Consider the following 72,089-nt stretch of genomic DNA (forward strand, 5'->3'; position numbering starts at 1 on the left):
GGGCCCTGGAAGTGGATTTCTGCACTATCTACCTTAGTTACTCAATTTCTGTAAACCCTAGTTACTAGTTTTAGTATAAATATTACTTTTTCTCATTGTATTAGACATCTTGGTTATTCTGGTTCCCCTTATGGGGCCGAAACCAATGAACACCATTATCACTTATGTATTTTCAACGGTGGAGTTTCCACACCTCATAGATAAAGGTGTGGAGCTTTGCTATTCCTCATGAATTAATGCAATTAATACTGTTTTCTATTCAATTCAAGCTTATTCTTGTTCTAAGATATCCATTCGCACTTCAACATGATGAATGTGATGATCAAGTGACACTCATCACCATTCTCACTTATGAACGCGTGCTTGACAACCACTTCCGCTTTACCTGAAAACAAGCTTGAATGTATATCTCTTGGCCTCCTGGTCCACGATGCATGGTTGCCTCTCCTGACAACAGAGCCTTCCATTTTCGTGAGATCAGAGTCTTCGTGGTATAAGCTAGAATCAATTGGCAGCATCCTTAAGATCTGAAAAGTCTAAACCTTGTTTGTGGTATTCCGAGTAGGATCTGGGATGGGATGACTGTGACGAGCTTCAAACTCGCGAGTGCTTGGCGCAGTGACAGTGCGCAAAAGGATCATTGGATCTTATTCCGACACGAACGAGAACCGACAGATGATTAGCCCTACGTAACCCGTAGCCGGACCATTTTCACTGAGAGGACGGACAGTAGCGATTGACAACGGTGATCCCCCAACATACAACTTGCCATTGAAAGGAGTACGCATGACTGGATGAAAGCAGTAGGAAAGCAGGGATTCAAGAGGAACAAAGCATCTCCATATGCTTATCTGAAATTCCTACCAATGAATTACATAGGTATCTCTATCCTATTTTATGTTTTATCTGTCTTTTAATTATCAAAATTCCATAACCATGTGAATCTGCCTGACTGAGATTTACAAGATGACCATAGCTTCCTTCAAGCCGACAATCTCCGTGGGATCGACCCTTACTCGCGTAAGGTATTACTTGGATGACCTAGTGCACTTGCTGGTCAGCTACGCGGAGTTGTGAAGAAAGTGTGTGAGATCACGATTTCGCGTACCAAGTTCTTGGCGCCATTGCCGGGGATTGTTTGAATTTGGACAACTGACGGTTCATCTTGTTGCTTAGATTAGGTATTTTTCTTCTTTATCTTTTTCTTTAGAATTTTTAAGAATGAATTATAGAGTTTCAGATTATGCTTTTATCATCACAGGAGCCAGTTGATTCCCATCAATTTGGCTGTTGTATGTAATGTGCTGCTGAAGCTTGGTTAACCATGTCTAATCTTTTTAGATTGAAGCTTTAGACTAACATTGCATGATTACTGGAATTCTTATTAAAAATTAAGTTTCTTGTTTTCTTTTTCAAAATAATTTTTGAAAAAAATACAAAAAAATTTAATAAAATCATAAAAACAAAAAAATTTATATTTTTTGTTTGAGTCTAGTGTCAAATTTCAAGTTTGGTGTCAATTGCATGTTTCTATTTTTCTTGCATTTTTCAAAAATATATGCATTGTGTTCTTCATTGATCTTCAAGTTGTTCTTGATGATTTTCTTTGTCTGATCTTTAAATTCTCTTGTTTTGTGTCTTTTGTTGTTTCTCATGTGCATTATCCAATTGTTAGTGTCTCTAGTATGAAAACTTCTAAGTTTGGTGTCTTGCATGTCTTTCTTTTCTTAAAAATTTTTAAAAATATGTTCTTGATGTTCATCATGATCTTCATAGTGTTCTTGATGTTCATCTTGACATTCAAAGTGTTCTTGCATGCATCCATTGTTTGATCTTAGTTTTTCATGATTAGTTTCATTTTGTTATTTTTCTCTCTCATCATTAAAAATTCAAAAAAATTCAAAAATATATCTTTTCAAGTCAATAATACAAAGAATTGAAGATTCAGAACATATAGCAGAGGAATCATAGAGAAAAAGCTGTGCATTCAAAATGCCCAGTAAGGAAGAATTTCTGGCGTTTAAACGCCAGCTAGGGTACCTGGCTGGGCGTTTAACGCCCAAGGAGGTAGCCAAGTGGGCGTTAAACGCCAGAATGGATACCATTCTGGGCGTTTAACGCCAGGATAACACCAGGGAGGTAGTTCTGTTTTCAATTCAAATATTTTTCAATTTTTCAAGTTTTAAAACTAATTTTTCAAAATCTTATCTTTTTCATACCCTCTCTTATCAATCATATCTTTTTCAAAATCAAATCTTTTTCATTTTTCTTTTAGTATTTTCAAAAATCCTCACTAACAATTAATGTTGTGATTCAAAAATTTTAAGTTTTTTACTTTCTTGTTAAGAAATGTTCAATATTTGAATTTTAGAATCATATCTTTTAATTTCTTGTTAGTCAAGTCATCAATTTTAAAAATCAAATCTTTTTTTTAAATTGTTTTTCAATCATATCTTTTCAATCATATCTTTTTAAATTATATCATTTTCAAATCACATCTTTTTAAATTTTAACTTCAAAATCTTCTTCTAACTTCTTATCTTTTCAAAACTTACTATTTCTTATCTTTTTCAAAACCACTTAACTACTTTTCTCTCTCCAATTTTTGAAAACCACTAACAACTTTTTCAAAATTCTTTTTAATTAACTAATTATTTTAAACTCTGATGTTATTTTATTTAAAAAATTTTTTGAAAATTCTCTCTCTCTCCCATCACTTTCTATTTAATCACTAACACTTATCCTCCTTTAATAATTCGGACCCCCTCCATCTCTATAAGTTTGAATTCTTCTCTACCTCATCCTTCTATTCTTCTTTTCCTCTGACACATCAAGGAATCTCTATACTGTGACATAGAGGATTTCATACTTTCTTTGTTTTTTTCTCTTTCATATGAGTAAGAACAAATATAAAGTCATTCTTGTTGAAGCTGATCCTGAACCTTAAAGGACTCTGAAGAGAAAGTTAAGAGAAGCTAAAGCACAACTCTCCAGAGAGGACCTGACAAAAATTTTCGAAAAAGAAGAAGACATGGCCGAACCCAACAACAACAATGCAAGGAAGGTGCTTGGTGACTTTACTGCACCTACTTCCGACTTCTATGGGAGAAGCATCTCTATCCCTGCCATTGAAGCAAACAACTTTGAGCTTAAGCCTCAATTAGTTTCTCTGATGCAACAAAATTGCAAGTTTTATGGACTTCCATTGGAAGTTCCTCATCATATCTTGGCTAAATTTTTGTAAATCTGTGACACTGTTAAGACCAATGGAGTTGATCCCGAGGTCTACAGACTTATGTTTTTTCCTTTTGATGTCAGAGACAGAGCTAGTATATGGTTGAACTCACAGCCTAGAGACAGTCTGAACTCTTGAAAAAAGCTGGTCAATGCCTTCTTAGCTAAATTCTTTTCACCTCAAAAGATGAGTAAGCTTAGAGTGGAAGTTCAAACCTTCAAATAGAATGAAGGAGAATCCCTCTATGAAGCTTGGGAAAGATACAAGAAATTGATCAGAAGGTGTCCTTTTGACATGCTTTCAGAATGGAGCATCATAGGTATCTTCTATGATGGTCTATCTGAGTTATCCAAGTTGTCATTGGACCATTCTGCAGGCGGATCTATTCATCTGAAGAAAATGCCTACAGAAGCCCAGGAACTCATTGAAATGGTTGCAAATAACCAGTTCATGTACACTTCTGAAAGAAATCCTGTGAATAATGGGACAACTCAGAAGAAAGGAGTTCTTGAGATTGATACTCTGAATGCCATATTGGCTTAGAACAAATTATTGACTCAGCAAGTCAATATGATTTCTCAGAATCTGACTGGATTGCAAGTTGTATCCAGTAGTAATAAAGAAGCATCTTCTGAAGAAGAAGCTTATGATCCTGAGAACCCTGCAATGGAAGAGGTGAATTACATGGGAGAACCCTATGGAAACACCTATAATCCTTCATGGAGAAATCATCCAAATCTCTCATGGAAGGACCAACAGAAGCCTTAACATGGCTTCAACAACAATAATGGTGGAAGAAATAGGTTTAGCAATAGCAAGCCTTTTCTATCATCTTCTCAACAATACACAGAGAATTCTGAGCAGAGTCTCTCTAGCTTAGCAACCATAGTCTCTGAGCTATCCAAGACCACTCTCAGTTTCATGAATGAGGCACGGTCCTCTATCAGAAACCTGGAGGCACAAGTGGGTCAGTTGAGTAAAAGAGTTACTGAAACTCCTTCTAGTACTCTCCCAAGCAATACAGAAGAGAACCCAAAAAGAGAGTGCAAGGCTGATGAGTGGATAATTTATACGCTTTTTGGCATTATTTTTATATAGTTTTTAGTAGGATCTAGCTAGTTTTTAGTATATTTTTATTAGTTTTTAAGAAAAATTTACATTTCTGGATTTTACTATGAGTTTTTGTGTTTTTCTGTGATTTCAGGTATTTTCTGGCTGAAATTGAGGGACCTGAGCAAAAATCTGATTCAGAGGCTGAAGAAGGACTACTGATGCTGTTGGATTCTGACCTCCCTGCACTCGAAATAGAATTTTTCAAGCTACAAAAACCCAAATGGCGCGCTCTCAATTTCGTTGGAAAGTAGACATTCAGGGCTTTCCAGCAATATATAATAGTCCATACTTTTCCTGAGTTAAGACGACGCAAACTAGTGTTTAACGCCAGCTTTCTGCCCTATTCTAGAGTTAAATGCCAAAAACAAGTTGCAAGCTAGAGTCAAATGCCAGAAACAAGTTACAAATTGGCGTTTAACTCTAAGAAAAGTCTCTACACGTGAAAGCTTCAATGCTCAGCCCAAGCACACACCAAGTGGGTCCGGAAGTGGATTTCTGCATCATTTACTTATTTTTGTAACCCTAGTAACTAATTTAGTATAAATAGAACTTTCTCTCATTGTATTAGATGTCTTGGTTATTTTGGTTCCCCCTCTGGAGCCGAAGCCAATGAACACCATTATCACTTATGTATTTTTAACGGTGGAGTTTCTACACACCATAATTAAGGTGTGGAGCTTTGTTGTTCCTCGAGTATTAATGCAAATTGCTATTGTTCTTCTATTCAATTCATGCTTATTCTTATTCTAAGATATTCATTCACACACAAGAACATGATGAATGTGATGATTATGTGACACTTATCACCATTCTCACTTATGAACGCGTGATTGACAACCACTTCCGTTTTACATGGAAACAAGCTTGAATGTATATCTCTTGGGTTCAACGATTCACATCGACTCCCCTCTGTCAATGGGGCATCTGAATCTGAGATCAGAGTCTTCGAGGTATAAACTAGAATCAATTGGCAGCATTCCTGAGATCCAGAAAATCTAAACCTTGTCTGTGGTATTCCGAGTAGGATCTGGGATGGGATGACTGTGACGAGCTTCAAACTCATGACTGTAGGGCGTAGTGACAGACGCAAAAGGATAGTAAATCCTATTCCTACACTATCGAGAACCAACAGCTGATTAACCATACGATATCGGTGCATGGTATTTTTCATTCGAGACGAGAAATTCGACAGTTGATTAGCCGTACAGAAACCGTAGAGGACCATTTTCACTGAGAGGACGGGAAGTATCCATTGACAACGGTGACACCCAACATACAGCTTGCCATAGAAAGAAGTATGAAGGATTGGATGAAGGCAATAGGAAAGCAGAGATTCAGAAGGAACAACGCATCTCCATACGCTTATCTAAAACTCCCTCCAATGAATTACATAAGTATCTCTATCTTTATTTTATGTTTATTTATCTTTTAAATTATTAAAACTCCATAACCATTTGAATTCGCCTGACTGAGATTTACAAGATGACCATAGCTTGCTTCAAACCAACAATCTCCGTGGGATCGACCCTTACTCACGTAAGGTTTATTACTTGGACGACCCAGTGCACTTGCTGGTTAGTTGTGCGAAGTTGTGAAAAAGAGTTGAGATTACAACTGTGCGTACCAAGTTGTTGGCGCCATTGAGATCACAATTTCATGCACAAAGTTTTTGGCACCGTTGCTGGGATTGTTCGAGTTTGGACAATTGACGGTTCATCTTGTTGCTTAGATTAGGTAATTTTCTTTTTGTTTCAACCTTTATTTTATTTTCAAAATTTTTTTTCTCTTCTTTTTCGTTCTTTTCAAAATAATTTTCGAAAAAATTCAAAAATTTTTTTAGTAAAATCATAAAATCAAAAATATTTTTGTGTTTCTTGTTTGAGCCTAGTGTCAATTTTTAAGTTTGGTGTCAATTGCATACTTTTATTTTTCTCAAAAAATTTTTGAAAAACTCATGCATGGTGTTCTTCATGATCTTCAAGTTGTTCTTGGTAAGTCTTCTTGTTTTGTGTCTTTTGTTATTTTTCATATGCATTTTTGAATTATTAGTGTCTAAATATAAAAAATTTCTAAGTTGGTGTCTTGCATGTTTTTTTTTTCTTGAAAATTTTTCAAAAATAAGTTCTTGATGTTCATCTTGATCTTCAAAGTGTTCTTGGTGTTCATCTTGACACTCATAGTGTTCTTGCATGCATCATTTGTTTCAATCCAAAATTTTTATGTGTTGAATCATTTTGTGGTTTTTCTCTTTCCTCATTCAATTCAAAAAAATTAAAAAAAAATATCTTTTCCTTATTTTACTCATAATTTTCAAAATCTTTGGGTTGACTTAGTCAAAAATTTTTAAAATAAGTTATTTTTTGCTAGTCAAGTCAAGATTTCAATTTCAAAAATTTATCTTTTCAAAATTTTTTTGAAAATCAAATATTTTTCATTTTTATTTCATGTTTTTTGAAAAATTTTTAAAATTGATTTTCAAAATCTTTTTCTTATCTTTATTTCATAATTTTCGAAATTAATACTGACAATTAATGTTTTGATTCAAAAATTTCAAGTTTGTTACTTTCTTGTTAAGAAAGATTCAAACTTTAAATTTTAAAATCATATCTTTTGATTTCTTGTGAGTCAAGTCATTAATTCTGATTTTAAAAATTAAATCTTTTTCGAAATAAATTTCAATCATATCTTTTCAATCATATCTTTTCAAACATATCTTTTTCAAATCATATCTTTTTCAAAATCAATTTCAAAATCTTTTCTAACTTCTTATCTTTTCAAAATTGATTTTCAAATCTTTTTCAACTAACTCATCAACTTTTTGTTTGTTTTACTATTTCTTATCTTTTTCAAAACCACCTAACCACTTTTCTCTCTCTAATTTTCGAAAATCATTAACTTATTTTTCAAAATTCTTTTTAATTAACTAATTGTTTTAAATTTTAATTTTATTCTATTTCTTCTCTTAATTTTCGAATTCTAACTATATTTTAAAATAAAAACAAAAATATTTTCCTTTTCTTCTTAATTATTTTCAAAAACTCCTCTCTCTCATCTCCTTCTATTTATTTATTTATCTACTAACACTTCTCTTCTACTCATAATTCGAACCCTCTTCTCTTCTCTCTCTGTGTTAGAATTTTTCCTCATATATTCTTCTTCTCTTCTACTCACATAAAGGAATCTCTATACTATGACATAGAGGATTCCTCTTCTTTTCTGTTCTCTTCTTTTTTCATATGAGTAGGAGTAAGGACAAGGACATTCTTGTTGAAGCAGATCCTGAACCTGAAAGGACTCTAAAGAAGAAGCTAAAAGAAGCTAAAGCACAACAATCCAGAGAAAACCTTACAGAGAATCTCGAAAAAGAAGGAGACATGGCCGAACCCAACAACAATGCAACGAAGATGCTTGGTGACTTCACTGCACCAAATTCCAACTTCCATGGAAGAAGCATCTCAATTCCTGCCATTGGAGCAAATAATTTTGAGCTAAAGCCTCAATTAGTTTCTCTGATGCAACAAAACTGCAAGTTTTATGGACTTTCATCAGAAGATCCTTTTCAGTTCTTAACTGAATTCTTGCAGATCTGTGATACTGTTAAGACCAATGGAGTTGATCCCGAGGTCTGCAAGCTTATACTTTTCCCTTTTGCTGTAAGAGACAGAGCTAGAATATGGTTGGACTCTCAACCTAGAGATAGCCTGAACTCTTGGGATAAGCTGGTCACGGCTTTTTTAGCCAAGTTCGTTCCTCCTCAAAAGCTGAGCAAGCTTAGACTGGATGTTCAAACCTTCAGACAGAAAGAAGGTGAATCCCTCTATGAAGCTTGGGAAAGATACAAGCAACTGACCAAAAAGTGTCCTTCTGACATGCTCTCAGAATAGACCATCCTGGATATATTCTATGATGGTCTATCTGAATTGTCTAAGATGTCATTGGACCATTCTGCAGGTGGATCTATTCACCTGAAGAAAATGCATGCAGAAACTCAGGAACTCATTGAAATGATTGCAAATAACCAGTTCATGTACACCTCTGAAAGGAATCCTGTGAGTAATGGGACGCCTAAGAGGAAAGGAGTTCTTGAAATTGATGCTCTGAATGCCATATTGGCTCAGAACAAAATGTTAACTCAGCAAGTCAACATGATTTCTCAGAGTTTGAATGGTTTGCAAAATGCATCCAACAGTACTAAAAAAGCATCTTCTGAAGAAGAAGCCTATGATCCTGAGAACCCTACAATAGCAGAGGTGAATTACATGGGTGAAGCCTATGGAAACACCTATAATCTCTCATGGAGAAATCATCCAAATTTCTCATGGAAGGATCAACAAAAGCCTCAACAAGGCTTTAATAATGGTGGAAGAAACAGGTTTAGCAATAGCAAGCCTTTTCCATCATCCTATCAACAACAGACAGAGAATTCTGAGTAGAGCCCCTCTAGCTTAGCAAACATAGTCTCTGATCTATCTAAGGCCACTCTAAGTTTCATAAATGAAACAATGTTCTCCATTAGAAATTTGGAGGCACAAGTGGGCCAGTTGAGTAAAAGAGTCACTGAAACTCCTCCTAGTACTCTCCCAAGCAATACAGAAGAGAATCCAAAAAGAGAGTGCAAGGCCATAACCTTACTTGGTGTGGCCGAACCTAGAGAGGAGGAGGAGGACGTGAATCCCAGTGAGGAAGACCTCATGGGACGTCCTCTGGACAAAAAAGAGTTCCCATTTAAGGAACCTAAGGAATCAGAGGCTCATCTAGAGATCATAGAGATTCCATGAACCTACTTCTGCCATTCATGAGCTCTGATGAATATTCTTCCTCTGAGGATGATGAAGATATACCTGAAGAGCAAGTGGCTAAATACCTTGGAGCAATCATGAAGCTGAATGCCAAGTTATTTGGTAATGAGACTTGGGTGGATGAACCCCCCTTGCTCACCAATGAACTGAATGACTTGGCTAGGCAGAAATTACCTCAAAAGAAATAAGATCCTGGTAAATTCTTAATTCCCTGTACCATAGGCACCATGACCTTTGAGAAGGCTCTATGTGACCTGGGGTCAGGCATAAACTTAATGACACTCTCTGTAATGGAGAAACTGGGAATCTTTGAGGTACAGGCTGCCAAATTCTCATTAGAAATGGCAGACAAATCCATGAAAAAGGCTTATGGACAAGTAGAGGACGTGCTAGTAAAGGTCAAAGGTTTTTACATCCCTGCTAATTTCATAATCCTAGACACTGGGAAGGATGAGGATGAATCCATCATCCTTGGAAGACCCTTCTTAGCCACAACAAAAGCTGTGATTGATGTGGACAAAGGAGAGTTGATCCTTCAATTGAATGAGGACTACCTTGTGTTTAAAACTCAAGGATCTCCCTCTGCAACCATGGAGAGGAAGCATGAAAAGCTTCTCTAAATACAGAGTCAAACAAAGCCCCCACAGTCAAACTCTAAGTTTGGTGTTGGGAGGCCACAACCAAACTCTAAGTTTGGTGTTGAACCCCCACATTCAAACTCTAAGTTTGGTGTTGGGAAGTCCCAACAATGCTCTGAATATCTGTGAAGCTCCATGAGAGCTCACTGTCAAGCTATTGACATTAAAGAAGCGCTTATTGGGAGGCACCCCAATTTTATTTATCTATGTTATTTTTTTTTAGGTTGATGATCATGTGGAGTCACAAAAATAACTGCGAAAATTAAAAAAATTAAAAAATAGCATTAAAAATAGCACACCCTTGAGGAGACACTTACTGGCGTTTAAACGCCAGTAAGGGTAACAGAATGGGCGTTTAACACCCAATCTGGCACCATTCTAGGCGTTAAACACCAGAAAGAAGCACCAGACTGGCGTTAAATGCCAGAAAGAAGCAATAATCTGGCGTTAAACGCCAGAAACAGGTTGCAACATGGAATTTAACGCCAGGAAAGGAATAAAAGCTGGCGTTTAACGCCAGAAACAAGCAGTAATCTGGAGTTAAACGCCAGGATTGCACTGTAAGGGCGTTTACACGCCTAATAGGAGCATGGATGATACATTCTTGACCCCTCAGGATCTGTGGACCCCACAGGATCCCCACCTACCCCACCTCTTTCTCTCCCCCTCACACATCTCTATAACACTCTACCCAAAACACCACTCACCTATCAAATCCTATTCTCTTCACCAACCACCTCCATCCCTCTTCCCCAAAAACCCCACCTACCTCACCTTTGAAATTCAAAACACTTTTTCCTCCCAAGCCAACCCTAATGACCGAAACCTAACCCTCCTCTCACCCCTATATAAACCCCCCACTACTCCTTCATATTCACACAACACAAACACCTTTCCCCTCTCTTAGCCGAACCACCTATAACCCTCTATTTCCTCTATTTTCTTCTTCTTCCCCTTCTTTCTTTCTTCTTTTGCTGGAGGACGAGCAAACTTTTTAAGTTTGGTATGGTAAAAGCATTGCTTTTTGTTTTTCCATAACCATTTATGGCACCTAAGGCCGGAGAAATCTCTAGAAAGAGGAAAGGGAAGACAAAACCTTCCACCTCCGAGTCATGGGAGATGGAGAGATTCATCTCAAAGGTCCATCAAGACCACTTCTATGAAGTTGTGGCCAAGAAGAAGGTGATCCCTGAAGTCCCTTTCATGCTCAAGAAAAATGAGTATCCAGAGATCCGACATGAAATTCGAAGAAGAGGTTGGGAAGTTCTTACCAACCCCATTCAACAAGTCGGAATCTTAATGGTTCAAGAGTTCTATGCCAATGCATGGATCACTAGGAACCATGATCAAAATATGAACCCGAATCCAAAGAATTGGCTTACAATGGTTCGAGGGAAATACTTAGATTTCAGTTCGAAAAATGTAAAGTTGGCATTCCACTTGCCAATGATGCAAGAAAATGCACGCCCCTACACTAGAAGGATCAACTTTGATCAAAGGTTGGACCAAGTCCTCATGGACATATGTATGGAAGGAGCTCAATGAAAAAGAGACTCAAGAGGCAATTCGGTTCAATTGAGATGACCGGACCTTAAGCCTGTGGCTAGAGAATGGTTGGAGTTCATCCAACGATCCATCATTCCTACTAGCAACCGATCTGAAGTGGCTGTGGATTGGGCCATCATGATCCATAGTATCATGATTAGGGAGGAAGTGGAAGTTCATGAGATCATACCTCTAGAACTCAACAAAGTGGCTGATAAACCACTATTTTATGGTTTATATTGTGTTTAATTGTGTGGTTTTATCATGATCCTTACCCACTTATTCATTAATTTAGCATGCATTTATATTTCCTTCCTTAAATTATTACATGATTGAAAACTGCTTCCTAGAGACTTTTAATTATGCATTTTAATTCTTCTTTATTCCATTCAATGTCGTAATCTGTGTGATAAGTGTTTCAGGCTTTATAGGGCATGAATGAGTTGGAGATTGGAAAGGAAGCTAGCGAAAATGGAAGGAACACGAGAAATTGAGGAGATAACCAGCGAGAAGTGACGCGGCCGCATGGCTCACGCGTTTGCGGAAAAGAGGAGAAATCGCAGTGACGCGGTCGCATGGCTCACGCGACGCGCGGATTGGAAAAGCACAAGTGACGCGGAAGCGTGGACAACGTGAACGCGTGGCAGGAAAAACGCGAATGACGCGTCCGCATGGACGACGCGGACGCGTGACGTGCGCGATCTGCAGAATTACAAAAGTCGCTGGCAGAGATTCTGGGCCGTATTTCAATCCATTTTTCGGCCTAGAAACACAAATTAAAGTCAGGAAACTTGCAGAGACTCAAGAGGCTTTTCATAACTCACAATTTGAGGATTAGATGTAGTTTTTAGAGAGAGAGGTTCTCTCCTCTCTCTTAGGATTTAGGATTTTAGGATTTCTATTAGTTTAGTTCAATTCATCTTCATTCCAAGTTCTATATTCCTTCAATATTTATTTTCTACTTTTATTTACTCTAGTACTTTTATTTGTATTTAATTTATGTTGCCCAATTGGCTTATGAACCTTTCCATGTTATGACTTGAATTTATATTTAGACGTAATTTGATTGCTTTATTTACATGAATGCTTTTAATTTAATTTAGATATTTTCCCTGTTGGCTTTGGTTGATTAATTGGTGACTCTTGAGTTATCAAACTCATTGTTGATTGAAAATTGGAATTCTTCAAGAATTGATTCGAGATCCAATAACTCTAACTTTTCCCAAGGAAAGACTGGGACTTGAGGATTCGAATTAATTCATCCACTTAACTTACCTTCATAGTTAGAGGTTAACAAAGTGGGAGAAAAATCCAATTCTCATCACAATTGATAAGGATAACTAGGATAGGACTTCCAGTTCTTATACCTTGCCAAGAGATTTTATTATTGTTAATTTATTTTACTTGTCATTTAAATATACTTGTGCCCATTGCCCAAACTTCAAAACCTCGATTTACAATCTTCATAACCAATAATAAGAACATACCTCCCTGCAATTCCTTGAGAAGACGACCCGAGGTTTAAATACTCGGTTATCAATTTTAAAAGGGTTTGTTACTTGTGACAACCAAAACGTTTGCACGAAGGGATTTCTGTTGGTTTAGAATCTATATCTACAACGCGACTATTTTTATAAAATTCTTTACTAGCAAAAATCATAACGTCAAAATGGCGCCGTTGCCGGAGAATTGCAAACGTGTGCCTTATTATTGGTTATTGTAAATATTTGGCTAAAAAAAACATTATTTTTCTTTTACTTGTTTACTTGTTTTCTCTCTCTTCCCTCTTATTTCTGATAGCTATTATGAATTCTCACCCCTCTCACTTTGAGTTTGGTTCTAATTTTGTTGCAAGAAATGGAAGTTATAACAGGAATATGCATCAAGGTCAAAGCAATCAAAGATGGACGGAGCCAAGAGGATCTGATCAACCCTTTAGGCAACAACACCCTCCTAGATATCACAGACAAAGACCATCCTACAATGCATACCAAGCTGATAGATATGGTGGACCGCCTAGTAGCTACCAACAAGCCCCACCGTATGCTCAGAGACCATCCTCACAACATAACTTTGAACCACCACACTCACAAGCCCTTTTCCACCATTCACCTCCATATGACCCCAATTCTCATTCACCACACCAACCACCATATGAACCATACCCAGAACCACCACCTCAATAGACACCATCTCCATATCCTTATCAAGAGGAACCACTTCCGTGTTATGAACCTTTTCTCCCAACAAATGAACCCTCTTATCCACCCCAAACCTCCATAGAAAGCAAACTTGCCTCTATCACTAGTCTCGCCTCTACTCTTCAAGCACTTCTATCCCGCTTGGGCCAACCCTCTACACCCAATATTCAACCCTCAAGCTCCACTGCACTTCCATCTCAACCACATAATGATCCACCCATCCCATCACCACCATCCATGGAAGAGCACTAACATCCATCAATCCAAGAGCAACATGATCTCACTGATACTATTGACATAGAACAAGAGAGAAAGGATCATCTTCGCGAATCTATACTTCATAAAGAGCTAGAGGAAGCACTAAAGATGAAGGTAGTAGAGACCCTTGAAGTTGACAGCGCGGTTGAAGAACTAGTGAAGGAAGACAACAAGGAGGATTTTGTGCTTGAAGGTGAAGAAATAGTTGAAAAGAAAATCATCGAGGACGAATACGATTGCATACTTCAATACCTGGATCAAGCAAGAAATCGATTACCTTTCTGACGTTCGGACGTTCAAAGAACCCCCATGGTTTCATGTGGGAAATCTACTGAAGAACGTAGCAGGAAGGAAAAATTGAGCACTCCGATGGATAGTGAGCAGCACAATTTGATATTGGAACAAATGGAGGAAGCCAGAATTATTGAAGAAGAAGAGGAGGCAGTGGTTGAAGACTTAGGAGATGCTGAACCTCCATGGGAAAGTCAAGTTATAGAGCATCCTTCAAAGACGTTTGAAGCTGATGTTGAGGAGGGTGTACAACCTCCAAGGCATATCATAGTTGAAGACTTTGAAGGAGACGATCAAGAGATGGATTCAATCATTGATGAATTCTTATCTACATTTGAATCCTCTTCCATTGGACTTGATATGGAGTTTAAACAAGATGAAGCACAACATCCCATCCCCTTGGTGAACAATGAAGAAGAGATTGAATTGGAAGAAATTCACCAAGAGGAAGAGGTTGATATTGAAGAAGATTGCAAAGAGGTGGAAGATGTCGAAGAAGAGCACAAGGGAGTGGAGCTTGCACGTTCATTAGAAACACCTCCCCCTAAGTTGCCATCATCCTTCACAACATTCAAGTGGGTAAAATTCATATCCCTTAGCTTTCTAATTCCACTTGAATATGGGCTACTGGAGACGGATGGTCAACTTAGAGCTCTTTGTGGCATTAAGAGTAAGAGGAAGATGGTCAGTGGTACGAATTGTCCTGCAAGGTTCATTATGGTTGGAAGCTTCAAGTTTAAACGCAAAGGTTGGTGTAAAGCTCAATTGAATAGGTCTAGGAAGTTGTTTGGCCACTTCAGTGAGAATTCAGACTGCCTGCCACCCGGATGGAACAATATTGCTCAACAAGAAGACGGGTGCAAAAGCAAGATTTGGGACCCCGGAATTCAATCTAGAAATCAATACTCTTGGGGCCTTGTCACTTGCTTTAACTTACTTGAAGGCTTTCTGCGCCTTGTTTGGGACCCCGGAGGCTGTTGGCATTACAAACATTGGTGGGGATTCCTGGATCAGTACAAGCATAAGCCACCATAACAGGAAGCTCATCAAAAGTCTAACTTAAGGACTTTAACTAAAAGTGCTAGGTGGGAGACAACCCACCATAGTATGATCGTTCTCTTTTTAGTTTTAATTTTAGTCTGTTTTTGAATTTTTATTGAACCTGCAATTTTTGCATGAGATTCATTGTATTTTGCATTCTGCATACTGCATAAAAAAATGCCACGCGACGCGACCGCATCAGCGACGCGTCCGCATCGAAAGGAGCGGGGAGAAAATAAAAACGAACAGAGAGTCACACTGGAGCGTGGCTGGAGGCGTGCCAGTGGCACAAATCGTCCCACGCGACCGCGTCGCTGACGCGTCTGCGTCACATGCGAATAATGGCCTCCCATGCGATCGCGTGCCCCACGCGGCCGCGTGCCCTGATTTTCGACGTAAACAGGGTGCACAACGAATTATTGTGCGAAAGTGATGCTGGATTGGTGCTGGACTCACAATCCCTATCAGGCGACCGCGTCACCGACGCGTCCGCGTCATTCCTTTCTGAAGCCCACTCACGCGATCGCATGCCCCATGCGATCACATCACCCCAAATTCGGCAAATATATAAATTCGAATAGAGAGTTGTGCAGGCGCGAGGCTGCACTCGCGCCAGAAGCATAACATGGGTCACGCGACCGCGTGACCGACGCGACCGCGTCAACTGAATTGAATCGCAATCACGCGAATGCGTTCCCCACGTGGCCGCGTCGCTTGCGCCGCACAGCTCAACCTAAATTGCCAAAATATCTTATCTTTCTCTTCTCCAAATCCTAATTTTTCTTTTCCCTCCTTATTTCTTCCTTCTCCCTTCTTCCTTCTATCTCACCTTTCACTCTCTCTCTCTCACCTCCAGTAACAAGGTTTTATTTTCTTCTTCCCTCCTTCCTTTTCTATAATTCTTCTCATTTTATATGTTATTTTCTTTTCTTTTCTTTTTCTTTTCATTATCCATATTTGCTTTCTTCTTCTTTCCTTTTTACATGGTGTTAGAAATTTATTTGAGTCATTATTCCTCATTATATGCTTGTGGATTGTTGCAAATTGTTTGGCAATTATATATTATTTTCTTTAAAGGGTTGCTTGCATGTTTACTTTAATACTTTCTATACCTTATTTACCATGCATGCTATGTGTTTGTGAAAAAGTCCATATGGCATTATGCACTTCTCTATTATACTTTCTACTATTCAATGCTTGCTTTTCATAAACTCCCTTTACTATTGTCTTAATTGAATTTAATTGTCAATACAACATGGTGATTTATTATAAGTAATGCTTGGTCTATGCTACTAACACCCTTTTCCGGCATGCCAATAAACACCTTGCATTCAATTGTCATTATATGCACTAGCTACTTTCCATCGATGATTTTTCACATGTACTCATGAGCATGTGTTAATGTCAGTTACATCTTAATGTGCATCCATCACCAACTTTTCCGTTCCCTTCCTTGCTATATCTATTTGAATTTAAATTACTTTCTCTTTCCTTTTTCAGGATGGCCACCAAGAAAGGTAAGGAGAAAGCTACTCCCAAACCCCCAGCAAGAAGAGGAACTAAAAGAGCATTAGTGGCAGAACTTTCTTCCTACTGCACTGGTTGAAGATATTCTTTCTTCAACACCACAAGCACCTACAACAGACGAACTGCTCCAGCAGATAATCGAAAGGTTGGATCGGCAAGAACAGAAAGCGAAGTTAAGAGAGCGCCATAACAACCGCCGATTCAAACACCTCAGGGAGCTACTTAGAGGAGATTGCAGAGACTTAGACACCCCGGAATCCACTTCTTTTACCAGCATAGGGAGCCATGATGGTCCCAACTGTGGAGATACTACTACCAGCACACCCCTGTTTCTGACAGATGGCACCAGAGACGGTGCAAAGCCTTAAGTGTGGGGAGGTCGGTTAGTACCTGACATCCGGAGGTAATTTCTCTTTCCTAGCACCAATAAATTAGGATATTTTAGTTAGATTTTCTTTTTTTATAGAATAGGATAAATTGCATAGTAATAGGTTAGTTGCATGCATGTTCTACTTGATTGAAAAGACAATAAGTTTCTTCTAAGACTTTATCTTTGGAACAAAATTTCACTAATTTTAATTAAAAAATTTTTCTTTATGATAAATCTGCTTGAAGTTGTATTTGGAATATGATTTTTTAGCTAAAGAACACACAACCTGTGAAGATTTGAGCCTTTATGCATGGTTACATTATTTAACCATAATTATTTTATTCTTGTGTGTTTACTTTTCTATGATTGTAATCTATATTTTGTTTCATCCTATATGTCCAATATTTATTATGTTTGTATGCTTGCATATGATTGAGGCCATTATTTGTTTAAACTCACTTATCCAAATTAAGCCTACCCTTTTCAATTACTTTTGTTAACCACTTTGAGCCTTTAAATCCCATTTGTTCTATATTTTACCACATTACTAGCCTTAAGAGGAAAAACAATTGTATATCCCAAATTGAATCTTTAGTTAGCTTAAGATAGAATTGTGTATGCTAGTTAAGTGTGGGAAATTGTGGGAACAAAAGTTATTAAGGAAATGTGTCATGATAATACAATGGGAATTTGGATACCTACTCATGTGAAACTATAAGAATTAAAAATCTATGTGCATTGATAAGCTATGTTTATTTTTATGTCTATATAAAAAAAATTAATAAATAAATAAGGGGACAAAATTACCCCAATGCTGAATTAAGAATTCAAAGATCAATGCACATATGATAAAATTTAAAAAAAATGATACATGAGTATAGAATGTAAAAGGGAATTCTGGGTAGCTAGGTATGAATTCTAAGGTTATAAAAAATATATAGGTTGGGTTAAAGCTTGGGTTAATTAAAGATTCAATTTATAAGCTCACTTAACCATATATGTATCCCTACCCTTACCTTGGCCCCATTACAACCTTGAAAAGACCTCATGATGTGTGCATTGGTATATTAACTGTTGTTGATTGGTTAGGAGAAGAACAAAAGTTAGAGAGCATGATTAGAGAAGGATAGAGTGATTACCCTATACACTAGAGAGAATAGAGCGTACATACATCATCAGTGAGGGTTCAATGCTTGAATTTCCATGTTCCCTGCTTTCATGAGCTATCTTCTTGCACTTTTATCTGTCTTACTGTATAATGATAGAATTAATGGAATTTGATTTGTAATTGTTTTGAAGAGCTTATTTACTTTTGATCAAGTGGGCAAGAATCATATAGTTGCATTCATGTATATAGGTTGCATTGCATTGCATGAGTTTCTACATGTTCATACTTATTTATCTTATCTCCTTCAGTTAAGTATGAGGACATGCTAATGTTTAAGTGTGGGGAGGTTGATAAACCACTATTTTATGGTTTATATTGTGTTTAATTGTGTGGTTTTATCATGATCCTTACCCACTTATTCATTAATTTAGCATGCATTTATATTTCCTTCCTGAAATTATTACATGATTGAAAACTGCTTCCTAGAGACTTTTAATTATGCATTTTAATTCTCCTTTATTCCATTCGATGCCGTAATCTGTGTGTTAAGTGTTTCAGGCTTTATAGGGCATGAATGAGTTGGAGATTGGAAAGGAAGCTAGCAAAAATGGAAGGAACACGAGAAATTGAGGAGATAACCAGCGAGAAGTGACGCGGCCGCATGGCTCATGCGTTCGCGCAAAAGAGGAGAAATTGCAGTGACGCGGCAGCATGGCTCACACGACCGCGCGGATTGGAAAAGCACAAGTGACGCAGAAGCGTGGACGACGTGAACGCATGGCAGGAAAAATGTGAATGACGCATCCGCATGGACGATGAACTCGTGACGTGCGCCATCTGCAGAATTACAAAAGTCGCTGACAGAGATTCTGGGCCGCATTTCAACCCAATTTTCGGCCCAGAAACACAGATTAAAGTCAGGGAACTTGCAGAGACTCAAGAGACTTTTCATAACTCACAATTTGAGGATTAGATGTAGTTTTTAGAGAGAGAGGTTCTCTCCTCTCTCTTAGGATTTAGGATTTTAGGATTTCTATTAGTTTAGTTCAATTCATCTTCATTCCAAGTTCTATATTCCTTCAATATTTATTTTCTACTTTTATTTACTCTAGTACTTTTATTTGTATTTAATTTATGTTGCCCAATTGGCTTATGAACCTTTCCATGTTATGACTTGAATTTATATTTAGACGTAATTTGATTGCTTTATTTACATGAATGCTTTTAATTTAATTTAGATATTTTCCCTGTTGGCTTTGGTTGATTAATTGGTGACTCTTGAGTTATCAAACTCATTGTTGATTGAAAATTGGAATTCTTCAAGAATTGATTCGAGATCCAATAACTCTAACTTTTCCCAAGGAAAGACTGGGACTTGAGGATTCGAATTAATTCATCCACTTAACTTACCTTCATAGTTAGAGGTTAACAAAGTGGGAGAAAAATCCAATTCTCATCACAATTGATAAGGATAACTAGGATAGGACTTCCAGTTCTTATACCTTACCAAGAGATTTTATTATTATTAATTTATTTTACTTGTCATTTAAATATACCTGTGCCCATTGCCCAAACTTCAAAACCCCGATTTACAATCTTCATAACCAATAATAAGAACATACCTCCCTGCAATTCCTTGAGAAGACGACCCGAGGTTTAAATACTCGGTTATCAATTTTAAAGTGGTTTGTTACTTGTGACAACCAAAACGTTTGCACGAAGGGATTTCTGTTGGTTTAGAATCTATATCTACAACGCGACTATTTTTATAAAATTCTTTACTAGCAAAAATCCTAACGTCAGTGGCTGACAAGTCCTCCACTTTGGCAAGGTTAGCCTTTCCTCATCTCATTTGTCACTTATGCAATTTGGCTGGGATTGACATAGAAGGAGACACCCTCATTGAAGAGGACAAGCCCATCACTAAGAAAAGGATGGAGCAAACAAGAGAGCCCACTCATGGACCTCAACAAGAACATGAGGAAGATCCTCATCAAGAAATCCCTGAGATGCCTCAAGCGATGCAATTTTCTCCACACAACTATTGGGAGTAACTCAACACCTCTTTGGAAGGCTTGAGTTACAACATGGACCAACTAAGGGTGGAGCACCAAGAGCACTCCATCATTCTCCATGAGATTAGAGAAGATCAAAGAGCTTTGAGGGAGAAGCAACAAAGGCAAAGAAGAGACATAGAGGAGCACAAGAGCACCATTGGTTCTTCAAGAGGAAGATGCCACCCCCAATAAGGTGGATTCACTCCTTAATCTCGTTGTCTATTTATTTTTCTATTTTCGGTTTTTGAGCTTCATGTTTGGCTATGTTTTGTGTCTTTATTACATGATCATTAGTGTCTAGTGTCTATGTCTTAAAGCTATGAATAATTCCATGAATCCTTCACATCTCTTAAATGAAAAATGTGCTTAATTACAAAAGAACAAGAAGTACTTGGATTTCAAATTTTATCTTGAAATTAGTTTAATTATTTTGATGTGGTGGCAATACTTTTTTATTTTCTGAATGAATGCTTGAACAATGCATATTTTTTATAGTGAAGTTTATGAATGTTAAAATTGTTGGCTCTTGAAAGAATGATGAACAAAGAGAAATGTTATTGATAATCTGAAAAATCATGAAATTGATTCTTGAAGCAAGAAAAAGCAGTGAAAAAAGAAAAAAAGGCGAAAAAAAGAGAAAGAAAGAAAAAGAAAAAGCAAGCAGAAAAAGCCAATAGCCCTTTAAACTAAAAGGCAAGGGTAAAAAGGATCCAAGGCTTTGAGCATTAATGGATAGGAGGGCCCAAGAAAATAAAATCCAGGCCTAAGCGGCTAAATCAAGCTGTCTCTAACCATGTGCTTGTGTCATGAAGGTCCAAGTGAAAAGCTAGAGACTGAGTGGTTAAAGTCGTGATCCAAAGCAAAAAGAGTGTGCTTAAGGACTCTGGACACCTCTAATTGGGGACTTTAGCAAAGCTGAGTCACAATCTGAAAAGGTTCACCCAGTTATGTGTTTGTGGCATTTATGTATCCGGTGGTAATACTGGAAAACAAAGTGCTTAGGGCCACGGCCAAGACTCATAAAGTAGCTGTGTTCAAGAATCAACATACTGAACTAGGAGAATCAATAACACTATCTAAAATTCTGAGTTCCTATAGATGCCAATCATTCTGAATTTCAAAGGATAAAGTGAGATGCCAAAACTGTTTAGAAGCAAAAAGCTACTAGCCCCGCTCATCTAATTAGGACTAAGCTTCATTGATATTGTGCGATTCATTGTATATTCTCTTCTTTTTATACTATTTTGTTTTCAGTTGCTTGGGGACAAGCAACAATTTAAGTTTGGTGTTGTGATGAGCGGATAATTTATACGCTTTTTGGCATTGTTTTTATATAGTTTTTAGTAGGATCTAGCTACTTTTTAGCATATTTTTATTAGTTTTTAAGCAAAATTCACATTTCTGGACTTTACTATGAGTTTGTGTGTTTTTCTGTGATTTCAGGTATTTTCTGGCTGAAATTGAGAGACTTGAGCAAAAATCTGATTCAGAGGCTAAAGAAGAACTGTTGATGCTGTTGGATTCTGACCTTCCTGCACTCGAAATGAAATGTTTGGAGCTACAGAAACCCAAATGGCGCGCTCTTAATTGCGTTGGAAATTAGACATTCAGGGCTTTCCAGCAATATACAATAGTCCATACTTTGCCCAAGTTTAGATGACGCAAACTGGCGTTTAACGCTAGCTTTCTGCCCTATTCTGGCGTTAAACGCCAGAAACAAGTTGCAAGCTAGAGTCAAACACCAGAAAAGTTACAAACTGGCGTTTAACTCCAAGAGAAGTCTCTACATGTAAAAGCTTCAATGCTTAACCCAAGCACACACCAAGTGGGCCCAGAAGTGGATTTCTGCATCATTTACTTGTTTCTGTAACCCTAGTGATGAGCGGATAATTTATACGCTTTTTGACATTATTTTTAGGTAGTTTTTAGTAAGTTCAAGCTACTTTTAGGGATGTTTTCATTAGTTTTTATGTTAAATTCACATTTCTGGACTTTACTATGAGTTTGTGTATTTTTCTATGATTTCAGGTAATTTCTGGCTGAAATTGAGGGACTTGAGCAAAACTCTGAAAAAGGCTGACAAAAGGACTGCTGATGTTGTTGGAATCTGACCTCCCTGCACTCAAAATAGATTTTCTGGAGCTACAGAACTCCAAATGGCGTGCTCTCAACGGCGTTGGAAAGTAGACATCCAGAGCTTTCCAGAAATATATAATAGTCCATACTTTTTTCGGAAATTGACGACGTAAAGTGGCGCTCAACGCCAAGTACATGCTGCTGTCTGGAGTTAAACGCCAGAAACACGTCATAACCCGGAGTTGAACGCCAGAAACACGCTATAATTCGGCGTTCAACTCCAAGAAAAGCCTCAGCTCGTAGATAGATCAAGCTCAGCCCATGCATACACCAAGTGGGCCCCGGAAGTGGATTTATGCATCAATTACCTACTCATGTAAACCCTAGTAGCTAGTCTAGTATATATAGGACATTTAACTATTGTATTAGAAGTCTTTTGACCACGTTACATCTTTGGTCTCAGTTTTGTTTTATTCTTCATTTTAAGAGGATATTGATCACATTTGAGGGGGCTGGCCATTCGGCCATGCCTGAACCTTTCACTTATGTATTTTCAACGGTAGAGTTTCTACACACCATAGATTAAGGGTGTGGAGCTCTGCTGTACCTCAAGTTTCAATACAATCAATATTATTTTCTATTCAATTCTCTTTTATTCTTATTCCAAGATATACGTTGCACTTCAACTTGATGAATGTGATGATCCGTGACACTCATCATCATTCTCACCTATGAACGCGCGTGACTGACAACCACTTCCGTTCTACTTTAGGCCGGGCGCATATCTCTTAGATTCCCCCAACAGAATCTTCGTGGTATAAGCTAGATAGATGGCGGCATTCATGGGGATCCAGAAAGTCTAACCTTGTCTGTGGCATTCCGAGTAGGATTCCGGTATTGAATGACTGTGACGAGCTTCAAACTCCTGAAGGCTGGGCGTTAGTGATAGACGCAAAAAAATCAAGGGATTCTATTCCAACCTGATTGAGAACCAACAGATGATTAGCCGTGCTGTGACAGAGCATAGGACCATTTTCCCGAGAGGATGAAAAGTAGCCATTGAAGACGGTGATGCCCTACATACAGCTTGCCATGGAAAGGAGTAAGAAGGATTGGATGAATGTAATAAGAAAGTAGAGATTCAAGAGGAGCACAGCATCTCCATACGCCTATCTGAAATTCCCACTATTGATTTACATAAGTATTTCTATCCTATTTTATTTTCTGTTTATTATTAATTTTCGAAATCCATAACCATTTAATCTGCCTAACTGAGATTTACAAGGTGACCATAGCTTGCTTCATACCAACAATCTCTATAGGATCGACCCTTACTCACGTAAGGTATTACTTGGATGACCCAGTACACTTGCTGGTTAAGTTGAATGGAGTTGTGATCATAAATTCCAATAGAGCCAATTTTTAAATTCCATACAAGTACAAGGAGTACAACTTTAAGGATAACAATTTTGTCCACCACCTAGTAACTAGTTTAGTATAAATAGAACTTTTTCTCATTGTATTAGATGTCTTGGTTATTCTGGTTCCCACTCTGGGGCCGAAGGCAATGAACACCATTATCACTTATGTATTTTTATCGGTGGAGTTTCTACACACCATAGATTTAGGTGTGGAGCTCTGCTGTTCCTCGAGTATTAATGCAAAGTACTATTGTTTTTCTATTCAATTCATGCTTATTCTTATTCTAAGATATTCATTCGCACACAAGAACATGATAAATGTGATGATTATGTGACACTCATCACCATTCTCACTTATGAACGCGTGATTGACAACCACTTCCGTTCTACATGGAAACAAGCTTGAATGTATATCTCTTGGGTTTCTAATCAACGATTCACATCGACTCCCCTCTGACAATGGGGCATCTGAATCCGAGATCAGAGTCTTCGTGGTATAACCTAGAATCAATTGGCAGCATTCTTGAGATCCAAAAAGTCTAAACCTTGTCTATGGTATTCCGAGTAGGATCTGGGATGGGATGACTGTGACGAGCTTCAAACTTGTGACTGTAGGGCATAGTGACAGACGCAAAAGGATAGTAAATCCTATCCCTACACGATCGAGAACCAACAATTGATTAGCCATACCATATCTGTGCATGGTATTTTTCATCCGAGACGAAAAATTCGACAGTTGATTAGCCGTACAGAAACCGTAGAGGACCATTTTCACTGAGAGGATGGGAAGTAGCCATTGACAATGGTGACACCCAGCATACAGCTTGCCATAGAAAGAAGTATGAAGGATTGGATGAAGGCAATAGGAAAGCAGAGATTTGGAAGGAACAACGCATCTCCATACGCTTATCTGAAACTCCCACCAATAAATTACATAAGTACCTCTATCTTTATTTTATGTTTATTTATATTTTAAATTATTAAAACTCTATAATCATTTGAATCCACCTGACTGAGATTTACAAGATGACCATAGCTTGCTTCAAACCAACAATCTCCGTAGGATCGACCGTTACTCACGTAAGGTTTATTACTTGGACGACCAAGTGCACTTGCTGGTTAGTTGTGAGAAGTTGTGAAAAAGAGTTGAGATTACAATTGTCCGTACCAAGTTGTTGGTGCCATTGAGATCACAATTTCATGCACCAAGTTTTTGGCACCGTTGCCGGGGATTGTTCGAGTTTGGACAACTGACGGTTCATCTTGTTGCTTATAGATTAGGTAATTTTCTTTTTGTTTCAACCTTTATTTTACTTTCAAAAAGTTTTCAAAAATATTTCAAAATTTTTTTCTCTTCTTTTTCGTTCTTTTCAAAATAATTTTCAAAAAAATTCAAAAAAATTTTTAGTAAAATCATAAAATCAAAATTATTTTTGTGTTTCTTGTTTGAGTCTAGTGTCAATTTTGAAGTTTGGTGTTAATTGCATACTTTTATTTTTCTCAAAAATTTTTTGAAAAACTCATGCATGGTGTTCTTCATGATCTTCAAGTTGTTCTTGGTAAGTCTTCTTGTTTGATCTTCATATTTTCTTGTTTTGTGTCTTTTGTTGTTTTTCATATGCATTTATGAATTATTAGTGTCTAAATATAAAAAATTTCTAAGTTTGGTATCTTGCATATTTTTCTTTTCTTGAAATTTTTTCAAAAATAAGTTCTTGTTGTTCATCTTGATCTTCAAAGTGTTCTTGGTATTCATCTTGACACTCATAGTGTTCTTGCATGCATCATTTGTTTTAATCCAACATTTATATGTGTTGAGTCATTTTGTGGTTTTTCTCTTTCCTCATTAAATTAAAAAAAAATCAAAAAAATATCTTTTTCTTATTTTACTCATAATTTTCGAAATCTTTGGGTTAACTTAGTCAAAAATTTTTAAAATAAGTTGTTTCTTGTTAGTCAAGTCAAGATTTCAATTTCAAGAATTTATCTTTTTAAAATCTTTTTCAAAATCAAATCTTTTTCATTTTTATTTCATGTTTTTCAAAAAATTTTTAAAATTGATTTTCAAAATCTTTTTCTTATCTTTATTTCATAATTTTTGAAATTAATACTAACAATTAATGTTTTGATTCAAAAATTTCAAGTTTGTTACTTTCTTGTTAAGAAAGATTAAAACTTTAAATTTTTAAATCATATCTTTTGAATTTCATATGTTTTGGCCGAACCATTCTTCACCCTCCATCTCCTCCATTTCTTCTTCTTCTCCGTCCCTTCTTTCTTCTTTTACTCAAGGACGAGAAAACCTTTTAAGTTTGGTGTGGTAAAAGCATTGCTTTTTATTTTTTCATAACCATTTATAGCACCTAAGGCCGGAGAAACCTCTAGAAAGAGGAAAGGGAATGCTAAAGCTTCCACCTCCGAGTCATGGGAGATGGAGAGATTCATCTCAAAGGTCCACCAAGACCACTTCTATGAAGTTGTGGCCAAGAAGAAGGTGATCCCTGAGGCCCCTTTCATGCTCAAAAGGAATGAGTATCCGGAGATCCGACATGAGATTCGAAAAAGAGGTTGGGAAGTTCTCACCAACCCCATTCAACAAGTCAGAATCTTAATGGTTCAAGAGTTCTATGCTAATGCGTGGATCACCAGGAACCATGATCAAAGTGTGAACCCAAACCCAAAGAATTGGCTTACAATGGTTCGGGGGAAAAACTTAGATTTTAGTCCGAAAAATGTAAGGTTGGCATTCAACTTGCCAATGATGCAAGGAGATGCACGCCCCTACACTAGAAGGGTCAACTTTGATCAAAGGTTGGACCAAGTCCTCATGGACATATGTGTGGAAAGAGCTCAGTGGAAAAGAGACTCCAAAGGCAAGCCGGTTCAATTGAGAAGGCATGACCTTAAACCCGTGGCTAGAGGATGGTTAGAATTCATCCAATGCTTCATCATTCCTACTAGCAACCGATCCAAAGTGATTGTAGATCAGGCTATCATGATCCATAGCATCATGAGTGGAGAGGAAGTAGAAGTTCATGAGGTCATATCTCTAGAACTCTACAAAGTTGATGACAAAACCTCCACCTTAGCAAGGTTAGCCTTCCCTCATCTCATCTGTCACATATGCAGTTTAGCTGAAATTGTCATAGAGGAAGACATCCTTATTGAAGAGGACAAGCCCATCACTAAAAAGAGAATGGAGCAAACAAGAAAGCCCACTCATGGACCTTAAAAAACGCATGAGGAAGTCCCTCATCAAGAAATCCCTGAGATACCTCAAGGGATGCATTTTCCTCCACGCAACTATTGGGAACAACTCAACACTTCTCTAGGAGATTTGAATTCCAATATGGAGCAACTAAGGATGGAGCACCAAGAGCACTCTATTATTTTCCATGAAATTAGAAAGGATCAAATAGCCATGAGGGAAGAGCAACAAAGGCAAGGAAGAGACATAAAGGAGCTCAAGCATTCCATTGGATCTTCAAGAGAAAGAACTAGCCGCCATCACTAAGGTGGACCCGTTCTTTGATTTCCTTGTTCTTATCTTTCTGTCTTTTGATTTTTATGCTTTTTGTGTTATCTATGTTTCTGTCTTAATTACATGATCATTAGTGTCTAGCGTCTATGTCTTAAAGCTATGAATAATTCCATGAATCCTTCACCTTTCTTAAATGAAAAATGTTCTTAATTACAAAAGAACAAGAAGTACATGAATTTCAAATTTTATCTCGAAATTAGTTTAATTATTTTGATGTGGTGGTACTTTTTGTTTTTCTGAATGAATGCTTGAACAGTGCATATTTTTTATAGTGAAGTTTATGAATGTTAAAATTGTTGGCGCTTGAAAGAATGATGAATAAAGAGAAATGTTATTGATAATATGAAAAATCATGAAATTGATTTTTGAAGCAAGAAAAAGCAGTGAAAAAAGAAAAAGTGGCGAAAAAAGAAAGAAGAAAGAAAAAGCAAGCAGAAAAAGCCAATAGCCCTTTAAACCAAAAGGCAAGGGTAAAAAGGATCCAAGGCTTTGAGCATTAATGGATAGGAGGGCCCAAGGGAATAAAATCCTGGCCTAAGCGACTAAATCAAGCTGTCCCTAACCATCTGCTTGTGTCATGAAAGTCCAAGTGAAAAGCTTGAGACTGAGTGGTTAAAGTCGTGATCTAAAGCAGAAAGAGTGTGCTTAAGAACTCTGGACACCTCTAACTGGGGACTTTAGCAAAGCTGAGTCACAATCTGAAAAGGTTCACCCAGTTATGTGTCTGTGGCATTTATGTATCCGGTGGTAATACTGGAAAACAAAGTGCTTAGGGTCACAGCCAAGACTCATAAAGTAGCTGTGTTCAAGAATCAACATACTGAACTAGGAGACTCAATGACACTATCTAAATTCTGAGTTCCTATAGATGCTAATCATTCTAAATTTCAAAGGATAAAATTAGATGCCAAAACTGTTCAGAAGCAAAAAGCTACTAGCCCCGCTCATCTAATTGGGACTAAGTTTTATTGATATTGTGAGATTCATTGTATATTCTCTTCTTTTTATTCTATTTTGTTTTCAATTGCTTGGGGACAAGCAACTTTTTAAGTTTGCTATTGTGATGAGCGGATAATTTATACGCTTTTGGTATTGTTTTTAGGTAGTTTTAGTATAATTTAGTTAGTTTTTAGTATATAATTATTAGTTTTTATGCAAAAATCACATTTCTGGACTTTACTACGAGTTTGTGTGTTTTTCTGTGATTTTAGGTATATTCTGGCTGAAAATTGAGGGACCTGACCAAAAATCTGATTTAGAGGCTGAAAAAGGACTGCAAATGCTGTTGGATTCTGACCTCCCTGAACACAAAATGAATTTTCTAGAGCTATAGAAACCCAAATGGCGCGATCTCAATTGCATTGTAAAGTAAACATCTTGGGCTTTTCAGCAATATATAATAGTCCATACTTTACCCGAGATTTGATGGCCCAAATTGGCGTCAAAACACCGGTCAGAGACCCTTTTCTGGCGTTAAACGCCAAAACTGACATAAAAGCTGGAGTTAAGCGCCCAAACTGGCACCAGAGCTGGCGTTTAACTCCAAGAAAAGCCTATTCACGTGAAAGCTTCAATGCTCAGCCCAAGCACACACCAAGTGGGTTCCGGAAGTGGATTTCTGCACTATCTACCTTAGTTACTCAATTTCTGTAAACCCTAGCTACTAGTTTTAGTATAAATATTACTTTTTCTCATTGTATTAGACATCTTGGTTATTCTGGTTTCCCCTCTGGGGCCGAAACCAATAAACACCATTATCACTTTTGTATTTTCAATGGTGGAGTTTCCACACCTCATAGATTAAGGTGTGGAGCTCTGCTGTTCCTCATGAATTAATGCAATTACTACTGTTTTCTATTCAATTCAAGCTTATTCTTGTTCTAAGATATCCATTCGCACTTCAACATGATGAATGTGATGATCAAGTGACACTTATCACCATTCTAACTTATGAACGCGTGCCTGACAACTACTTTCGTTCTACTTGAAAACAAGCTTGAATGTATATCTCTTGGCCTCCTGGTCCACGACACATGGTTGCCTCTCCTGACAATAGAGCCTTCCATTCTGTGAGATCAGAGTCTTTGTGGTATAAGCTAGAATCAATTGGCAGCATCCTTGAGATCCAAAAAGTCTAAACCTTGTCTGTGGTATTCCGAGTAGGATCTGGGATGGGATGACTGTGACGAGCTTCAAACTCGCGAGTGCTGGGCGTAGTGACAGTGCACAAAAGGATAATTAGATCTTATTCCGACACAATCAAGAACCGACAGATGATTAGCCCTACGTAACCCGTAGCCGGACCATTTTCACTGAGAGGACGGACGGTAGCCATTGACAACGATGATCCCCTAACATACAGCTTGCCATGGAAAGGAGTATGCATGACTGGATGAAAGCAGTAGGAAAGCAGGGATTCAAGAGGAACAAAGCATCTCCATATGCTTATCTGAAATTCCTACCAATGAATTACATAAGTATCTCTATCCTATTTTATGTTTTATCTTTCTTTTAATTATCAAAATCCCATAACCATTTGAATCTGCCTGACTGAGATTTACAAGATGACCATAGCTTGCTTCAAGCTAACAATCTCCGTGGGATCGACCCTTACTCGCGTAAGGTATTACTTAGACGACCTAGTGCACTTGCTGGTCAGCTAAGCGGAGTTGTGAAGAAAGTGTGTGAGATCACGATTTCGCGTACCAGCAATCATTCCAGAATAAAGATGAAGCTGTTTTGAGCGTGAAGGACTATAGCATCCGTCGAGGTGTTGCGTACAGAGTCTTAGAGTCGGATCATCTGAAGTATCATGGGAAATACAAGGGCAAGGGTTGTAGTTGGTTGATTCGCATATTGCTTCGTGCACGAAAGGGCACTTGGAAGGTTAGGAGGTACAACGGTCCGCACACTTGCTTGGCCACCTTCATTTTCAGTGATCACCGGCAGCTTGATTACTACGTTATCTATGCGAGGATTTATTCGTTGGTTAGGGCAGATGCTGCAGTAACGGTAAAGGTCTTGCAACAAGCAACGAAAATCGATTACAGGTTCAGGCCTAGTTACAGGATGGTTTGGATGGCAAAACAGAAGGCAGTAGCACAAATATACGGAGATTGGGAAGAGTCATATGCCGAGTTGCCACGTTGGATGCTAGGGGTCCAGTCAACTATGGCCAGGACAGTTACAGTGTTGAAGACCTCTCCTGTTAGAGTTGGGGATCAGGTCGATGAGTCTATAGTGTACTTTCATCGTCTTTTTTGGACATTTTTACCCTGCATTGAGGCCTTCCGGCATTGCAAGCCCCTGGTGAGTATTGACGGTACCCACTTGTATGGCAAGTATGGAGGCACGTTGCTGTTTGCGATAGCGCAGGATGGGAACTCGAACATCCTCCTGATATCCTTCGCCCTTGTAGAGGGAGAAAATGCAGAGTCATGGTCCTTTTTCTTGTCCAACCTACGATCGCATGTGACGCCGCAGAAGGGTATTCTTGTTATCTCCGACAGGCATAATGGCTTTAAGGCTACCCTTGAGGCCCCCGAAAATGGTTGGCTGCCTCCACAGGATTTTCGAGCGTTCTGTATTCGTCATGTAGCGGCAAATTTTAGCCTAAGTTTCAAAGGTAAAGATGCAAGGAGGATGTTGGTGAATGCTGACTATGCAAAGACTGAAGCAGAGTTTTATTACTGGTTTGACATCATGCGGACTGAGAATCCGGTCATGTGTGATTGGGCCAATCGGATGGAGTATGACAAGTGGACCCAGCATTAGAATTGCAGGAGATGGTTTGGGCACATGACAACCAACATTAGTGAATGTATGAATTCTGTGTTAAAGGGAACTCGCAACCTCCCAGTCACTGCATTGGTTAAGTCAACTTACAGGAGGCTTGCTGAGCTATTCGTTGTCTGCGGACAGATGGCGGAGGCACAGCTAGGGACTGGGCATGAATTTTGTCAGGCATTGGTGAAGGCAATAGAGCGGAATATCAGAGACTCTAGGTGCTTCACCAATCGGAGTATACGGTGGCTGAGACGACACCGACGGGAAACTTCTCGCTAGGTAGCTATCGAGTTTCTCTTAAGGACCACACATGCGACTGTGACTACTTTCAGGCGCTGCATTATCCATGTTGTCACGCCATTGCATGTTGCGCTCACTCGCATCTGAATTGGGCGTCATATGTTCATGAGGTGTGTCGTATGAGTGAGGTGTTCAACGTGTACAAGCAAGGGTTTGTTCCGCCTATCCCAGAAGGCCTCTAGCCCCCATATGCTGGTCTGACTGTCATTCCCGATCCTAACATGAGGCGTGCAAGAGATGGATGTCCGAAGGCAACCAGGTTCCACGGTAGCATGGATCAGTCTGCTGAAAACCACCCGAAGCATTGTGGACTCTGCCGTCAGCCTGGTCATACACGGAGGAACTGTGACCAACGACGACATACTGCTGCCGGGATGGTTAGATGTTATCAGGTTTTTGTTGTTGTTGATGTTGTGTGGCTTGTATTAGGAATGCTTAAGTTGTGTAATGTTAGGCGTTGAGTCAATCAATGTCGTTGGTGAGTTCATTGTATTAAGTATGTATGTCTAACTCGTATTATTTTAGATGTTTAATTGTAACACATTGGTCAACTTATGCAAGAGCTAAATAGTAGTTACAAATGGGTTCATAACCATATATCATAAAACATATGTAACACACGTACATGTCTAATACTATATAACAATAGTCTCATGCATAAGAACCTAAACATGCTGCGCAGAACATAATGAAACATAATTCCTACCATATGTAAAAACAACACAATCCTAATCAGAATCCTTGATGGTGTCACTGTCATCACCATCGAAACCACCAAGCAGGTGAGATTTGGTGCCACATCTAGGAGGACGTCTCAACCTTGTCGGTCGCTGAACATGATCTGCTGTGGATGTATATAGCAGAACAGCGCTGAATGCTGATGGGGGAGTCCCTCCCAAAGCGAACCATGGGTCATATGGAGATGTTGCAGGCTCATTCAAATCCACCGGCATCTGAGGCTGAACATCCTGACTCCGTGGCTGGTACTCAACAAACTGGGACTGAACATCTGGCATCTATGGCCTATAATGGGTCGCATCGTCATCCCTCAGCATGTCTGCTATATCTCTAAAGAACTCTGACTGACTAACATGATCCCCGATGTCCATGCTGACGGGCACGCTAGCAAAATTAGGGAAGCCCTGTGGCCCGACTCTCCCGAACATCTAAGAGCTAACCCCAACTTCGTAGGTGGGGTGATCCATCCCTATGTCCAAACCTCCAAGACCCTCACCAACAGCGTGCTGAAAACCATCATCCCCATCGAGAGGTCCTCTACCTCGAGCCCGTCCACGACCATCCCTCCCACCGTGTCGTCTGGCTCTCTGTCAAGGAACACGATGATCCACAAAGCCTCTATCATCAGCACCACCTTCGTTGTCATCCATAAGGTTGTCAAGCCATCGCGACTATCAATCGGTGGCACGTGTGCCTATACGCCGACGCCAATCCACTCGCCTGTTGTCAGGTCTGTCTGGGACCTACACCTTGGAAGGTGCTAGGGACGATTCTCTGTGACGAGCCTCCTCTGACAAGACAATCGGTCTAGGATCATGAAATACAACATCTGGTGACAGGAATCTGTGGGCCACATGGCACCACCAGTCCAAGTACTCCGTTGATGGACCTAGATCAGCTACTCTATCGACCGGGATAACTGAATCTAGCCTGTTGTTCCAATGCTAATGCCATTCCTGATAATATCTGGGGAAGCATCAATCTCCACCCCTTTCATCCTTCACATGGAGCTAATCTATGTTTAGAGCAAACTGAGGGAGATGCTGAATGGTGCACGAAATTGTGATCTCAATGGCGCCAACAACTTGGTACGCACAATTGTAATTTCAATTCTTTTTCACAACTTCGCACAACTAACCAGTAAGTGCATTGGGTCGTCCAAGTAATAAACCTTACGTGAGTAAGGGTCGATCCCACGGAGATTGACGGCTTGAAGCAAGCTATGGTCATCTTGTAAATCTCAGTCAGACAGATTTAAATGGTTATGGAGTTTTGATCATTAAAAGATAAATAAACATAAAATAAAGATAGAGATACTTATGTAATTCATTGGTGGAAATTTCAGATAAGCATATGGAGATGCGTTGTTCCTTCTGAATCTCTGCTTTCCTACTGCCTACATCCAATCCTTCATACTCCTTTCTATGGCAAGCTGTATGTTGGGGGATCACCGTTGTCAATGGCTACCGTCCGTCCTCTCAGTGAAAATGGTCCAAATGTGCTGTCACCGCACGACTAATCATCTGTCGGTTCTCACTCATGTTGGAATAGGATCCAGTGATCCTTTTGCGTCTATCACTACGCCCAATATTCGCGAGTTTGAAGCTCGTCACAGTCATCCCATCCCAGATCCTACTCGGAATACCACAGACAAGGTTTAGACTCTTTGGATCTCAAGAATGCTGCCAAATGATTCTAGCTTATACCACGAAGACTCTGATCGTGAACCAGAAGGCTAAGAGATATGCATTCAAGCTTGTTTCCAGGTAGAACAGAAGTGTTTGTCAGGCACGCGTTCATAGGTTGAGAATAATTATGAGCATCACAAAATCATCACATTCATTATGTTCTTGTGTGTGAATGGATATCGTAGAACAAGAATAAGCATGAATTGAATAGAAAACATTAGTAGTTGCATTAATACTCAAGGAACAGCAGAGCTCCACACCTTAATTTATGGTGTGTAGAAACTCCACCGTTGAAAATACATAAGTGATGATGGTCCAGGCATGGCCGTGGGGCCAGCCCCCAATGTCTAGGGACTAAGAATGATCCCAGCATCCAAGATGTCTAATACAATAGTAAAAAGTTCTATTTATACTAAACTAGTTACTAGGGTTACAGAAACAAGTAAATGATGCAGAAATCCACTTCCTGGCCCACTTGGTGTGTGCTTGGGCTGAGCATTGAAGCTTTCATGTGTAGAGACTTTTCTTGGAGTTAAACGCCAGTTTGCAGCTTGTTTTGGGCATTTAACTCTAGCTTGTAACCTGTTTCTGGAGTTTAACACCAGAATAGGGCAGGGAGTTGGCGTTTGAAAGCCAGTTTGCGTCATCAAAACTCGAGCAAATTATGGACTATTATATATTGCTGGAAATCCCTGGATGTCTACTTTCCAACGCAATTGAGAGCGCGCCATTGGGTTTCTGTAGCTCCAAAAATTCTATTTCGAGTGCAGGGAGGTCAGAATTCAACAGCATCAGTAGTCATTTTTCAGCCTCTGAATCAGATTTTGCTCAAGTTCCTCAAGTTCAGCCAGAAAATACCTGAAATCATAGAAAAACACACAAACTCATAGTAAAGTCCAAAAATGTGAATTTTGCTTAAAAACTGATAAAAATATACTAAAAAGTAGCTAGATCTCACTAAAAACTATTTAAAAATAATACAAAAAGCGTATAAATTATCCGCTCATCACATCACCAAACTTAAATTGTTGCTTGTCCCTAAGCAACTAAAAAAATAGAATAAAAAGAAGAGAATATACAATGAACCTCACAATATCAATGAAACTTAGTCCCAATTAGATGAGCGGGGCTAGTAGCTTTTTGCTTTTGAACGGTTTTGGCATCTCACTTTATCCTTTGAAATTCAGAATGATTGGCATCTATAGGAACTCAAAATTTTAGATAGTGTTATTGATTCTCCTAGTTCAGTATGTTGATTCACACAACTACTTTATCAGTCTTGGCCGTGGCCCTAAGCAATTTATTTTCCAGTATTAGCACCGGATACATAAATGCCAGAGACACATAACAGGGTGAACCTTTTCAGATTGTGACTCAGCTTTGCTAAAGTCCCCAGTTAGAGGTGTCCAGAGTTCTTAAGCACACTCTTTTTGCTTTGGATCACGACTTTAACCACTCAGTCTCAAGCTTTTCACTTGGACCTTCATGACACAAGCACATGGTTAGGGACAGCTTGATTTAGCCGCTTAGGCATGGATTTTATTTTCTTGGGCCCTCCTATCCATTAATGCTTAAAGCCTTGGATCCTTTTTACCCTTGCCTTTTGGTTTAAAGGGCTATTGGCTTTTTCTGCTTGCTTTTTCTTTTTCTTTCTTTCTTTTTTTTCGCCATTTTTTTCTCTCTTTTTTTTGCTACTTTTTTTTACTGCTTTTTCTTGCTTCAAGAATCAATTTCATGACTTTTCAGATTATCAATAACATTTCTCTTTGTTCATCATTCTTTCAAGAGCCAACAATTTTAACATTCATAAACTTCACTATAAGAAAATGTACTGTTCAAGCATTCATTCAGAAAATAAAATGTATTGCCACCACATCAAAATAATTAAACTAATTTCAAGATAAAAACATGGATAACACATAAAGCATAAAATTTGAAAAACAGAAAAATAAAAACAAGGAAATTAAAGAACGGGTCCACCTTAGTGATGGCGGCTAGTTCTTCCTCTTGAAGATCCAATGGAATGCCTGAGCTCCTCTATGTCTCTTCCTTGCCTTTGTTGCTCCTCCCTCATAGCTTTTTGGTCCTTTCTGATTTCATGGAGGATAATGGAGTGCTTTTGGTGCTCCATCCTTAGTGCTTTTGGTGCTCCTATCCTTAGTTGCTCCCAATAGTTGTGTGAAGGAAAATGTATCCTTTGAGGTATCTCAGGGATTTCTTGATGAGGGAATTCCTCATGCTCTTGTTAAGGTCCATGAGTGGGCTCTCTTGTTTGCTCCATCATTTTTCTAGTGATGGGCTTTTGAGATGAATCTCTTCATCTCCCATGAGTCAGAGTTGGAAGCAATTGCCTTCCCTTTCCTCTTTCTAGAGGTTTCTCCGGCCTTAGGTGCCATAAATGGTTATGGAAAAAGAAAGAAACACTTTTTTCCACACCAAACTTAAAAGGTTTGCTCGTCCTCGAGCAAAAAAAGAAAGAAAGAAGGGGAAGAAGAAGAGAATGGAGGAGATGGAGGGTGGTATGTGGTTCGGCCAAGGGGGTAGGAGAGTGTTTGTGATGTGTGAAAATGAAGAAGTGAAGAGGGGTATTTATAGGGAAAGAGGGGGAGAGTGGCCGAATGGAATTGGGTGGGTTTGAGAGGGGAAAGTGTTTGAATTTGAAAGTGAGGTAGGTGGGGGGTTTTTGGGGAAAAGATATGGAGGTGATTGGTGAAGAGAATATAGGGAAGATGATAGGATTTGATTGGTGAGTGGTGTTTTGGGTGGAGTGTTATAGAGATATGTGAGGGGGAGAGAGAGGTGGAGATCCTGTGGGGTCCACAGATCTTGAGGGGTCAAGGATTTCTCATCCCTACTCCATTTAGGCGTGCAAAACGCCCTTATTGTGCAATCCTGGTGTTTAACGCCAGACTACTGCTTGTTTCTGGCGTTAAACGCCAGCTTTTATACCTTTCTTGGCGTTTAACGCTAAGCTGTTACTTGTTTCTGGCGTTAAACGCCAGCTTTGTGCCCTTTTCTGGCGTTAAACGCCCATAATGGTGCCAGACTGGGCGTTTAACGCCCATTCTGCAACTCTTACTGGCGTTTAAATGCCAGTAAGTTCCTCCTTCAGGGTGTGCTGCGTTTAATGCTGTTTTTGAATTTGCTTTAATTTTTTGCAGTTGTTTTTGTGACTCCACATGATCATCAACCTAAAGAAAACATGAAATAACATAGATAAATAAAAATTAGGTTGCCTCCCAACAAGCGCTACTTTAATGTCAGTAGCTTGACAGTGGGCTTTCATGGAGCCTCATAGATAATCAGAGCATGGTTGGGGCCTCTCAACACCAAACTTAGAGTTTGGTTGTAGCCTTTCAACACCAAACTAAGAGTTTGGTTGTGGCCTCCCAGCACCAAACTTAGAGTTTGAATGTGGGGGCTTTGTTTGACTCTGTATTGAGAGAAGCTTTTCATGCTTCCTCTCCATGTGTACAGAAGGAGAACCTTGAGTTTTGAATACAAGGTAGTCCTCATTCAATTGAAGGACCAACTCTCCTCTGCCAACATCAATCACAGCTTTTGCTGTGGCTAGGAAAGGTCTGCCAAGGATGATGGATTCATCCTCATCCTTTCTAGTGTCTAAGATTATGAAATCAGCAGGGATGTAAAGGCCTTCAACCTTTACTAGCACGTCCTCTACTAGTCCATAAGCCTTTTTCATGGATTTGTCTGCCATCTCTAGTGAGATTCTTAAAGCTTGAACCTCAAAGATTCCCAGTTTTTCCATTACAAAGAGTGGCATGAGGTTTATGCCTGACCCCATGTCACACAAAGCCTTCTCAAAGGTCATGGTGCCTATGGTACAAGGTATTAAGAACCTTCTGGGATCCTTTTTTTTTTGAGGTAATGTCTGCCTAATCAAGTTATTCAGTTCATTGGTGAGCAAGGGGGTTCATCCTCCCCAAGTCTTATTACTAAATAACTTGGCATTCAGCTTCATGATTGCTCCAAGGTACTTAGCAACTTGCTCTTCAGTAATATCTTCATCCTCTTCAGAGGAGGAATACTCATCCGAGCTTATGAATGGCAGAAGTAGGTTCAATGGAATCTCTATGGTCTCTAGATGAGCCTCAGATTCCTTAGGTTCCTTAATTGGGAACTCCTTTTTGTCCAGAGGACGTCCCATGAGGTCTTCCTCACTGGGATTCACGTCCTCCTCCTCCTCTCTAGGTTCGGCCACACCAAGTAAGGTTATGGCCTTGCACTCTCTTTTTGGATTCTCTTCTGTATTGCTTGGGAGAGTACTAGGAGGAGTTTCAGTGATTCTTTTACTCAGCTGGCCTACTTATGCCTCCAAATTTCTAATGAAGGACCTTGTTTCATTCATGAAACTTAGTGTAGCCTTAGATAGATTAGAGACTATATTTGCTAAGCTAGAGGGGCTCTGCTCAGTATTCTCTGTCTGTTGCTGAGAGGATGATGGAAAAGGCTTGCTATTGCTAAACCTGTTTCTTCCACCATTATTAAAGCCTTTCTAAGGCTTTTGTTGATCCTTCCATGAGAAATTTGGATGATTTCTCCATGATGGATTATAGGTGTTTCCATAGGCTTCACCCATGTAATTCACCTCTGCCATTGCAGGGTTCTCAAGATCATAAGCTTCTTCTTCAGAAGATGCTTTTTAGTACTGTTGGATGCATTTTGCAAACTATTCAGACTCTGAGAAATCATATTGATTTGTTGAGTCAACATTTTGTTCTGAGCCAATATGGCATTCAGAGCATCAATTTCAAGAATTCCTTTCCTCTGAGGCGTCCCATTACTCACAGGATTCGTTTCAGAGGTGTACATGAACTGGTTATTTGCAACCATTTCAATGAGTTCCTGAGCTTCTGCAGGCGTTTTCTTCAGGTGAATAGATCCACCTGCAGAATGGTCCAATGACATCTTAGACAATTCATACATACCATCATAGAACATATCTAGGATGGTCCATTATAAAAACATGTGAGAAGGACACTTTTTGGTCAGTTGTTTGTATCTCTCCCAAGCTTCATAGAGGGATTCACCTTCTTTCTGTCTGAAGGTTTGAACATCTACTCTAAACTTACTCAGCTTTTGAGAAGGAATGAACTTGTCTAAAAAAGCCGTGACCAGCTTTTGAAATGTTTCTTTCTACCTGTTTTAATAAAATTGTTGAAAATGGTTGTAGCTAAGAAATAATAAACCCAAGTCCCAAAAAAAAAAAAGAAATAATAAACCGTTTTCTTCTATGCTAGAGAGAAAGATTTGGACTTGACGATGGAGCAGGAGGAAGAAAAAGTTTCGAATGCCTTCATTCCCTCGTCGTTGTCGTCCTCCGATTTGGAACAAGTGCTCCACGCTCTACCTTCCAACGCCCTCAACCACTTGTTCTCCCTCGGCGTGAGTTATTCTTCTTCTCCTTCTTAGTTATGCTCTATTTACTCTTTCAAACGCTTCTCATACACACACATATACAGGTATGTGTCCGCTGCGTCCTTCGTCTCTTTGGTATCAAAGGCCCAATCTGTGCCTCAGTTGATAACGGTTCCGAAAACCCTCTAGACTCAACCACTTCCAACGAAGCTAAACTCTGCAACATTTGCTTAGGGATTCTGCAGTTCAGGTTTTACGATGACAGAGAGAAAAGAGTGTTGCAGAAGGATACAGCTTATGACGTGGCACTCCTCATTGCTGACATGGTTAAGCAAGAGAGATACCAGTTCGATACCTTCTCACTTGAAGTTTCCATTCCTCCTCTTATCCTTCAAAACGAAACCTCTGTTTGGTGAGAATTTTTTTTTCTTTTTGTGTTGATATGGCGTTCTTTGTTTTTGGCAGTTATTTACATTAGTTCGCATTCAGGGTTGCGATATTGAAATTGCACTATCTCATGTTTATTTTGAACTTTTGAACAATTGTTTGGCAAATGAAACCTCTATTTGGTAAGATTTATTTATTTATTTTTTGTAATTTATAAGGACATTCTTCAAATTCGATATTTATTTGCAGGATTTTGTATTCATGATTGTAACATTGAACAATCTCATGTTTATTTTGAACATTTATTTGGGCATTTCTCTATTGTAAAATCAGCTGCGTGCCTTTGTAGTTAGGTCACAACTCACAAGTTTCTTTTAACTGTTTACCCTACTCTGCTTCCTATAGTTACATTGAGGAAGAACAGTCTATTCACTCTGATATTACTACCTTACATTTGTGTTTTCCGATGTTCATGATCACTGTATTAGTAATCCTTTTTGGTGCCACTCTTTTTTTGGTTAGAGTAAACTTCTTGATTCCACTTTTTCTAGCACTGATCAGAATGTCTCTCTTGTTAAATTCTTGTAGGTCATATATGCAAAAGAAATATGGATCTGAACCTTGGTTTCAAGAAAAGCTACACACTGGATGTATCTCTATAAAGGATGCTTTGAAGTTTTCTCTAATAAATCCTCTTGAAAATCTATTGGTGAGAACATTTTCTGGCCATATCTGTTTCATAGACATTAGTTGCAGGCTTTGATTATGCATCTTTTACACCAATATCTTTATAGTTTCCCCTTCTAATCATCTGTAACACAATAGATGATTCTTTATCTCACAGTTGATGTGTATTTCACATATTCTTTATGGAAATCATGTCTTGCCTTGTAGGGTTGTAAATCAAGTTTGTGCCCTTTCCGGATTCGTTTAACATACACTCACACCAAAGCATTGGAAGGTGTTGCCAAATGTTCTGAAAATGATGGGAGTTGCAAGAGAAGAAAAACAGGCATGTCTTTGTTGTTTCCTTCTAATTCATTTTCTACACCAAGTCTATATATATAAGATATATCAAGAATGTCTGTAGGTTTGATAGGCATAGGCACTTCCGATGATTTCACTTTCACAGCTCCTTCCATTGACCATTTGATTTGAATTTTGGTTTGATAGGTGAATCCGATTTGATTGGACAGAGGCCTCTTAGCAGTACAGTAGAAATTGAATCCTTTGACAGCTCCAAGTTATTTCTGAAAAGTGTAATTCTTCTTTCTTTCTTTCTTTAGATGACTAAAGAATTTAAATTCCTTTTTTTGATAATGTTTTCATTTTTTTGGAATGTTTTATATCTAATTCATCTGTATCATAAATCCTTGATGATTTGTATGATAGGCCCACAAAGTTCTAACGCAGTCAGTTTCTGCATATTTTTTCTGCTTAGTTTGTATATGATTCTGTGGCTAATTTGGTTTCCTTTCTTGCTATTTAGGCAAGTGAACCTTGCCATTTTAGTTACAATTGCTCCAGGACACCATTCTATTTTGGTGGGAGATACCTGAAGGTAATGAATTTGGAAAACTATGCTTCACTATTTTTTTTTTTAATTTTCTTGGGATGTCTTATTTTCTTTCACTGCCTTGTATCATTCTTTCCGCTGTCATAATGATACTCTTATCCAAAAAGTGGGGGAAAATGCATGAAAGAATATCCCTTTTGGTGTTAGCAAGGATGTGTCTATCTGATTTTGTTCTAACTTCTGAAATATGATAAGCCTCACATTTCTTTAAGATTTCAACTAAAAGTTGCTAATTGCTATATAGTTTAACATTATCAGATGTGCATGTTTCCCTTTGGTACTTGATGTGAATTGCAGGTTTGCTTACAGTACTTTGAAATCTATAAGCTAAAATAAATTGAAAATTGTGAATGTCTGATAGACAATATATCCTCCATTGTCCTTTATTTTGTCTAGATATGAGTGTATATATCTATAATTTGCAAAGTGATGATTGACTTATTTAAGCTTAGCTGATCCACCTTTAATAATTCTGTTAATTTTGTGGTAGTATTCACGGAATGTGAGTCAAACACGCTGGATCATTGATGATGAAAGAATGGGGGAAGCATCAGTTGAGGTATTGTCTACATCGGCAAGTTATCACAGTATCCATTCGTTTATTTTGATTTTGGAAGCTGGCTATAACGTGTGTTTTATCGTTATAGGAAATAATTGGTACAAAGGTCCTTCAAGCATGCCGTGGTGATAACTATAAGTTTCATGCTGCTGGAAGAGAGGATATTGATGTAGTGAAGATTTCCATTATCTTTTTCTAATGTTTATTTGTCACTGAACCGATCTGATTTAGAATTATTCTTTTAGGTCCGAATGTTGGGTCCTGGTAGGCCATTTATTCTTGAGGTGCAAAACACACGGCTTGTCCCAACTGAACAGTGTGCAAACAACATAGAGAAAATGATTAATGAAGTGGAAAATAAATTGGTAATGTAGTTGATTTTGGCAACTTATATGTGGTATTCATTTATTTTGTCATGAGTAAATTTAAAGTATTGTATGATCATGTAGGTGAGGGTGAAAAATCTGAAACTTGTTGGCAGTGATGGCTGGAACCTTATGCGAGAAGGTGAAGCAGAGAAGCAGGTCTTGCATTTTCCTTCTTAGTTGGATAGTTTCATTTCATAGTTCATAATTTACAACTGTGCTCCATCCTCATTTTATCTGGGCCTTCCATAGTTTACTCAATCGTATGTTCTTAAAATTTTGTAGAAGCAATATGCTGCTTTAGTGTGGACTTCTCGTCCTCTGAAGGATGAAGATTTTCAACAAGTATCTTCACTAAAAGATTTGGTATGTAAGAAAAGATCTACATAAATGGTGTTCAAAGATGTGCTATTATTCAACATGTATTGGTTGCAATGACAATACCTGTGAAATGCTCATATTGATATGCCATTGCTTATTCAAGGAAGGATTTAATGCTATATAAGCTAAAATAAAATGCAGTTTTAATAAAAAAGAACCCCAGTTGCCATCACTAGTCAATTTGATACTGTTTTCCTTAATCACATAAGTCAATTTTACCTGGAATTCTGTATTTTTTAAATTTTCCTAAGAAAGATTAATCCATAACTTTGAAACTGCAAAATATTGTTTGTTCAGAAAGTTGTGCAGAGGACCCCAATAAGGGTGCTTCATCGTCGCAGTCCTCTAGAGCGTGAAAAGATTATTCATTGGTATCGCCTGCTTATAGTTCTTAAATTTACAATTGTTTGACATGTTCACCTTCTAGGATCCTTGCTAGAATCTGACATTTTGTTCTTGAAATCTTTAGGATGAAAATCGAGACAGTTGCTGGAAGTTCCCAATATTTTCTTTTGCATCTATGTACGCAGGTATTGTTTTATTTATGTTCTCTCTTACAGTACAAATTTCTCAATCACTTAGTTAATTTTATATTAGAACGAGTTATGGGTTTAACATAATCAACCTCACAAGAATAAGAGATGGAACATGATTGTGCAGGCTGGGACCTACATCAAGGAATTTGTTCATGGCGATCTTGGACGCACCCATCCCAGGTATGACAAAAACCTTCTTCACCTTGTGTAGTGTATGGTGGCAAAAGTGTGGGACAGAGACATACAAATTTAGTAGTGGTAAATTATTTTACGTGGACATGATTACCATGGCTGAACCACTGCCAGTGGTGCCAGCCGTCTGGAAGGCGCCACAGGGTAAAGGTTTTATGTCCCTAAGGCTGTGTTCGAGAACAAGACAGGATACAGAGACACAAAAATCGGTGTTTTTGTATTTTATTTGGTGATAAACTAAAAATATAAGAAAGAATAAATTATGAAAATTCAATTTACTGTCTTTTTTTCTGCAAATAGAATTTAGGAAGAAAAATATAACAATAAAAAATGTAATTATGAAAAAAAAAATAAAAAATAAGTTGTGTTCTTTACTAATGTTTTTATGTCTTTCTTGTAAAGAAGGATACAAAGTACAAAATAAGTTTTGTTCCTTACTGATGTTTGTGTCTTTCCATCTCTCTTTTGCCAAATTTGATTTTGTATCTCCATATTCCTATCTTAGTGTTTTGTACTTGTAAACAAATGCAGCCTAAGTTGCAAGGTGTGTCTACAGTGTCCACTTATTGGAGCTACTGAAAATACACAAATTGTGTACTAGGAAACAAAATCTTAGTGTCTGTCCTTGTCTCTGCATCCTAACACAACCTTGTCTCCCCTGTCTCGATACAGTGATGGGAAATGGTAAAATAAGTCCCCTGCATTCATGTTTGTATTTGAAAGACAACTGAAAATCCTAAACCCTAATACTCGCTAATACCCAAATGACTAATCACTCTAATTATCATATTATATGTTGATATCAATCTTTGCATTTGCTTTATTGGGAATTTGTTGTTTTGCAGCATCGGATCTATCTTGGGTTGTAGAGCTGAAATTTTGCAACTTGATGTCACAGACATCAAAATGGAATGCTTCCTAACATAGTATGTTATGTGATATTCTAACTGATCTTGGGAATGAATATTGCTTTGATGAAAGACACTATTCAATCCCAACATGTTTTTGAAAAAAGAATCTGGTAACTAGTACTAAAAGATGGTTCCTAATCAAGGCTGCATGTTTTTTCATATACCTATTCGGTCCCTTAGGAGTTGTTTTTAAGTTAGATTTTGGAGGGGAAGAGAAGACTTCTAATGTAAACTTTACGCTAGAAATGATCCAAAACCCTGTTGTTTTCTCCTAACCCTTAATTCACAAACCATTCCTCGTAGGTTTTTAACAGTTAACCCTAGTTGAGAATCAAGTTTACAATCTAAACAGAAAAGACAAGACCATCACCCATTTGGGATTTGTCTTGCTGGTGAGCAATTCATCTCTCCATCGACTTTGCTTTTTGTAAATTCAGTCAGTCATAAACAGTTTAATGCTTTCATTTCATCCTTGTAATTCATGATTTTTACATTGATTCCAATATTTATTGTGTTTCAAATGGGGTTCCTGTTAAATCAAAATTGAGTGTGGTGGTTAAACAAATATTCACTCTCTCTCTCTCTCTCTCTCTCTCTCTCTCTCTCTCTCTCTATTTACAATTTTCACAAAATGAACCCGAAAAACTATTTTTTGACAAAATAACAGTCCAAAGAATATTCCTTTTGACAAACTGAACCAAATTTAGTCAACGGATAATTTATACAATCAATAATTAACTTATTTATAAAATACTAATTTAACTTTTATCATCTCTATTTTCATCATTTTCTCTCATTTACAGCATCCATTTCGTCTTCTCTATCTCTCTCTCCCTTTCTCAAATTGGAATCACAATTTTATTAGGTCTCTCCACATTATCTCCTTTTTCTTCTACTATAGTTGATTACTTGTTAGGGTTGCTAGTGGTAATGATGATGATGTTATGGCTAGTTTTAGTAGTGGTGGTTGTTGATGATGAGATTGTTGGCCGTGTTGGTGTTGGAGATGGAGACAAAAATGATGGGGATAGGGGGTTAAACTAGTAACTTTATAAAGAAGTTAACAGCTTACTGTATAAATTGACTATTGAATAAACATTCAATTCATTTTGTCAAATAAAATATATCTATCGACGTCATTTTGTCAGAAACATTTTTTGCGGCCTATCTTGTTATAATTGTAATTTTTCGGTGTTCAAAATGAATACATGATAAAGATAAAAGGTAATACTTTTATCTTAAAACTAGTGTAGACCCGCGCATCGCGCGGACTGGGTATCTAATCTATCTTATTATATTATTGTATGATATATTTATAAAAAGGGTAAAATATATTGAAATTATATTCGAATATTTTGTAATGTATTTGAATTTTAATATCAACAAAATTTTTTTTCAAATAATTAAAAAATACAATAAAAATGTCCAAATAATATTGTTTATTTGACGAACTATTTATACATTTTGATTTAAAATTTTATAAAAAATATTTAGATAACGTTAAAAGATACATACATAAAATGGGATAAAATTTTTCTCTCTATTTTTATTTTATCTTCTAAATTTATTTTTGGATATTGGTAAAAAATCATCAAAAAAAATATACACATAAAAATTATAAAATTTTAAGAATAAAAATATCTTTATTTTAGTTATGTTTATAAAAAAGCGTATTAAAATTTATTCTCTAAAACATATTTTGAGAATACATATTTAATGTTGGTAATTTTTGTTGCGGTTCTTAGTTATTTAAAAAAATTTTGTGATAATAAAATTTAAATATATTTTTATCAATAATAAAATTATTCAAGTACATTTTTTGTGATTTGCCGTTAAAAAAAATTGTAATATATTTTCTTAAAGGCTAATTTACAAAGTATACATTTAATATGTTAAAAAGTAAACCCGTTTGTTATATCCATATAATTTGTTAAAAAATAAATTCTATCTTTGATTAATTAAAGTAGGATTATTCAACACCTTTCTGTTCTTAAAAAATAAAATATCAAAAAAGGACAAAATAAAAATTAGCATAATTGTAAATGGAAAATTGATTAATTTTAGTATCATTTTATTTATTAATTTGTATCATTTTATTTGTTGAAGTTAATCTGCATAATATTTTTTGTTGTCTAATTAATGACAATTTGTCAAATTAAAATCAATTTAGAGTAATACATATCATAAAATAAATATTAAGTACTGGATTATGATTATAATACAAAAGAATAAACAAATAATTAAATACTTAGCTATTTAATAAATCTTGACCATCAATGACTTAAAATCTAACAATATTTAAATAATTATAACAATTTCATTGGGATGTTTTAACGGAATCTAAAACTGCATTAATAAATTTTGTTATTCAAATTTTACTTACAAATTTAACTTCTCCAATACTTGTTTTTAGCATTGGAAACTCCTAAAGGAGCCACATGTCATCACTATAAGAAAAAGGCGCATTTGTAACAAAAAATATTATTACAAAACGTTGATATTTTGACACAAAAATTTTTTGTAACAAAAAAAGGGTCCATTGCAGTAAATCTCGTTACAAAAAGTTTTTGTAACGAAAAATGAAACTGTTACAATTCAATAGCATATTTTGTAACAATTTTTTCTGATACAAAAAACCAGAAACCGTTATAAAAGTAGTAACAAATTTTGATCTTGAAGGTATTTTTCGTGACAGTCAATTTTTTTCCTATCAAAAAAATTTATTACAAAATATAACATGATTTGATAACATTTTTTTTCTTCAGTTACGAAAGCAAATTAATTATTTTGTAACAACTTTTTTTTATTACAAATTACATGCATAATTTACTAAATTATTTTTTAAATTAACTAATATATTAACGTTTTTAATAAGCAAGTTTACATGTATTTAATATGCAAAAACATACATAAGTCAAACAAGATCCTTTTAGTTAAAATTGTCTTAAAACAAAATAACATTAGCTAGTGAGTACATTGATAAGTTCAACCAAAACATAAAAGTTCTAAGATAGATTAGTGTCTCTATGCATCAAAACATTCTTGAGCCCTCAAGGTAGCATATGGTCACCATTTCAGCACTCCTGTAAATAAGAAAAACCGAAACCAAAAAGTTAGAAACAAGATATAACACTATCTATAATTTTTCCACTAAGTTTTATCCAAACTGTTTAGAAAAAATTCGGCAGAACCTCCCCTAAAACTTGGATATTTCCACCGTCCACGGTTCCAACAAACACAACTAATTCACAACTTATGTCTCAGCCATACCCAACCAAATTTATCAAATCAAATAATAGGACATTTATCATTTTTCAACCATGACACAAGTAAAATGTGATAAATTGATGATAAACGAAATTTAGCATACCGAATTAGAATTCAAAGATGAATATGATCGTGAGTATAGTCTAATCGACACTTAAATTTCGTACCAAACAATCCTACAATCTATATCCGAGAGTACTAGTCTCCCGAGTCGTCCTCCCTTGGAATTGCCAAAGTGTGCATCTTATTGATTAGAAAGCCTTGTTAGGATTCTTTGAAGGTTTTAGCAAAGTAATAGGAAACAAACAATCAATCATTAAAAGACTTGGCTTAGGGTTGGCATTAGAATTTCTATCCTTATAGTTCATTCAATGATGACAACAATTAGGCCTTGCCTCATTTAGTTATCCCCTAGGTATAGAGGAAAGTCAAATGAAAATAATCAACTTGAGTCCCAAGTCCTAGCTTCACCTCATGGGAATCTAGCTTTAGTGCACTCCAAGTCAATTAGCAATCCCTAATTCCAAATCAACAATTGACAAAACTATTCAACTTCTTCTAATGGCCCAACCCTATGCCAAGTGAGAAATTTCTACTCCATAACTAGTGTTGACATTTTATCAAACATTTGATGAGCAAGAAAGAAAGTCATAGTAAAATGAGAAGAAAAGTAGAATTAAAAGTATTGCAACACAAGGAACTAACAACAAATATCAAAGAGCAACAATGAAAATCAAATTCTCAAAGTATTGATAAAATCCAAAACTACAAAGTTGAATTCTAGATCTATGAGAATTGAGCAATTACAACTACTACTTGAAATTGGAGAAGAAAATCTATGACATGAACAAAGTGAAGTGAGAATTGCAATGGATCTCACCAAAGAGTGATTGAAAATTCAGAAATTGGATGAAGATGAACCCTAGTGAAAGCTTGGAATCTCTCTCTCCTTCTCCAAGAGTGTAACTAACTATCCCTCAAAAATATCTAAAATCTAGAAAAAAATGAACTAAAAGTCCTTAACCCTTGCTCCTTTGGTCTTCTTAAGCTTTTCCCGCCAAGGCATTTCCCAAAAAATGGGATTCTCAACTACGTCCACACCTAAGTCACGTGGCTTCTAAAAAAATCATATTCGAACATCGGCGCGCACGCGGAAGGTACGCGCGCGCGCCACCGAAGCATCTTGTAATGTGCGCAGAGGCGTGATGTACGCGTGCGCGCCCATGAAGATCATGGCTTAGCCGCTACGCAAGCCGGCTCGTGGCTTGGCTCTTGACTTCGACTTCTAGTTGCGCTATCCACGCGGACGCGTCAAGTGCGCGCACGCGCCCATGCTGAGATTTCCAAGGCTCAATTCTCATGCTTCCTTCCTCTGTACCCGTCCTCCTTCTCTCTTCCGGTCCATCCTTGCCCTATCTTCTGAAACCACTTAACACACGGGTTACGGCATCGAATGGCATCAAGAGAAGATTAAAAATGTATCTATTTTAGTGCAAAATAAGCATGTTTTCATCCATGGGGAAAAACTAGGAAAGGAACACAAAATCTTGTATTTTCATATAGAAAGTGTGTGGAATCATTGATAAAACTCCTGAAATCAACACAAGATAAACCCTCAAAATGGGGTTTATCAACCTCCCCACACTTAGATTCTAGCATGTCCTCATGCTTAGAGAAGTGCAAAAGAAACTCAGAAGACCGAGGGATCATAAAAATATAAGACTCATGAAGTGCAACCTACTTATATGAATGCAACTATGACCAGTGCTATTATCTACTTGGTTAGGAACAAATCAACTTTCCTATGATATATGCGAGCACATAGGACACGATGGTGGTCAATGTATAGGACTTGCCAATTTTTAAGCATCAAATGCAATATATGCAACTTTGCATGAGGAATGCTCGTGAGAGCCGGGAATCAAGGAATTGAGCATCGAACCCTCACCGGAAGTGTTTGCACTTTAGTCGCTCGGTGTTTGGGGTTGATTCACTCAATTCTCCCCTAATCATGCTTTCCAAGATTTATTTTTCTTCTAACAATCAACACTTATTCAATGCATGCATACAATTATCATGAGGTCTTTTCTTTAGGTTGTAATGGGGCTAGGGTTAAGGTAGGATGCCTATTTGGTTAAGTGAGTTTGAAATTTGAATCTTTGATAAGCTTAAACTTCCCACCTAACCTATATAATAACCTATACAATTAAGTGCTAACCTAGCTACCCATCCTTCACTTTTTCACATACTCATGCACTTTCTTTTCACTTCCCAACACTTATGCATTGATTTTATTGAGCTACACTTTGCTTTGGGGCATTTTGTCCCCTTTTTTATTTCTTTCTTCTCTTTTTTTTTTCTTTTTCTATTTTTCTTTTCTTTTGCATATTTATTTCTTTTCTTTTCTTTTCTTTTTCTCATTCATTTTTTTTTCTATATACAAGAACATCAATGTATAAGGTTTTACATTTGATCAATACATGAGTACGTACCCAATTCCCAATATTTTCAATAACAATACAAAACTACCCTTTCATTCACCCAATGTCCCAAGGTTCCCACGCTTGAATGATACTCACACACTCTAGCCTAAGCTAATCAAAGATCCAAATAAGGACATTTATTGTTTTTCGCTTTAAGGCTTGTAATGTGCTAAAATTAAGAACAAGTGGGTTAATCGTAGGCTCAAATTTGGCTAACAAGGGAAGATAAAAGGTAAAGCCATTTAGGTAAGTGAGCTAATGAAATGATGGCCTCAATCATATAAATGCATGAATACACAAAATAATGGACATAAAGAATCAAACAAATCAAAGATTACAATCATAGAAAGAGAATAATGCACACAAGAAGGAGAATAAGTGGTTATAAGATGTAACCACACAATTAGGCTCAAAACTCACTAGCTTGTGTTCTTAACTCAAAATCCATGTTTCAAAATATAATTCTTCATGCAAATTTGGCATCAAAGTATTTAAAATTGGCAATGCCACGGTTGCCCCAAAGTATTGGTTTCCTAAGAAAGAGTTTCATTGTTCCAACCACGTAAACTTATCATGCGAATGGTGTCAACTAAAACCTAATCATGCAACCTATCCTAATTACAATGGAGTTCAAGGAACGAGAATTTATTCGGATGTTACCTACGGAGATCGGTCGGCCGACCTCCCCACACTTAAAATTTAGCACGGTCCTCCGTGCTATAGGTTAGGCGCAATGGGCGGTCGAGTCCCGAGTGTCCCTCATCTCCAATGTCATCGCTATCTCCGCTTGAAGTTGCGGTGGATGTGGAGATATCTGGTTCCTCTATAGGTGGGGTGACTACGCTTAGAAGTCTTTTCACATGAGCATATCGGCGTTGGTTACGCCGCTCATAACGGTTCAACTTCTTGTGAAGGTCTTCAAGGCGTTGGGTGGCTGATTTATGTGGTGTAGATGATGTGGTAGTGTTGCGAGTTGGTGTGGGTAGGCCAATGTCCTTGGTGAATTCCGGAGGCTTGAGGCATCTCTTGGTCGGAATAACATCGCCTTCGACCGGAATTGAGGTTCTCCTATCTTTAGCCTCTCGGTTGACGCCGGCCTTTGCAACTAATTCGGTCACCATAGCGGGGAATGGTAGATTTCCCTTGGCATGAATGCGCCCCATGGATTGGCGAATGGCATGCGAAATGTCGACCGGTTTCTCGGTTAAGATGCACCATATTAATAAGGCAAGCTCTGCGGTAATGGATGACCCATGGGTGTTTGGGAGCACGTAGTGAGCTAGAATTTGGGCCCATGCCGTGGCTTCTTGAGTGAGGTGATGGACATCTAAACCCTTTGGTCTTTGCTTTATGGCCCCGAATCCAATATGCGTCGGGAAGCAATTACGCGGAGGATCGCGCCCCAATCGAATGCACGGTCATCGCATGTAGCCAAGACTTCTTGGTAGGCATCATATCCATCCGACAATGGCCCAATCCCAAGGACTTCTCGGATGGTTTCCACTGTGACTGGCACTTGCTTTCGGCGCACAAATATTGATGTGAGAAGGGGTGAGTGGTAGTTGGAGTAGAATTCCACCACCCATGAGAGATTGGCCTCCTTTGGTTGCCTCAAGAGGAACCTCCAATGCCTCCGGTCAATGTGTGGCATCACAATCGGATTGAGGTGAGCCGGTAGGACTAAGAGGGGCTCCGGGTGATAATTCCTTTCAATCATTCTTGAGTAAACAAGTTCGCAATAGCGGTTGGGGAACTTGTTTGAATCCTTTGGAGGGTTGTCCTTCTCTAGAACATCAACGGGGCCCTTAGTCTTCTTTAAGAGTGGCTTGGCCGTTAGTTCTTGGCGCGCTTTATTGGAAGCTGGCTTCTTCGGAGCCTTCCCTTTGTTCTTTTTGATTACCATCCTGTGATAGCAAAGAAAGGGGATAACGTCAAACCCAAAGAAGCGTAATTAACTGTGATGATGCAATGAAAAGTTATGCCATAGAATATGGGTATCATTATTACATGACAGCTGTAACATGCAACTAAGATAACATGGGAAGAGCAAGGCAATTCATTTGCATGTGGTACAAGGGTAGTTGAAGCATGCAAGTAAGAAGCTTGAGAAGCATACACCCTTAAGGGCCACAAATGGAAAGCAAGTTAAAAAATGTGAGTGAATGGATCGGAGAAAGTGGGGATGCACGCAAAAGTGATTGGTTGAGAGGCAAGTTAGTCAAAATGAGCTCAAAACTCAAGTATGCCTTTCGTCAAACACTTGGCGTGCATCCTCTTTGTAGTATGTGATTAGGTGAAGGTGAAAGCAATGTAACATTCCACAATCCATTATTAATGAGTACAGTACACAGTGATTGTAAGAAAAGCAAGCAACACATCTCATTTACCAATGCAAGAGAAGTTGAGACCCAAATGCCAATGAAGAGTTAAATTGAAAAAGAGAGAACGAAAAACAAAAACACCCTAAAGAAGTAACTAAAAAAAAGGGAGGAGAAAAGGAAAGAAGCTACCTAAGAGAAAATGAAACTAAATGATTAAGAATCAAAAGAGATAGGTGGAGTAAGAGGGTGGCTTAGTATAGTACCTTGAGAGATGGAGGAGGATATGGAAGAAGAAGTTGTAGAGTGGAGTGATGGAGAGTGGAGGGTTAATGTGGGGCCACCGGAGGTAGGTGGTAGAAGGTGGTTGAGAAGAAGGAATGGTGGTGGGTGGATGGGTAGTAGAAGGAATGAGAAGAGGAGGGAAAAGGGGAAGAAGAATGAAGGGGGTAAGTATGCCCCTTCTTAAGTTGGTACCGATCACCCGCGCGTGCGCGCACGGTGCGCGCTCGCGCAAGGGAGTGAGGTGGAGTGGGGGCGCGCGCGCGCACGTTGCGCGCACGCGCCCATGCACTTGGGCTGGCAGCACAGGGGTGGCATAGAGGTGGCACAACTCTCTGGATGAGGTATCAGAAGTTGGCTGCAGGGTTATTGGCGCGCGCGCGCACGGTGCGCGCACGCGTCAACGTGGTTATGCCCCAGGCATGAGATGGGACTGGGGTGGGCCTAACTCTCTGTGGAGTGGCCTAGAGGAGGGTGCAGAACAAGGGGCGCGTGCGCGGCCTAGGCGCGCGCGCGCACCTTGCGTTGTTAGTGGATGGACGCGGGCGCACCAGGTGCGCGCACGCGGCAGAAGTGCTGGGCCGGTGGCTTAGTGCGGGCCCGAGAGTGGCTTAACTCTCTGGAATATGTACCAGGAGTGCAACAAGGTAATCGACGCGGACGCGCACGGTACGCTAGCGCGTCGATCTGCAGATTTCGCCCAAGTGCGCGTACGCGCCATGTGCGCGCGCGTGCGAGTGGCCTATGCTTCAGGCATGGTGCTGGCATTGTGTGGGCGTAACTCTCGGGTAAATGTATGGAGGGGTGCTTTTCGCAACCCACGCGTCCGCGCACAGTGCGCGTCCGCGTGGATGGTCGTCAAATGCCTCAAGGGCGCGTACGCGCCAAGTGCGCGCACGCGCAGAAGGGTGCCTTTTCAAAATTTGCATGTTTTTGCACCACCTATAACATTCCAACCCCCTAAGCAGCCACTTAAACACTATAGCAGGGCGTTTTAACTTGATAAACTACCAGTGAACTCAACAAATGAAGGAGAATTGAAATTGAAATCTAGCTAACAAACATGAAGTCGAGTGTTAAGCAAGTGTCAATCATGAATGATGCAATGGCTATGTACAAAGGAAGATCTTACCATGGTGGGGTGTCTCCCACCGAGCACTTTTGTTTACCGTCCTTAAGTTGGACTTTCCATAGCTCAAAGTTCTTGTTCAAGAGGTGCATCCCTCAAGAGGAACACTTCAAATTCCTTGGAGTTCTTTCTTTGCTCACCATGATACAATTTGAGACGGTGCCCATTTACCTTGAAAATGTCCGGACTTGATGGGTGGCGCAAGTGGTAGACCCCATAAGGTTCTACTTTCTCCACTTGGTAGGGTCCATCCCACCTGATCTAAGCTTTCCGGGGTAGTAATCTCAACCTTGAGTTGTAGAGAAGGACTAGTTCACCGGGTCGGAATTCTCTTCTCCTAATGTTCTTGTCATGGATGGCTTCATCTTTTCCTTGTAAAGTCTAGAGTTGTCATAAGCTTCTAATCTCAAGTATTCCAATTCCGCTAATTGAAGCTTCTCTTCTACTCCGGCCCCGCCCAAGCTCATATTACATTCCTTTACGGCCAATAAGCTTTGTGTTCAATTTCTACCGGTAAGTGGCATGCTTTACCATATACAAGCTAAAGGGGCTCATGCCAATGGGTGTCTTGTAAGCCGTTCGATAGGCCCAAAGTGCATCGGAGAGTTTAGTGCTCCAATCCTTCCTATTCGGCTTCACAATCCTTTCCAACACATGCTTGATTTCCGGTTAGAAACTTCGGCTTGGCCATTTGTCTGAGGGTGGTAAGCCCTGGCGATTTTGTGTATGATGCCATATTTTCTCATGAGGCCGTCCATTTTTTTGTTGCAAAAGTGGGATCCTTGGTCACTTATGATTGCTCTTGGGGAGCCAAAGCGACAAATGATATTGTTCCTCACAAAAGAATAAACAACATGAGCATCATCCGTTCGGGTGGGGATTGCCTCCACCCATTTTGACACATAATCGACGGCTAACAAGATGTAGAGAAAGCCATTGGAATTTGGAAATGGTCCCATGAAGTCGATTCCCCATACGTCAAAGATTTCACAAAAAAGCATATTTTGTTGGGGAATTTCGTCCTTCTTGGAAATATTTCCAAATCGAATGCATTGGGGACAAGATTTGCAATAGAGAGAAGCATCTTTGAGAAGAGTTGGCCACCAAAATCCGCAATCGAGGACCTTTCTTGCCGTTTTTTGGGGGCCGTAGTGGCCACCTCCTTCGGAAGCATGGCAAGCGTCCAAAATTGCTTGGAATTCGGTTCGAGGTATGCACCGTCGCACTATTTGGTCCGCTCCACACCTCCACAAATAGGGATCGTCCCAATTGGATTCGCTTTTTAGCTTATCCTTTTTGTGTTTGTTGATATTGGGAGGGAAAGTGCGTGAAACCAAGTAGTTTGCTATTGGGGCATACCAAGGAACTACTTCCGAGATTGCGTGCAAAGCATCTAAAGGAAAGGAGTCATTGATAGGAGTGGTGTCGCCTTTTGTGTGTTCGAGGCGACTTAGATGGTCCGCCACTAGGTTTTGGGAACCACTCCTATCCTTGATCTCCAAGTCAAATTCTTGTAACAAAAGCACCCAACGAATTAATCTCGGTTTTGATTCCTTTTTGGCCAACAAGTACTTTAGTGCCGTGTGATCCGAGTACACTACAACCTTGGAACCAAGAAGATAGGCTCGGAACTTGTCCAAAGCAAAAACAATAGCTAGGAGTTCCTTTCGGTAGTAGTGTAGTGGATTGGGCTCGTCTAGTGTTTTGGAAGCATAAGCTATGACATAGGGAATCTTACCCTCGCGTTGTGCTAACGCGGCTCCTATCACATAATTCGAAGCATCACACATGATTTCAAATGGTTGAGTCCAATTTGGTCCTTGCACAATAGGAGCTTGTGTCAATGCTACTTTAAGTTTGTCATATGCTTCCATACATTCCTTGCTTAGCTCAAATTCCGTGTCCTTTTGTAGTAGTCGAGAGAGAGGTAAGGCCACCTTGCTAAAGTCTTTGATGAATCTCTGGTAGAATCCTGCATGTCCAAGAAAAGAGCGGACTTCCCTCTCGGAGGAGGGGTAAGGTAAACTAGATATGACATTTATTTTTGCCGGATCTACGGAGATGCCTTCTTTTGAGACTATGTGTCCCAAAACAATGCCTGGTTTGACCATGAAATGACATTTTTCAAAATTTAAGACAAGGTTTGTTTTGGTGCATCTCTCTAAGACTTTTTCAAGGTTACCTAAGCAATGCTCAAATGAATCACCGTACACACTAAAGTCGTCCATGAAAACTTCCATAGATTGCTCTAGAAAGTCCGCAAATAAGCTCATCATGCATCTTTGAAACGTTGCCGGTGCATTGCATAGGCCAAATGGCATACGCTTGTAAGCATACGTTCCAAAGGGGCAAGTAAATGTGGTTTTTTCTTGGTCCTCTAGAGCAATGTGAATTTGGAAGTAACCGGAGTAACCATCAAGAAAGCAATAATATGATTTACCGGCTAATCGATCAAGCATTTGATCAATGAATGGTAGTGGAAAGTGATCTTTTCTTGTGGCCACATTCAACCTTCGGTAGTCTATGCATACTCTCCAAGAATTTTGCACTCTTGTTGCTATAAGTTCACCACTTTCGTTTTTGATTGTTGTCACCCCGGACTTCTTTGGCACTACTTGGACCGGGCTTACCCACTCGCTATCCGAGATAGGATAGATGTTGTCCGCTTCAAGTAGCTTGGTGACTTCTTTTTTCACAACCTCAAGAATGGTTGGATTAAGTCTCCTTTGAGGTTGTCGGACCGGTCTTGCTCCTTCTTCAAGAAATATGCGGTGCTCGCTGGTGGACGAAATTGTGATCACATGTTCTTTTGTATACTCTTATGGCACTGTTTATTTTCACAACTCCGTTCAACTAACCAGCAAGTGTACTGGGTCGTCCAAGTAATAAACCTTACGTGAGTAAGGGTCGAATCCACAGAGATTGTTGGTATGAAGCAAGCTATGGTCACCTTGTAAATCTCAGTTAGGGAGATTAAAGGGTAATTGTGATTATTGGAATAAATTATAAAATAAAAAGAAAATACATAATAAAAGGGATAGAATACTTATGCAGATTCATTGGTAGGAATTTCAGATAAGCATATGGAGATGCTGTATGGCTCAAGGACGCCTGCTCTCCTACTGCTTCTACTCAATCCTTCTTACTCCTTTCCATGGCAAGCTTTGTATAGGGGTTCACCATCAGCGGTGGCTACTTTCAATCCTCTCGGGAAAATATCCTATGCGGCTGTCACTCGCACAGTTAATCATCTAGAGGCATCACCCATGGTTGATGACTACATCCCATCCTCGCAGTGAAAACTAATGCTCACGCACTCTGTCACAGTACGGCTAATCACTGGTTGGTTCCCGCGCCTACTGGAATAGAATCCCTTGATTCTTTTGCGTCTGTCACTAACGCCCAGCACTTGCAAGTTTGAAGCACGTCACAGTCATTCATTACCGGAATCCTACTCGGAATACCACAGACAAGGTGAGACTTTTCGGATTCCCAGGATCCTACTCGGAACACCACAGACAAGGTTGGACTTTCCGGATCCTCATAAATGCTGCCATCTATCTAGCTTATACCACGAAGATTCTGTTGGGGAATCTAAGAGATACATATTCAAGCTCTGTTGCATGTAGAACGGAAGTGGTTGTCAATCACGCGCGTTCATAAGTGAGAATGATAATGAGGGTTATCTAACTCATCACATTCATCATGTTCTTGGGTGCGAATGAATATCTTGGAATAAGAATAAGAGAGATTTGAATAAAAGAAAATAGAACTTCATTAATACTTGAGGTACAGCAGAGCTCCACACCCTTAATCTATGGTGTGCAGAAACTCCACCGTTGAAAATACATAAGCGAAAGAGGTCCAGGCATGGCCGAATGGCCAGCCCCCTAAAACGTGATCAATAGTCTCTTAGGATGAAGAATAAAACAAAACTGAGACCAAAGATGTCTAATACATTAGTAAATCATCCTATTTATAATAAACTAGCTCCTAGGGTTTACATGAGTAAGTAATTGATGCATAAATCCACTTCCGGGGCCCACTTGGTGTGTGCTTGGGCTGAGCTTGATCTATCCACGAGCTGAGGCTTCTCATGGAGTTGAACTTTGAGTTATGACGTGTTTTGGGCGTTCAACTCCGGATCATGACGTTTTTCTGGCGTTTAACTCCAGAAAGCAGCATGTACTTGGCGTTCAACGCCAAGTTACGTCGTCATTCTTCGAATAAAGTATGGACTATTATATATTGCTGGAAAGCCCTGGATGTCTACTTTCCAACGCCGTTGAGAGCGCGCCAATTGGAGTTCTGTAGCTCCAGAAAATCCATTTCGAGTGCAGGGAGGTCAGATTCCAACAGCATCAGCAGTCCTTTTGTCAGCCTTTTTCAGAGTTTTGCTCAAATCCCTCAATTTCAGTCAGAATTTACCTGAAATCACAGAAAAATACACAAACTCATAGTAAAGTCCAGAAATGTGAATTTAACATAAAAACTAAGGAAAACATCCCTAAAAGTAGCTTGAACTTACTAAAAACTACCTAAAAACAATATCAAAAAGCGTATAATTATCCGCTCATCACAACACCAAACTTAAATTGTTGCTTGTCCCCAAGCAACTGAAAATCAAATAGGATAAAAAGAAGAGAATATACTATAAATTCAGAAATATCAATGAATATTAATTATAATTAAATGAGCGGGACTTGTAGCTTTTTGCTTCTGAATAGCTTTGGCATCTCACTTTTTCCTTTGTAGTTTAGAGGGATTGGCGTCTCTGGGGAACTTAGAATTTGGGATAGTGTTATTGACTTTCTTAGTTAAGCATGTTGATTCTTGAACACAGCTACTTATGAGTCTTGGCCGTGGCCCTAAGCACTTTGTTTTCCAGTATTACCACCGGATACATAAATGCCACAGACACATAACTGGGTGAACCTTTTCAGATTGTGACTTAGCTTTGCTAAAGTCCCCAATTAGTGGTGTCCAGAGCTCTTAAGCACACTCTTTTGCCTTGGATCACGACTTTAACCACTTAGTCTCAAGCTTTTCACTTGGACCTTCATGACACAAGCACATGGTTAGGGACAGCTTGATTTAGCCGCTTAGGCCTGGATTTTATTTCCTTGGGCCCTCCTATCCATTGATGCTCAAAGCCTTGGATCCATTTTACCCTTGCCTTTTGGTTTTAAGGGCTATTGGCTTTTTCTACTGCTCCTTCTTTTTCTATATACTCTTTTTAGCTCCATTTTTTTTTCGAATGCTTCTTCTTTTTCACTGCTTTTTCTTGCTTCAAGAATCAATTTCATGATATTTTTCAGATCATCAATAACATTTCTCTTTGTTCATCATTCTTTCAAGAACCAACAATTTTAACACTCATAAACAACAAGATCAAAAGACATATGCACTGTTCAATCATTCATTCAGAAAACAAAAGGCATTGTCACCACATCAATATAATTAAACTAAATTCAATAATAATTTCGAAAATTATGTACTTCTTGTTCTTTTGAATTAAAACATTTTTCATTTAAGAGAAGTGAAGGACTAATGGAATTTATTCATAGCTTTAAGGCATGGTTACACACTAATGATCATGAAATAAAAGACACAAAACATAGATAAACACAATAATTAAAAACCGAAAACAGAAAGAAATAAAGAACAAGGAATGAATCCACCTTTAGTGGCGTCTTCTTCTTGAAGGACCAATGATGTTCTTAAGCTCTTCTATGTCCCTTCCTTGCCTTTGTTGTTCCTCCCTCATTGCTCTTTGATCTTCTCTTATTTCTTGGAGAATGATGGAGTGTTCATGATGTTCCACCCTTAGTTGTTCAACATTATGGCTCAAATCTTCTAAGGAGGTGTTGAGTTGCTCCCAATAGTTGTTGGGAGGAAAGTGCATTCCTTGAGGCATTTGTTGATGATGAACTTCCTCATGTTCTTCTTGAGGGCCGTGAGGAACTTCTCTTGTTTGCTCCATCCTTTTCTTGGTGATGGGCTTGTCTTCTTCAATGGAGACATCTCCATCTATGATGACTCCAGCTGAGTAACATAGGTGGCATATAAGGTGGGGGAAGGCTAGCCGTGCCATGTGTGAAGGCTTGTCAGCTATTTTGTAGAGTTCATTGGAGATGACTTCATGAACTTCTACTTCTTCTCCAATCATGATGCTATGAATCATGATGGCCCGATCCACAGTAACTTCAGATCGGTTGCTTGTAGGGATGATGGATCTTTGGATGAACTCCAACCATCCTCTAGCTACAGGCTTGAGGTCCAGTCTTCTTAGTTGGACTGGCTTGCCTTTGGAGTCTATTCTCCATTGGGCGCCTTCCACACATATGTCCTTTAGGACTTGGTCCAACCTTTGATTAAAGTTGACCCTTCTTGTGTAGGGGCGTTCATCACCTTGCATCATGGGTAAGTGAAACGTGTAACGACCCAACTCCCAGTATGCCATGGTCATACAAGAAGCTAAGTGTTACCAACTTATCTTTCCTAATTATTAACTATTACTTAATATATGAGCCTGTTCCTTGTTAGAACGTTGCCAATTTTACGAGTAATTTTAATTTTTCTTTTATTTGCTGCGGACATTCAGGTAAAATAAACAAGCATATAATAAGAATAATAGAGAAGTGGCATAAAGAAACATAGAAACACAGCTGATAATATACATCATGTACACTATAACACAACATGTAGCGTTTACACAAGATCAAGTCAGTTTACATCCTCGTCATCCTACGTAGCTAATATTTACACGACACTCCCAGGGCCTGGCCCATACAAAAAGCCGCTAAACTGGCACCCAGGCTAGCCTAACCACTATATAGCTCCTAGCTCTCGGGTGTACTAACACAAGTGAGAGACTATCTATCCGATAATGTTAGACTAGAGTGTCATCAAAAGAATGCCCCTTTCGCAGTCAAACTATATCTACACGTGGCCGTTCGGAGAATCGCCGTGAGGCTCGTCCATCTCCTCATCCTGCTCTATCTCTATCTCAGGATCCTCCTCCTCCTCATCATCCGCAGCTACAACTATACCCTCAGATCCACCAGAAACACTGCTGTCACTATGTACAAAACCATTCGCGAGCACAGGTCCGTTCACGTATATAGGAGCTACCCCATCATCCGGTAGTGCCGGCTCATCAGGCTGTGGAAAGTCAGGGATCGGCTCAGGGGGAAAGTCCCACTCTGGTGGTATCATAGGTACGTAGTCACCAGCTAACTCGGGCTCATCAGGAACGATAGGCTCAGGTTCCACCTCATTCAAAGGTTGAGCTGGTATAGGGTGCTCGGGGTCATCAGGAAAAGGATGTACAGGTGCGTCAGGATGTAACCATGATAAGGGAAAGTCGTAAGGAGCATCAGGGTCAAAATGCGGGCTAGACAGAGGATGTTGAAAGGCTCGATCAGGTAACGCGTATCGTCTAATACGAGGCTCCAATCCCATGATGAAATAACTGTGATGTACTGGATCCTCGTAGACGTAAGGGTCCTCGAACTCATAGAAGATCACGCCCGTCTCCATCTGAGGGGGAGGAAGGGAGAGAGAAGGGGTAAGAACTGGGGAGTTCTTAGTAGGGTCGGGGTTATTAGTTACGTTCATTTATTTGGGGTCGATTAACAGACGAATAACATAATATAGCGAAGCAGTAAACAAAAGATAAAAATAGAAAGAGAAAGTAGAGACAATAGAAAGCAGAACACAAACAAAAGAATACAAGAAAATAAAACATAGAAATAGCATACAAGCAGACAAACACAAAGAAATAGATCACACACAGAAAGGAATGCAACAGAGAATGATGCGCAGACAAGAATGATGCATGTCTAGTCCTAGCACAGGCCATGAGCTCATGTGTCGGTTAGCACCTGCATTCCCGACATTTATCCGGTCACGAATTCCCGATTTCCCGGATACGATTTTCCGTTCAAATAAATGCGCATGTAATTATTAGCAGCTCTATTGAGACAGCCTCTGCGTTCTACTCGCAGGAAATATTCTCTTGGGAACGGAAACTTGCTATAGGTATCCTAGTTTCCCTACAGAAGCTCTTGTGAACGGAAAATTGCTGTAGGTATCCTAGTTTCCCTACAGAAGCTCTTGGGTTGCCTCAAGCAACAGATCATCACATAATCATTCTCATTATCCTCATTCATCATCATTCTCATTAATCATCATCATTTTCACATTCTTATGCAGTACCTCTTTCTTTCTCTGTTCAATCATTCTGTACAAACTTTACATCTTTCACTTTTACAACATCTTAATTCAAACCATCTTTATCAAATTACTCTTCTCTCTTGATCTCTTTTCTCTATTCTGGTTACTCTATTCTCTGTATCTCTTTACTCTGCTTAACGTGTGTTTTAAGACTTATGTAAATTTCGGTATGAATAGTTAGCCTGTCCCAAGTATAGGTTCATTAAGTCTATACTGAAACAATTTAACTTTTCATATAATACTTAACCCTAATCGCAACTCAAAGACTAACTATGTTGCCCTAGTTTGTTTGCTAGTCTCTGTCTGTTTTTCTGTCATTAAAATCTTACAGACTTTTTCTTCGATTTTTATCTTTTCTTTAACTTTTATCTTTTCTTTATATTTCCTCACTAACATGTTATTACCACTCCCTAAGTGTTTATGAAGGTAATTATGAGATTCTGCACTTAAAGTTGTCTTTCTAAAGCTTTTACAGAAAACTGCCTTTTCTGCATTATTTTATTATTTTTATTAAAATATTATTTTTAATTAAATATTATTATTTAATATTTTATTATTATTTATTATTTTATTATTAAATTTTCGAAAATTAACTCACTTTTACTTTTAACCTTTAAAATTCACTTTTTACCACCCGTAACTTTTAATATTTCTACTTTTACCACCCTAACTTTCAGAAATTACCAAACAACCCCTAAAACACCAAAAATTTTACTTCCTTGCCCTTTTTAAGATCTAAGGCCTGTTCTTCATTGTTCTTCACCACACTCAAAGTGTTCTTCATGTTCTTCATATATTCTTCAAATTCTTTCTCTGTTTTTACCCGTTTTTCAGTCTTTTCAGCAACCGATTTTTACTATAATTCATAATAAATTAGCAGCCACTAAAACCCCATCTTTTCTAAATGATTTCATCACAAATTGAACCTCAATTTAAGCCTAGGGTTTCGTTTTTCCAGCTGCTCCAAGAACATGAACATAAAGCTTGAATTTCATCAAATTTCATCAAAATTTCACCAAATTTTCACCAAGAATCAATCATATATGCAACCAATTTTTAGCACAGCCAAATAATACAACATTCACACATCTCAAACACAATTAATCAAGATTAATTTCGTGACACCCTACCTGGTTTTGCTGCTCCTAATTCAATCAAACTTTCAGGTGATCCTTAAGCACTTTTTCCTCCTAAATCACACCAAGAAACACATATTTAACCATGTTTCCTTGAAACCGAATCAAAAGAGAGATGGTGCAGCCAACTCACCTTGATCCCAGCCTTGATAAGTCATATGATCATGTAGAGAAAGAAGAGAGGATCATTTTGGTCGGATTGGAATTTTGATTTGAGTTTTAGCTCGGCAGAAATCAAGCTTTGAAGATTTGGAACTAAGAACTTTTCTCTCTTTTTCTCTCTACCTATTTTCGGCCACAAAGTGAAAATGAGCCAGCCTTGGGGGTTTTGGGGGTGTAGGGTGAGTTGTGATTGGTTGGCTTGGAGGTGGATTAAAATAATATTAAAATATCTCAGGTGTATAACTACTAAAACTAGGTATATCGGAACACTTGCAAAAACATCTCTAAAAATTATTTTCTGAGCTACTAGCATAAATGACACTAGTAACATATTTATTATGAGAATAAAACATGAATAATGAGGCCTTAGCATTGCTAAAGTCATCAGAGAGTGCTGGTGCTAAGCTGTACCAGTAAACTGTGAACCCGGTTAAACCGATTCTCTGTTTTTAACTAAAACTGACCAGGTAACCTTATAATATTATTCAAGAAACTTTTATTACTAATATAATGATAATATTACCCTATTATCTCTCTTTTCTCATGAATCGAGTCCAGTTCGTCAAACTGAGACTATCTACGAAAAATCGGATCAAAATTCCTAACCGATACGGTTCAAAAACTATGTTCTTCGTAACTGCATTATCGAGCTTGCCCCATAAAAGGTTCTAGCTTAAAGATGACAATTAGGATTGAGATACTTGATAATATATCAAGCTTCTCCCTTTACTGATCCTCCGGAGTTATCCGTACTTTCAGAAAAGATCTCGCGTACTCGAAAACCGGGGTTGTTACATTCTACCCTCCTAAAAGAAAATTTTGCCCTCAAAATTTCAGTTACCTGAGAATAGATGCAGGTAATCAGCTTTCATCTTATCCTCCAATTCCCAAGTGTGTTCTTCTTCTCCTCTTTGTCCCCAAGCTACTTTGACTAAGCGAACAGTCTTGCCTCTCAGCTGCTTATCACTTCTTTCTACGATCTGAACTGGTGATGCTTGATATGTCAAATCGTTTCGTAACTGTACCGTCTCTGGTTTTAAAATGTGACTCTCGTCGGAAATATATTTCTTAAGTTGTGAGACATGGAAAACATCATGAAGGTTTGACAGATATGGAGGGAGGGCTACTTGATAAGCTACTAGACCGACTCTTTTAAGTATTTGGAAAGGTCCTATGTATCGAGGGTTAAGCTTTTTAGTCTTAAGGGCTCTACCTATTCCAGTAGTCGGGGTTACTTTAAGAAATACATGGTCTCCCTCACTAAACTCTAAGGGTCTACGTCTATTATCGGCATAGCTCTTTTGACGACTCTGTGCTGTCTGGATCTTCTGGCGAATCCCCTTTATCTTCTCAGTAGTCTCTTGCACTAAGTCTGGACCCAAGACACTAGCTTCTCCATCATCATTCCAACACAATGGTGTCTGACATCTCCTTCCATAGAGAGCTTCATATGGTGCCATCCCGATACTTTGTTGGTAACTGTTGTTGTAGACGAACTCGACCAACGGCAAATATTTATCCCAACTACCTTGGTTATCCATCACACAAGATCTTAGCATATCTTCCAATGTCTGGATTGTCCGCTCTGATTGTCCGTCTGTCTGAGGATGGTATGCTGTACTCATATGCAATTCTGTTCCTAAAGCTTTCTGGAAAGCTCCCCAAAATCTGGAAGTAAACCTCGGATCTCGGTCTGAAACAATTGATGAAGGTATTCCGTGCAATCGTACGATTTCTTGAATATATATCCGTGCCAGCCTTTCGAATGTATAGTCAACTCGAATCGGAAGGAAGTGCGCTGATTTTGTCAACCTGTCCACAATTACCCAAATGACATCATGTCCTGTTGAAGTCCTTGGCAATCCCATAACAAAATCCATAGTGATCTGCTCCCATTTCCATTGTGGTATTTCTAAGGGTTGCAGGGTTCCTGACGGTTTCTGGTGTTCCACCTTCACCTTCTGGCAAGTTAAGCATTTTGAGACATAATCAGCTACCTCTTTCTTTAAGCCCGGCCACCAGAACATTTGTTTCAAATCCTGATACATCTTTGGTACTCCAGGATGCATAGAAAATCTACTTTGATGAGCTTCTGCAAGAATCCTTTGCCGTAAATCTCCAGAGCTAGGCACACAAATTCTGTTCTTGTATCTCCAGAGACTGCTACGATCTAGTCTTACAGCTTCTGGTTCCTCTACTTTCATTCGTCTCAGCATCGTCATCATTTCTGAGTCCTGTGCTTATGCTTGCTGAATCTTAATCTTAAAATCTGGTGTTATATGCAACTACGCCAAACAGACTCCATTTGATGTCTCAGTCATAGCTAACTTAAGGTCCTCAAATTCCGCAAGTAGCTTCTCTTCCTTTATCATCATCCAAGAAATACTCAAATTCTTCCTGCTCAAGGCGTCTGCCACCACGTTTGCTTTTCCTGGGTGATAACTTAACTTAAAATCATAATCCTTCAGGAACTCCATCCACCTTCGCTGTCGCATATTAAGATCCTTCTGGTCAAAGATATACTTTAAACTTTTGTGGTCAGAGAAAACTTCTAGTTGAGCGCCATACAAATAGTGCCTCCAGATCTTCAGAGCAAACACCACTGCAGCCAACTCTAAGTCATGCGTCGAATAATTTCGTTCATGAGGTCTCAGCTGCCGGGAAGCATAAGCCACCACATTTTTGTCTTGCATCAGCACACATCCAAGTCCTTTATGAGAGGCGTCACAGTATACTTCAAAAGGTTTCTGTGGGTCGGGTAGTACTAATACAGGTGCAGTTGTTAACTTCTCCTTAAGCATCTTGAAACTTCTATCACACTCAACCGTCCAAACGAACGGAACTTCCTTTCGTGTAAGGTAAGTCAAAGGTAAGGCTATCTGTGAAAATCCTTTGATGAACCTCCGGTAATATCCAGCAAGTCTGAGAAAACTCCGAACTTCTGTAACGGTCGTAGGTGGTTCCCATTGCACTACTGCTTCAATTTTTGAAGGATCCACCGCAATTCCTCCCTATGATATAACATGTCCCAAAAATGCCACCTTCTCTGTCCAGAACTCGCACTTTGATAGTTTAGCATATAACTTTCGAGTCCTCAGTATCCGCAATACAGCCCTTAGATGCTCTTCATGCTCTCCTTCTGTCTTCGAATAAATGAGAATATCGTCTATGAAAACTACTACGAACTGATCAAGATACGGACGGAAAATACGATTCATGTAATCCATGAAAATCGCGGGAGCATTAGTTAGTCCAAACGACATAACCGTATACTCATAGTGACCATATCGAGTTCTAAATGCAGTCTTCGGTATATCTGATTCTTTCACTCGAATCTGGTGATAGCCTGATCGCAAATCAATCTTCGAAAACACAGTTGCACCCTTTAACTGATCCATCAAATCATCTATTCGTGGAAGTGGATACTTGTTCTTGATAGTGACTTTGTTTAACTGTCGGTAATCTACGCAAAGTCTCATTCCACCATCCTTCTTCTTTACTAGCAATACCGGAGCTCCCCAAGGTGATGCACTGGGACGAATAAATTTCTTGCCAAGTAGCTCATCCAACTGCTCCTTCAACTCTGTAAGTTCCAGTGGTGACATCCGGTACGGTGCTATGGAAATCGGTCCGGTTCCAGGTACAAGTTTAATGCTGAATTCTATCTCTCGCTGAGGAGGAAACTCAGGTATGTCGTCCGGGAAAACATCAGGAAATTCCTTCACCACTCGGATTTGTTCTAAGCTTACTTCACTGTCATTTGAGCTAGCCGCTAACAGAACGTACCCCTCACAATCACTCCCGTCTAAGGTAACTCTTACAGAATTCAGATATAAGGTATATGACAAAAATGGTTTAATATCTAAACTATCAGACGGAATAACAGCAGTTCTTTCAAAGCAATCAAGGAAAACATGATACTTAGATAACCAATCTAACCCTAGAATAACTTCTAAACCACATAGAGGCAAACAGATTAGATCATGTATAAAAGTTCTGTTCCTAATAGTGAATGGTACTTGCAGGCACACTAAACTAGTCAAAACATTTTGAGATGCAGGTGTATGAACAATTAGATCAAAGTTCATCTCAGAGAAATCTAGTCCCAACTCACGAGCAACAGTTAAAGAAACAAAGGAATGCGATGCACTCGAGTCATACAGTACAGTTAGAGATCGATCTTTGACAATACACTGACCTTGGATCAGGGCGTCTGATTGCATAGCATCATCAGTAGTCATGGCAAACACTCGACCTTGTTGCTGGGTTCGCACTGGATTCCGAACAAACTTTCTTGGGTAGATCCTAGCTGTGTGTCTAGATTCCTTATAAGTAAAACAAGCATTCGTTCCTTACAGCATCCAAATCTAACATGGCCATAGCCATGGAGATCAGAACAGCTATGAGGATAGCTGTACCTCGCATCGATTTGTCGTTTAGAGCTCGATTAAACTATGCCTATTCGCAGTCATTAAGGTCCTATCCGCACCAAACAATCAACATTAAGGTGATCAGTCTTAAAATTTCGAGTAAGGCACGAACACTCCCAAAATGAGCACTCATAGACATTCATGCCAAATGTATCTTGAAGATACCCTAACAGCATGAGACACACAAGCAGAGTATGCAATGAAGCATAGTCAGTCCACTCCCCAGGCTCTATTGGGAACGAACTGCTCTGATACCAACTTGTAACGACCCAACTCCCAGTATGCCATGGTCATACAAGAAGCTAAGTGTTACCAACTTATCTTTCCTAATTATTAACTATTACTTAATATATGAGCCTGTTCCTTGTTAGAACGTTGCCAATTTTACGAGTAATTTTAATTTTTCTTTTATTTGCTGCGGACATTCAGGTAAAATAAACAAGCATATAATAAGAATAATAGAGAAGTGGCATAAAGAAACATAGAAACACAGCTGATAATATACATCATGTACACTAAACAACATGTAGCGTTTACACAAGATCAAGTCAGTTTACATCCTCGTCATCCTACGTAGCTAATATTTACACGACACTCCCAGGGCCTGGCCCATACAAAAAGCCGCTAAACTGGCACCCAGGCTAGCCTAACCACTATATAGCTCCTAGCTCTCGGGTGTACTAACACAAGTGAGAGACTATCTATCCGATAATGTTAGACTAGAGTGTCATCAAAAGAATGCCCCTTTCGCAGTCAAACTATATCTACACGTGGCCGTTCGGAGAATCGCCGTGAGGCTCGTCCATCTCCTCATCCTGCTCTATCTCTATCTCAGGATCCTCCTCCTCCTCATCATCCGCAGCTACAACTATACCCTCAGATCCACCAGAAACACTGCTGTCACTATGTACAAAACCATTCGCGAGCACAGGTCCGTTCGCGTATATAGGAGCTACCCCATCATCCGGTAGTGCCGGCTCATCAGGCTGTGGAAAGTCAGGGATCGGCTCAGGGGGAAAGTCCCACTCTGGTGGTATCATAGGTACGTAGTCACCAGCTAACTCGGGCTCATCAGGAACGATAGGCTCAGGTTCCACCTCATTCAAAGGTTGAGCTGGTATAGGGTGCTCGGGGTCATCAGGAAAAGGATGTACAGGTGCGTCAGGATGTAACCATGATAAGGGAAAGTCGTAAGGAGCATCAGGGTCAAAATGCGGGCTAGACAGAGGATGTTGAAAGGCTCGATCAGGTAACGCGTATTGTCTAATACGAGGCTCCAATCCCATGATGAAATAACTGTGATGTACTGGATCCTCGTAGACGTAAGGGTCCTCGAACTCATAGAAGATCACGCCCGTCTCCATCTGAGGGGGAGGAAGGAGAGAGAAGGGGTAAGAACTGGGGAGTTCTTAGTAGGGTCGGGGTTATTAGTTACGTTCATTTATTTGGGGTCGATTAACAGACGAATAACATAATATAGCGAAGCAGTAAACAAAAGATAAAAACAGAAAGAGAAAGTAGAGACAATAGAAAGCAGAACACAAACAAAAGAATACAAGAAAATAAAACATAGAAATAGCATACAAGCAGACAAACACAAAGAAATAGATCACACACAGAAAGGAATGCAACAGAGAATGATGCGCAGACAAGAATGATGCATGTCTAGTCCTAGCACAGGCCATGAGCTCATGTGTCGGTTAGCACCTGCATTCCCGACATTTATCCGGTCACGAATTCCCGATTTCCCGGATACGATTTTCCGTTCAAATAAATGCGCATGTAATTATTAGCAGCTCTATTGAGACAGCCTCTGCGTTCTACTCGCAGGAAATATTCTCTTGGGAACGGAAACTTGCTATAGGTATCCTAGTTTCCCTACAGAAGCTCTTATGAACGGAAAATTGCTGTAGGTATCCTAGTTTCCCTACAGAAGCTCTTGGGTTGCCTCAAGCAACAGATCATCACATAATCATTCTCATTATCCTCATTCATCATCATTCTCATTAATCGTCATCATTTTCACATTCTTATGCAGTACCTCTTTCTTTCTCTGTTCAATCATTCTGTACAAACTTTACATCTTTCACTTTTACAACATCTTAATTCAAACCATCTTTATCAAATTACTCTTCTCTCTTGATCTCTTTTCTCTATTCTGGTTACTCTATTCTCTGTATCTCTTTACTCTGCTTAACGTGTGTTTTTAAGACTTATGTAAATTTCGGTATGAATAGTTAGCCTGTCCCAAGTATAGGTTCATTAAGTCTATATTGAAACAGTTTAACTTTTCATATAATACCTAACCCTAATCGCAACTCAAGGACTAACTATGTTGCCCTAGTTTGTTCGCTAGTCTCTGTCTGTTTTTCTGTCGTTAAAACTTTACAGACTTTTTCTTCGATTTTTTATCTTTTCTTTAACTTTTATCTTTTCTTTATATTTTCCTCACTAACATGTTATTACCACTCCCTAAGTGTTTTATGAAGGTAATTATGAGATTCTGCACTTAAAGTTGTCTTTCTAAAGCTTTTACAGAAAACTGCCTTTTCTGCATTATTTTATTATTTTTATTAAAATATTATTTTTAATTAAATATTATTATTTAATATTTTATTATTATTTATTATTTTATTATTAAATTTTCGAAAATTAACTCACTTTTACTTTTAACCTTTAAAATTCACTTTTTACCACCCGTAACTTTTAATATTTCTACTTTTACCACCCTAACTTTCAGAAATTACCAAACAACCCCTAAAACACCAAAAATTTTACTTCCTTGCCCTTTTTAAGATCTAAGGCCTGTTCTTCATTGTTCTTCACCACACTCAAAGTGTTCTTCATGTTCTTCATATATTCTTCAAATTCTTTCTCTGTTTTTACCCGTTTTTCAGTCTTTTCAGCAACCGATTTTTACTATAATTCATAATAAATTAGCAGCCACTAAAACCCCATCTTTTCTAAATGATTTCATCACAAATTGAACCTCAATTTAAGCCTAGGGTTTCGTTTTTCCAGCTGCTCCAAGAACATGAACATAAAGCTTGAATTTCATCAAATTTCATCAAAATTTCACCAAATTTTCACCAAGAATCAATCATATATGCAACCAATTTTTAGCACAGCCAAATAATACAACATTCACACATCTCAAACACAATTAATCAAGATTAATTTCGTGACACCCTACCTGGTTTTGCTGCTCCTAATTCAATCAAACTTTCAGGTGATCCTTAAGCACTTTTTCCTCCTAAATCACACCAAGAAACACATATTTAACCATGTTTCCTTGAAACCGAATCAAAAGAGAGATGGTGCAGCCAACTCACCTTGATCCCAGCCTTGATAAGTCATATGATCATGTAGAGAAAGAAGAGAGGATCATTTTGGTCGGATTGGAATTTTGATTTGAGTTTTAGCTCGGCAGAAATCAAGCTTTGAAGATTTGGAACTAAGAACTTTTCTCTCTTTTTCTCTCTACCTATTTTCGGCCACAAAGTGAAAATGAGCCAGCCTTGGGGGTTTTGGGGGTGTAGGGTGAGTTGTGATTGGTTGGCTTGGAGGTGGATTAAAATAATATTAAAATATCTCAGGTGTATAACTACTAAAACTAGGTATATCGGAACACTTGCAAAAACATCTCTAAAAATTATTTTCTGAGCTACTAGCATAAATGACACTAGTAACATATTTATTATGAGAATAAAACATGAATAATGAGGCCTTAGCATTGCTAAAGTCATCAGAGAGTGCTGGTGCTAAGCTGTACCAGTAAACTGTGAACCCGGTTAAACCGATTCTCTGTTTTTAACTAAAACTGACCAGGTAACCTTATAATATTATTCAAGAAACTTTTATTACTAATATAATGATAATATTACCCTATTATCTCTCTTTTCTCATGAATCGAGTCCAGTTCGTCAAACTGAGACTATCTACGAAAAACCGGATCAAAATTCCTAACCGATACGGTTCAAAAACTATGTTCTTCGTAACTGCATTATCGAGCTTGCCCCATAAAAGGTTCTAGCTTAAAGATGACAATTAGGATTGAGATACTTGATAATATATCAGAGCTTCTCCCTTTACTGATCCTCCGGAGTTCTCCGTACTTTCAGAAAAGATCTCGCGTACTCGAAAACCGGGGTTGTTACATTCTACCCTCCTAAAAGAAAATTTTGCCCTCAAAATTTCAGTTACCTGAGAATAGATGCAGGTAATCAGCTTTCATCTTATCCTCCAATTCCCAAGTGTGTTCTTCTTCTCCTCTTTGTCCCCAAGCTACTTTGACTAAGCGAACAGTCTTGCCTCTCAGCTGCTTATCACTTCTTTCTACGATCTGAACTGGTGATGCTTGATATGTCAAATCGTTTCGTAACTGTACCGTCTCTGGTTTTAAAATGTGACTCTCGTCGGAAATATATTTCTTAAGTTGTGAGACATGGAAAACATCATGAAGGTTTGACAGATATGGAGGGAGGGCTACTTGATAAGCTACTAGACCGACTCTTTTAAGTATTTGGAAAGGTCCTATGTATCGAGGGTTAAGCTTTTTAGTCTTAAGGGCTCTACCTATTCCAGTAGTCGGGGTTACTTTAAGAAATACATGGTCTCCCTCACTA

The 72,089-nt window shown here is 38.7% G+C and overlaps 2 protein-coding genes and 2 non-coding genes across 4 annotated transcripts; 3 read left to right on the forward strand and 1 right to left on the reverse strand.

Moving 5' to 3' along the window:
• Nucleotides 1-3,427: 3,427 nt before the first annotated feature.
• On the reverse strand, nt 3,428-3,535 carry LOC130978306 (small nucleolar RNA R71). Its single transcript, XR_009085957.1, has one exon. It is a non-coding gene; the product is annotated as a small nucleolar RNA R71 (small nucleolar RNA).
• A 10,362-nt stretch (nt 3,536-13,897) lies between these two features.
• LOC130975053 (uncharacterized) lies at nt 13,898-30,995 on the forward strand. The gene is made up of 2 exons (XM_057899887.1): nt 13,898-14,050; nt 29,943-30,995. The coding sequence occupies exons 1-2, from the start codon at nt 13,898-13,900 to the stop codon at nt 30,993-30,995; spliced, it is 1,206 nt and encodes a 401-aa protein (XP_057755870.1).
• Nucleotides 30,996-38,717: 7,722 nt separating this feature from the next.
• LOC130978551 (small nucleolar RNA R71) lies at nt 38,718-38,824 on the forward strand. Its single transcript, XR_009086176.1, has one exon. It is a non-coding gene; the product is annotated as a small nucleolar RNA R71 (small nucleolar RNA).
• Nucleotides 38,825-38,942: 118 nt separating this feature from the next.
• Nucleotides 38,943-44,569, forward strand: LOC130973069 (uncharacterized). Its single transcript, XM_057897452.1, has 15 exons — nt 38,943-39,139; nt 39,217-39,524; nt 40,088-40,208; nt 40,394-40,511; nt 40,673-40,758; nt 40,989-41,060; nt 41,566-41,634; nt 41,723-41,803; nt 41,880-41,999; nt 42,084-42,158; nt 42,285-42,365; nt 42,678-42,751; nt 42,850-42,910; nt 43,041-43,096; nt 43,954-44,569. Exons 1-15 carry the CDS (start codon nt 39,017-39,019, stop codon nt 44,033-44,035), a joined length of 1,527 nt encoding a protein of 508 aa, XP_057753435.1. The 5' UTR covers nt 38,943-39,016; the 3' UTR covers nt 44,036-44,569.
• The last annotated feature ends 27,520 nt before the right edge of the window (nt 44,570-72,089 follow it).

The sequence above is a fragment of the Arachis stenosperma genome, chromosome 4 (genome assembly GCF_014773155.1).
Source record: "Arachis stenosperma cultivar V10309 chromosome 4, arast.V10309.gnm1.PFL2, whole genome shotgun sequence".
In the NCBI taxonomy this organism is placed as follows: Eukaryota; Viridiplantae; Streptophyta; class Magnoliopsida; order Fabales; family Fabaceae; genus Arachis; species Arachis stenosperma.

Excerpts from the sequence above, each read along its gene's own strand:
- LOC130975053 (XM_057899887.1), top strand. The coding sequence starts at position 13,898 with ATGAAGGTAGTAGAGACCCTTGAAGTTGACAGCGCGGTTGAAGAACTA. Across the intron at positions 14,051-29,942 it reads TACTTCAATACCTGGATCAA|AATAAAGATGAAGCTGTTTT; the intron begins GCAAGAAATCGA and ends CAATCATTCCAG.
- LOC130973069 (XM_057897452.1), top strand. The coding sequence starts at position 39,017 with ATGGAGCAGGAGGAAGAAAAAGTTTCGAATGCCTTCATTCCCTCGTCG. Across the intron at positions 40,759-40,988 it reads CCAAGTTATTTCTGAAAAGT|GCAAGTGAACCTTGCCATTT; the intron begins GTAATTCTTCTT and ends CTTGCTATTTAG. Across the intron at positions 41,635-41,722 it reads TGGGGGAAGCATCAGTTGAG|GAAATAATTGGTACAAAGGT; the intron begins GTATTGTCTACA and ends TTATCGTTATAG.